The sequence below is a fragment of the Peromyscus californicus genome, unplaced genomic scaffold (genome assembly GCF_007827085.1).
Source record: "Peromyscus californicus insignis strain IS unplaced genomic scaffold, ASM782708v3 Scaffold_3__1_contigs__length_106647218, whole genome shotgun sequence".
Lineage (NCBI taxonomy): Eukaryota > Metazoa > Chordata > Mammalia > Rodentia > Cricetidae > Peromyscus > Peromyscus californicus.
Window position 1 is genome coordinate 23,606,510 of NW_026294551.1, and position 65,723 is coordinate 23,672,232.

A 65,723-nucleotide genomic window follows, 5' to 3' on the forward strand; every position below is an offset into this window, starting at 1 on the left:
AGTAAGTGAGATGAAAAAATAATAATAATAATAAATGGGATGAGAGAGAAACTTCTGGAATAAAGGATGTGGTAGTTTGAATGAGAATGGGCCTCATAGGCTCATATGTTTGAATACTTACTTGGTCCCCACTTTGTGAAACTGTTTTAGAAGGGTCAGGAGGTGTGGCCTTGATGGAGGAGTTTTCAAAGGCCCACACTGATTTCAATTTCTCTCTCTGTCTGTCTCTGTCTCTCTCTGTCTCTGTCTCTGTCTCTCTCTGTCTCTCTGTCTCTCTCTGTCTCTGTCTCTCTCTCTCTCTCTCTCAGTAGTCTCAACATGAAAGCTCTCAGCTACTGCTCCTGCACCCTCTTTGCCTGCCTGCTGCCATGTCCCCCCAAAATGGTCATGGACTCACCCTCTGAAACTGTAAGCAAGCCCCCAATTAAATGATTTCTTTTATAACTTGTCTTGGTCGTGGTGTCTCTGCACAGGAATAGAAAAGTAGATAAGACTAATGACTTGTATACAAATATCCATAGCAACAATACTCATTGTTTCTACTAAACGGTAGAAACAATCCAAATAACCAACTGATGATGGATAAAACAAGTGTAGTATATCCGTACAATAGAATACTATTCAGCCATAGAAAGTAATGAAGAATTGAAACATGCTACACATAGAATAGCCTAATTAAAAGGTCACGCATGGCATATGCCTGTTTATATGAAATAACCATCAGAAGGAAATCTACAGAAGAAAGTAGGCCTGTGGCTATGAGGGGCTATGTGTATGGGAAGAAAAGAAATGGGAATCATTGGTAATAACAGCAGGAGACTAAAAATGATTCAAAATTTACTGTGGTGAAATAAACTCTGTGACTATACACACACCGTGGAGATGTTGGCGCTGAAGAGATGGCTCAGCGGTTAAGAGCACTGGCTGCTCTTGCAGAGGATCCAGGTTTGGTTCCCAGCACCCACGTGGCAGCTCACAGCCACCTGTAACTTCAGTTCCAGAGGATCTGATGCCTTCTTCTGACCTCCACAGGCTCGAGGCACACATGTCGTACACATAAGTTCATTCAGGCAAACACTCATACACGTAAAAATTAATAAATCTTTTTTTAAAGGTGAATGCTATAGTATATGAACTATGTCTAAATAAAACTGTTGTGTTTTATTTTTTTAAAGAAAGAAAGAAAAAGAGACATCCTGGTATATCCCTAGTGCTCGATGGCCAATTCTCCCCAGAAGCCAAAAGGAAAGCAGTCTGGGAAATGTAGTCCCTATATGCTGAGCAGAATAAGGGGATCAAGTGAGTGCTTGAAGCGTTATGTTGCCATGGCAACTGTTTTTAACTATTTAATACAGAAGCAAGGCCAAGTCATTCTGAACTCCATGTCAGGTACGATCCTTCACTGAATTGGCTACAGCCAGTGGCCAGAGATAAAAATTTACAGGTGTCTCTCCTGGAAGCAGAACATTCAGATATTTGCTCTCAAACACAGTGGCCACCTAACAGGCCCAGCATGGTCTCTATGTTAACTTTAAACCCACTAATTAGACTGGGAAGATGACTCCGTGGATAAAAAAGCTTTGCCTCACAAACATGAGGAACTGAGTTCGAATCCCCAGAACCTACATAAGAAGCATTCCTCCAATGAGACAGGATCTGAGACAAGAGTCGCTAGAAGCTTGAAGGCCAGCTCAACTGGTAGTATGGCATGGGGGACATGACAAAGACACTCTCCCTCTAACAAAAGGGAGATTGCCCTCTGCCCTCCACACACAAGCGATGGCATGAAATTCCCATGTTCATGCATACGAATGCACACAGACACATGTGGGCACGTATTGTACCCACATACGCAACAATAAAATTAATACAAATAATCTTTTCATTTAAAACACTAATTAGCAGTCTCCCTGTGGGGGAAATGGGGCATGGTAGCACGTGCCTATTCATCACAGCACAGGGGAGGCTGAGGCAGGAGAACCACAAGTTCAAGGTCATCTTCAGCTACGTTGCAAGTGTGAAGCCAGCCTGGGCTAGATGATAAATGAGACCCTGTCTCAAAAAATAAGAATAAATAAAATTAAAAGATAAAATAAAAGTTCTCCATACGGAACCAGTTTAGATAATGGCTTAGACCTGGTAAAGGCCTAGGCTCCTATGTCCTCTCTGTTGGTAGAGAGAGCCTGGGGGTTACAGGCACTCTCATATCTAGCATCTAAAAACAAACTCTTAAACTTTCACTTTGTGGTTTTGTCACTGAAGGCTTACCAGCCCGTCCTTGATGGCCGGACCACTCAAGGGACCTCACACTAGTTGTGCAGGTGGATGCTGGGGCAGTAGCTGTTGACCAAGTTTATGTCGATTTAAAAAGAGTTTCATTCAAAACAAAGAGAGGGATGAAGTCCCTCTCTGACTCCTGAGCATCACCCTGCAGCAGGCCAGGCACTCACAGATGTAGACAGAGGCTCTACAAGGTGCTACCAGGAGCTTTCTGACTAAAATGACCTATGATTCAGGATCCTGTGACCACTGGGGAGGGTTGTCACTCTTCTCATACCCTGTGGTCCCAGAAGAGGGAGGAGCGGGGTGGGAGGGGCAGGGAGGAGGATGGCTTCACTCACAACTTAAAAGGGGCTCGCTCACACCACTTCCTCCCAGACAAGAGTAGCTAGAGACAGAGACTACAAGCACAGCCTTCCTGTGTGACTTCAGCCACCCAGAAAGCATCATGGACCTGGGTGAGTAAACCTCCTCACGGGAGAAGAAGCCGACTTTTGACACTAAACCAGACTCTGGTCAATGAGGGGGGAGGTAGGGATAAGGGTCCTGAGGGGAACCACCAGAGAAATCAGGGCGGTTGGTGAGAACCGGTGGCTGCTTTCAGATAATGTCATTCTATTGATCCCTGAGAGGGTAGACCTGCTCTTTCAGACCCAGGGGAGGGAGCCGCTACAGATGCCAGAAGGGACCAGGGGAATAAAGGGGCATCTTCTTTTTTTTTTTTTCGAGACAGGGTTTCTCTGTGTAGCTTTGCGCCTTTCCTGGAACTCGCTTTGGAGACCAGGCTGGCCTCGAACTCACAGAGATCCGCCTGGCTCTGCCTCCTGAGTGCTGGGATTAAAGGCGTGCGCCACCACCGCCCGGCAAGAGGCATCTTCTAAAGCAGGGAATGCAGACTGTGGCAGGCGGACCTCGTTCACCTGGACAGAACTTGCTGTGGGCTGGGAAGTGATAGCTGACGCTCTCGGGCACCTCAGGACACCCTGCCCCGTCTCTGAGTCCCTCTTTTCTCTCCTGTTAAACCAGGATTTGAATCCCCAACCCTATGGGTTTATAAGAAAAACCCGAAGGGGACAGTGTCGTGTGTCGTGTGTCATGCAATACAAATGCAAGCTGCAGCCTCTGTCTCTCTGTCTCTCTTTGTCTCTCTGTCTCTGCCTCTCTCTCTCTCTCTCCCCCTCCCACACATCCCATCAGCTTGGTGCCTCTTGCAAGTTAAAGGACCAGTGATTAACATGAAATGGAGTGGTCAGGGGGGCGTTCCATGTGGAGCAGTCACAGCACAGCACAGCCCCTAAACAAACCCCACCCACCACAGCCCAGCAGACCGCTCCTGTCAGTACAAAGTCCTTCTTCCAGCCTCGCCTCCGTCTCTGCTATAGCAAAGTGCCAGGGAAGTCCCAGGAGGCGCTAAGTAAGTAGACCCCCTCCGGACAGCCCAGTTACAAATCTTAAATCTCCGCTGCAGAGTCAGACCCCGCGGAGGCTAAAAGGGCCAGGTTCCTAGAGGGTTCCGCTCATCAGCAAGTAAAGCACCATTGTGGCCTCAAAGCCACAAGGGGTTGACTTTAAAAAGTGAAGGTTCCCTGGTGCTGCCCTCACACCCCTCCCCGCCACACCACAGCCAGCAGAGCCTTTATCTCTGCCTCCCCTGCCCAGCATGCATTGCGTCCTGCGTCTGGATTCAGCTGTGGAAGGAACACAGAGGTGACCACCTCTGCTGGCTGGGAACTCAGGGGAAGCAGAGTTCAAGTCTTACACCTCTGCCTCCCAGATGTTTCAGGGTGTAGTTAGAAAATGTTGAGATGGATGGATGGATGGGTGGATGGATGGATGGATGGATGGATGATGGATAGATGGATGAAATCAATCACTCCAAGAAGCTTTTAGATTTTGAATATCTGTCTATTTCAGCTTGTCCTGCCCCCAGCCTGCTTTCTAAGCCTGCTCCCCAGGTATCTGCCTCCACCAGCCATAGTCCCAGAGTGCCACACTGTCCACCAAAGACCTTCTCCACCTTCCCTACATTAACCTCTGAAAAGTGACTCCCAGGATAGAGGAAAGGTTCTGACTTTCTGGCGCTTGCTAATTTCCATGGTGTAAATTCTCCCATTCCAGTTGGTCAGTTCAGGGTCTAAACACTTGACACAAACAGGGGGTGGACACCTGCCCTCCTGGCACTGGGACATCATAAAGTGTCTCTCCTGGACTAGGCTTGGGGATGCTAGATTCATGGCTTTGACAAAGGGGGCAGGGCAACCTCTGGTCCTGAAAGAAAGGATAGTCTTGCTTTTTTACTCAACTCAAAAGCACCCCAACAGCTAACCCTGAAATACTGGTATGAGGGGAAACTGCTAAGAACCTTTGCTCAAAACAGACTCCGGGACCGTTGGAAGGGCGGGTGGGCCACAAAGAATCTGTTTTTCACTCTCCATCTGCCCAGCAGAGACAAGAGGTGGGTGAGGAGGCCAGGTTTCTGTTATACAAAATGAAAAACTCCAAGCCAGGGCTGAGCCAGCCTCTTTCATGATTTGAATGAGCAGCCCTGAAGTGCCCTCCCCACCTTCGAGAAACGGGACCACAGATCTCAGCACAACGTCTCAAAAGCAGAGATAAGAAAAAGGAACCCATGAGAGACTTGCGTCTCACCGCTGATCCATAGATGGTGTCAGAAGGGGATTCAGGGTCAGTCCCTCCCGGACCTCCAGAAACCTGGCTGTGGAGAACAACACTGTAGCCCGGGGTAGCTGGAAGAAAACTCTGCTCTTTGCAGGGCGTTTTCTTCCGGTCACCTGTGTCATCCATTGAGAATTTTACGAATAGTCGGTCTGGTGGGGAGAGTAACTTGTATGTCAACATGCTACCATGAGATGTACAGCACTCCCTGGGGCATGAGAACAAGATTAGAAGACAAAACCATGAGCATGGGTCAGGGAAGCATTTACGTTGTATTGGTGAAGGGTGTGCAGAAGTTGTCAAGCCAAATAAAGAAGATGTAAGGGCCCAGGATTTGCAGGAACTTTCAGACTCTGTAGCCATCAGAAGTCAGCGAGGTAAATGAGGGAGCAGAGAGTCAGCTCAGTCAGGAAACTGATGGACACACAAGCATGAGGACCTGAGCTTGGAGCCTCAGGACCCCTGTTCACAAGCTGGTGGTGGTAGCAGTGCACACAACTAATGCCAGCCCTAGGCAGGCAGAGACAGTGGATCCCTGGGGCTTGCTGCCCAGCCAGTCTTCAGCATTGGAAAACTCCAGGTTCAATGAGAGACCCTGTCTCAAAAATAAATAAATAAATAAATAAATAAATAAATAAATAAATAAATAAATAAATAAATAAGTGGACAGAAACTGAGGAAGACCCCTGATGTCAACCTCTGGCCACCATATGGGTATGCACCCGCGCATACACCTTGGGAAAGGCGCAGGCCGAGGGGACTGGGGGACGGGAAGAGTGCCAATAAGGGAGCCAGGCTAGGGTAATCCTTACGGTTCTGCGTGATAGCATCAGGGAGTCCATACATCATCCTAAAAGGAATAGGAGCCAGAAAAGAGTTTTCCTCCTTTCCAAATAGATGGGTAAATAGATGAAATCTGTGTTTTGGAAAGCCCTAGGAACAACACAGCCTTGGGTCAAGATGGAGGAGGGACCAGCTTCAAGAGACGGGGGTGTAGAATCGACAGAAATGAACAGCCAGTGACAGTGACAATATGAGTCGCCTTGATCTGTGGCGGACCCTCTACACAGGAGGCCCATCAGAAATGTCTCGTGACTCAGTCGTGAGAACCCAGGCTAGTTGTCTCATTCACATCTCTGATCTACTTTTTAGTGACTCCAGACAAGCAGCTTAACGTCCCTGGGCCTCTGTTCTCTAGAAAGGAGAAGGAATACAGTTAGTAGCTTCCAAGATGTTGTGAGGGGAAGAAATGTACCAAGAGGGGGTAGGAGTGCAGTTTCCACAGCTCTTGGGCCAACATCACCCTGGGGAAGCCTTGTGCTTCTGGTTCCTCACATGACTATCTTACAGGGTATTCATGAGGACGGGGTGAGAGCGCCCATGTGTGGACAGCACACGGAAAGAGAGCTCAGTCAGTACCAACTGTATCATCGAGTGAAGGATTTGGTCCCCTCATGTCAAGATCCCATCAGCTTTCCCATCCCTGCTTCCCATTCACTCTCTGGATCCCTTACCAGTGCCCTGCTTCTGCCTCCTCCTCCCTCTCCCATGTCCTTACGGTGGCTGAGAAGGTCCAGAGAGAAAAATGTTTGAGGTGTCTCTGGGGCCGGGTGATAGGCAGCCATGGTTTCCTGGGGGAATGAGCAGGTGGGAGTTTTAGAACCTGAGTGGGAGAAGGTTTCCCAGGCTGGGGTGGGGTGGGGTGGGGTGGGATGGGGTGGGGGTTGGGGGGCTAGGCTGGAGTGCTAGGGAATTTTTCCTTCATCATACTCATTCTGGAAACCCAAGAACTCAGGAAACCCTCCTCGGCCCTGACATTCCCAACTGCTGCCCAAGAGCGATCGCTTTATGACTGGTGACAGACAGGCAGCTGTCTGACTCATTGCCGCTGACGGGTCCCTCTGCCACCACACGTTCGAATTCCCCCAGGACCCCTGGGAAACTGTCTTGAAAATGGCCTGTCCTGGATCACCAACCCCTCACCCCCACCTCTTATCCAGCCTCCCTGGAATGAGAAATCGATGTCATTCACACACCCTCGAGCCCCCTCCCCGCAGTGCCTGCAAACGGACCAGGACAGGACCCAGGAGAAGGGACGGAACAGAGTCAAACAGAAACAGTTCCTGTCCCCCCCAGGGGTTTCTCGCTCTCCCTGACAGTCAGATTGAGCTTTCTCTGCAGTAACCGAAAGACGTTGCCGTGTTGAAAGAAACCTCGAGCGTCCACCGCCGAAATGAGTCAGGGGAGGGAGGGCTGTGCATCAGACCCCGAAGAGAATGTGGTTAACAGTGAACACGTGGCCTTGAGCGCGGCGGCGGGGGGTGGGGGGGGGCTCAAGGGGCAATTCAGTTAGGAAGGGGGAGTGAGAGAGAGGGCCTGTGAGGCCACGTGGTGATGCTCCACTCCTGGCAGCCCGAGTGCAAGCTGACAGTAAGGGGACAGTGGCTGTCTGTCCCCAGAAAAAAGATGGAAGGAGCTAGGGAGGCAAGGCCTTCAAGTGGATGGTTGGAGGCTTGAGCACCGTGCTAAGCATGTGGGACTCTCCATCTTTACAGCCAGGAAGAGCTCTTGGGGATTTAGGAGGGGGGCACAGTGGGGATAGACCACAGAGCTATGCTTTAGTAAGACGTGCCTAGGTGGCGTGAAGGAAGATGTGCAAGGGGGGGGGGGGAAACGTTCACCTGGTGACCTGAGGCCCTTCCTGCCTGTACTAAGAGTGGCCAAGCCTAAAATCCCCAGCCTGGCACTCTCAGCCTGGAGCAGCATGCAGGGCACGCTGGGTGTCATGTCGCTCAGGCTCCAGCAGGTGGTGCTATGGCCAAGGACACGTAACCTCTGGGTTTGTGCAGCTTCCCTGGCCTCCAGAGGGCCCCCAGCCTCCTGAAGATTCCTGGAGCAAAGTTCCACTCTGGTTGGGCCTAGGTGGCATTCACAAGTCCCATCCACACAGGGACTGACTCTCCTGTGGATCTGAGGAACTGGGATTCAGGGGCTGGAGAAGGGTCTCAGTGGCAAAGAAGGCAGAGCCAGGGTCCCTGGGAGGGAGTGGAGGATAAGATGTCTGCATAAATTTCTTTGCCAGCTGTCTTCTTGCTTAGGAGAACATGCAGCCCAGGCTGGCCCCAAGGCTCAGCCTCAAGCAGAATGAGGAGCTGTCTATGGCACATACAGGCCTGTTCTAACCAAGGGTCTCTGTCTACAGAGGAAGAAAAAACAGTTCTCCACCATTTCCTTAGCCCGCCTCCCTTGGAATATCTGTGAGGCTTCCCATGTGGCTGTCCATACATCTGGACACCAAGAAATGCTCCCAGGCCAGTGGATCCTGCCACCAGGGCAGTGACGGATATGTGTGCATACACCCCGACCACCCCAGGGCCCTGCCTCCTCTTCCTGCATCATGTGGAATGGGAAGAGGGGCCACTGAGGGCCCTGTGTGGAGACAGCAGTCATGAGGGGTTGTTAGGGTACAGCGGATTCTGCAAACCAGCAGCAGCCTAGCCGGGCCAAGGCGCGGGGGGCGGGGCTGGGGGGTGGGGCAGCTGTTCCTCTTCTTTCCCAGACCTGTGGAGGAGGAAGGGAGGGAGGTGAAGACAGGGATGCTGGGCAGCAGGCCAGGTGTTTAAACGCACAATCTGGTTCTGATGTTCTCTTGCAGCAAAAGCGGTGCCTGGAGCCTGGGATGAAAGTTCCCAACGGTGCCCCTGCTCCCCATCCCCCGCTTTCCTTAGTAACAGAGCGTTGTCTCCGCCAGGCAGTAACATCACCTCCTTTGTCTCCTACAGGGAAACCCACGAAAAACGTGCTGGTGGTGGCTCTCCTTGTCATTTTCCAGGTGAGGTTTTCTGCCAGGGGAAGCACTCTTCCCTCCTCCACGTCCCCTCCCCAGCCAGGAGTGCGTGCCCCTGAACATTTTGCTGAAGGGGAAGGAAAGGACTGGGACACAAACCCACCCGCCATTCATTAAGCTGCCCGTGCCACCTCCCTCCTGGGGGATAGGGGTGGGGTGGACATTCTCTGGACTTCCTTTGTCCCCATTTAAATTAAAGCTCAGGGAGAAGAGACTTACCCACACCTTCATCTCCTCACCTCCCACCTCCCCACCCAGGAGACATAGAGTCACAGTTTCTGAGTTCTTAGAGAGACTCGTGTTGTTCAACATAAAGCTTAGAGGGGCCTGATGTGCACGTAGGCACACGTCCCTGTGTGAGCTGGGAAAAGGACCCTTGGTCTGGCGATCGGGGTACTCTCCAGTCGCCCAAAGTTGTCTCTTCCTGCCTTTCAGTCCAAGGTTCTCCTTGTAACCTCATTCTGTGCATTCTCTCATAAAACAGAGAGCCATCTGGCCTGCCTGTGGGGAGAAGGGAGGGAGAAAGGTGGAGCCTGGGACCCTGTGGAAAGGATGGTGACTGGAACACATATAGGGTCTGAATTTTGCAGAGCAAAGAGCCTGCTTCACAATGCTCCATTCTCTGTCCCTGCCAGGAGGCAGAAGGTGCGCCCCATCAAGCACCAGAGTCGGGAGACTGTAACTCCTGGAGTCAAGTTTCCTCTGTGGGGGTGGGAACTCTCTGGAGGTGGAGGGGATGGCCAAGGCCAGCCTGGAAAAGCAATCCTTCAGAATTTGACTCTCCCCCAGGTCCGGAGGCCAGAGGGGCAGCTTTCCAGGAGCTCAGGCCAGAGGCAGGCCCCACACTGGGCACTGTTCCCCAAACCCCATCTCAGAGGCCCCCCGGAGCTTGGACTGCAACCCTTAGCCTGGCCCCTTCCCCATGACCACTCCCTCCGGTACTTCTGCCTGGAAGGCCAGAGAAGGGTGAAGACATCTGTGGCTGGTTTTTGTCTTTCACTTGGGGGAAGGGGGGTTCAGACAGGGCCGGATGTGGTGGGGCTGTGGGCTGCAGAGGCGGCAAGCCTCGGGGGAGGGTGTGGAGCAGGAGCAAGGGATGGGAGAGACAAGATGGGGGTGGGGGGTGGGAGCATGCTTTATAGAAGCTGGGAGTTCTGTCCTCCCAAAGATCTAGAAACCCCTTAAATCCAGGGGCCTCAGACCCATTCGTGAGAAGCCAAGAGCAGCTATCCTCTCCCAGGGCCCCCAGGCTGCAGTGGGACTGGACCAGGGAAAGAAGATTACTACGGACTTTTCTTCTCAAGTTAGCAATGCCCAAAGAAAAGGCTCCAGTGGAGGAACCCTGAGCTTTCCAAAGGAGGTCTTCATCCCCCACCCCCATCTGCAGTGGTCCACCTATACACACACACACACACACACACACACACACACACACACACACACACGCAGCAGGCGCCCCCTCCATTGATAAAATCACAGCCTCTGCTGAACCTCCCCCACCACACACACACCCTGCAGCCCTGCAACAGGGCTAAAAAAAGCCCAGAACAGCTGAGCCCTGCTGATTGGGATCTGCCGGAAGAGAGGCAGAGAGATGTGGGGAGAGGGTGGGAACACAGAGGGAGAGTGGGAGAAAGGAGCCGCTTCCTTCCAGGGGCACAAGCACCCCTAGGAAGACAGTCACATTGCAGGAGCTCTGCCCCACAGGCCCTGCCATCCAGTGGTACATTTGTGAATACACTGCCTGAGTGCAGTGGGTACCATGGAGTCATGGGAATCGTGCCTCATACCAGTCCCTCAACTGGTACTGATTCCTACCTAGAAATCTTCTCTTCCTGCTTCAGACCTTCCTCAACCTTGACCTAACAGAGGGTTTTCCCTCAAAAGCTGAGGCATTTTGTACCACCACCCCCACCCCAAAAAAACTCCACCAGGACCTAAAAGAGGCTCTAGAAGAAAGACACACATTCCCAACATCACAGCATCGCTTAAGAACCAGAATCGGGGCCCCAGACCTCTCACAACAACGGAGTCAGGATTTGCCTCCATCTCAGGGCTCAGCAGACCCCAAAGCCCTAGACTCTCTCCAGTCCACCACCATCAGTGAGCATGAAACAGTGCATCCTGAGAGTTGACAAAAATCAGACCTTTGCTACTGATGAGGAGAAATGTAGACTTCAGGTCCTGCCTCAGTCTACCCAGTCAGGATGGGCATTTTTTTTTTTTTTTTTTTTTTTTTTTTGGTTTTTTCGAGACAGGGTTTCTCTGTGTAGCTTTGCGCCTCTCCTGGAACTCACTTGGTAGCCCAGGCTGGCCTCGAACTCACAGAGATCCGCCTGGCTCTGCCTCCCGAGTGCTGGGATTAAAGACGTGCGCCACCACCGCCCGGCAGGATGGGCATTTTAACAAGAGCCTCCTTAGGTAATTCACATACATGCTAAACACATTATTTAGATTTATTTTATGTGTGCAAATGTTTTGCCTGCATGCATCTAAGTGCACCGCATGCATGCCTGCTGCCTGGGGAGGTCAGAAGTGGGCATCAGATCCCGTGGAACTGGAGTTCCAGATAACTGTGAGCCACCATGTGGGTGCTGGGAACCAAATCGGGCTTCTCTACAAGAGCACCACGGGATCGATCGTAACCACTGAGCCAGTTCTCCAGCCCCATATGCCGACGACGCTTGAGAGGCACTGATTTCAAATCACAGACTTGCTCGGGGTTTGAGGAGGAAATGTCGATTCCTGGGCTCTGCCTTCTGAGATGCTGCCTCAGTGGTCTGAGAATTTGCAAGAAGTAGCAAGGCCGTGCTAGAACCACCGTTCTAGGCTGAGGCCCAGCCAGATGCGGAATGCTGGTTAACCGGGTGTGTCTTCCCCCTTCAGGTGTGCTTCTGCCAAGATGAGGTCACAGATGATTACATTGGCGAGAACACCACAGTGGACTATACCCTGTATGAGTCGGTGTGCTTCAAAAAGGACGTGCGGAACTTTAAGGCCTGGTTCCTCCCTCTCATGTATTCAGTCATTTGCTTCGTGGGCCTGATGGGCAATGGGCTGGTGGTGTTGACATACATCTATTTCAAGAGGCTCAAGACCATGACAGACACCTACCTGCTCAACCTGGCCGTGGCCGACATCCTCTTCCTCCTGGTCCTCCCCTTCTGGGCCTACAGCGCAGCCAAGTCCTGGATCTTTGGTGTCTACCTGTGCAAGGGAATCTTTGGTATCTATAAAATCAGCTTCTTCAGCGGCATGCTGCTGCTCCTGTGCATCAGCATCGACCGCTATGTGGCCATCGTCCAGGCCGTGTCAGCCCACCGCCACCGGGCCCGGGTGCTTCTCATCAGCAAGCTGTCCTGTGCTTGTATCTGGATGCTGGCCTTATTGCTTTCCACCCCAGAGCTACTCTACAGTGGCCTCCAGAAGAGCGTCAGTGAGGACACGTGGAGATGCTCACTCATCCCTGACCACGTGGAAACCGTGATCACCATCCAAGTGGCCCAGATGGCTATTGGATTTGTCATACCTCTGGTGGTCATGAGTTTCTGCTACCTTGTCATCATCCGCACCCTGCTCCAGGCACGCAACTTCGAGCGGAACAAGGCCATCAAGGTGATCATTGCTGTAGTGGTGGTCTTCATAGTCTTCCAGCTGCCCTACAACGGCGTGGTCCTGGCCAAGACAGTGGCCAATTTCAACATCACCAACAGCAGCTGCGAACTCAGCAAGCAGCTCGACATCGCCTATGACGTCACCTACAGCCTGGCCTGTGTCCGCTGCTGCGTCAACCCTTTCCTGTATGCCTTCATCGGCGTCAAGTTCCGCAGTGACCTCTTCAAGCTCTTCAAAGACTTGGGCTGCCTCAGCCAGGAGCAGCTCAGGCAGTGGTCTTCCTGCAGGCACGTGCGGCACACTTCCATGAGCATGGAGGCCGAGACCACCACCACCTTCTCCCCATAGGTGGCTTCCCTGCCTGGACTACAAGGACCTCTCCCGGGAGCCCTAAGGTGGGCACTGGAAACATTTGTAAGGACTCAGAACCCACCAAAGAGCTGCTGAGGGAAGAGCAGTTCTGGCCAGTCAGGTTGACCTCGGGGCCTAAGAAACCGCTTAACCCAACCCATGCTACCTCAACCGAGGCTGGACGAGACATGGCTGAGAAATTAATAACCCGAGCCAGGACAGCTGTGCCCAAACTGACAGACAAAAGTGAAAGTTGAGAGGCCATCCTACTTTCTGGAGTGAAGGGTGTGGGGCTGGTGAGCACCCTGGCGGTGGAAGCCGGCTGCTGAGACCTCTGCATGAACCCTCTTCTAGCCTAGCGAGATGTTCCACAGAACCAAGGACAGAGGTCACATATTCCAGAAACCCAGGTTTCTGTCTCCAAAACCAAGATGGCGGAAATCACACCCTGGCTTGTGGAGGAAGGGGAGCCATGGACTGGTCTAATTAACTCTGACTTAACTCCCTTCTTCCATCCTCCTTCTCCGCTGTCATCCAGCCAGCAAGAGATGGCAGTCTCCATGCTCCCTCCGAGCACCCCGTCCCTCCCTTCTGCCCCTCCTCAGCTCTCCCCAGGGAAGGGGTGGTGTTTCCTGCAGGCCAGGCTGCATCATCAGCCTACCGCAGTCCCAGCTGGGGCTCTGGATGGCCATGGCAAGTGGTCACTATCCTCTGGGATGGGCGGAAAAGGCGGGGAGAAAGGTCAGGAGGATGAAGAAAGGTGCCCCTGCCGGCTGACGAAAGCCAGCAAGCTGCTTCTTTATTCTCTGTCAGCAACAGAAACCTCTCCTCATGTTCTGCTTTCGATTTATAAGAGCACACATTTTACTCAGACACGAATAAAAATTTTCCCTTGAGGAAACAACAAGTTTAAAAAGAAGGGGGAAAATTCTTTGGTAAATGGCAAGTGAGTGAGCTCTTTGGTAATCCCCCCCTACTCCACCTGATGGCCCCCGGCTCCCCACACCCCTCCTCCCCAGCCTTCCTTTCTCAGCACTCAGAAACATGAGGTCACTGAATGCCTCCAGAGATACAAGCCCAGGAAGCTGCCAGAGGTGGAAAGAGAGGGTAGGCTGTCCATCTCGCGGAGCCCAGGCCCGCTCAGGCCGCCGTGCACATCGGAGACCACTCCGAGCAGAGGGTGGGAAGACCAGGTTCTCCCAGGAACCCCTGCACCTGGGAACTCAGTGGATTGGCATCCTGGTGTGTTTGCTGCTCCACAACAGCCCGGGACAGCCCTGACCCTTGTCGGGCACCTTCAGACTTTCCCAAGCCCCTCTGAGAACTCAGGTTTGGTGGGAAGCTCCGAGATCACGGCATTCTAGGGTAGGGGAGCTAGGATGAGACAGAGGTACATGGGACTCCTTGCTGGGTGCTTGAGAGCCGGAACCACTCAGTACCCTCCTTCCCAGCCTCCAGTAAGAGTGGCCCTCTGTAGTGCGTGTCCTAGTCCATTCCTGTTGCCTGTAACAAAACACCACAGTCTAGGTAACTTATAAACAATAGAAGTCTGTTTCTCACAGTTCTGGAAGTGCCACAATGAGCATAAAGCCCACACTAGTTCTCTCAAACCCTTATATAAGGGATTAACCCCATTTATCAGGGTGGAACCTTCATGACCAGCCAGTTATCTCCCAAGGGCTCCAGTCCCATCACTATGGGACTCAAGTTCCGACACGGGGCTATTGGAGAGACATCATACATTCAAAAGATAGCAGTGTAGGTATCCTTTGTGGAAAGCAGAGGGAGGGGACCAGAATCTGTCCACCCTCACCCCACCCCCACAGGCCACATGTCCTTGTCACTGTCCCCCAGTGTCCCACCATAACCCTAACTGCTCCAAGCCTGTGATGCCTAGGAAAGTGTTTGAAGGTTCGGCACCCTAACCACTCTGAGCCTGGAGGCAAGCCGTGGATGGGACAGGAAAGAGAGAGAAAGAAAGGGAGAGAGAGAGAGAGAGAGAGAGAGAGAGAGAGAGAGAGAGAGAGAGAGAGAGAGAGAGAGAGAGAGGTGAGACATTCACACAAAAACATAACTCCAATTTCCCCAAGCCAAAGGGAAACGGAGCCTGCCCCATAATGATGCCCATTCTCTAATCTTGTAACCACAAACACAACCTTTACCCTCCTCCACAGGATGCATGGGGCTAGAGAGATTTTAACACAATTTGTCAGGGGGCCTCCAGGCCTGGAATCAGCACCCTGGGGAGAACGAGATGGGCACAGCGTGCAGCGGCTTTCGGGATGATGGTACTGAATAGTAAAAGGCACAGCCCACTGCGTGACCACAAGCATGTGGCAGGAGGACGATGCCACTGAACGTGTACATACCCGAGGGGGACCTGCCAGAGGGCATGTGGGTGTGGGTGTCCTAACGAGGTAACAGTTGGGAAAACAACCCTCAATTCCTACAGGGGAGGAATGTAGCAGAGTGGTCACGGAAAAGGAAACCGGGCCAACCACACAAACACGCCACCCTGGCTTCAAATACATTTTTCTAGTATAACTGGACGTCTCCAAATATTTACAGAAACAGCACAACCCCCAGCAATGTTAATTCCCCAAAGTGCTGTGCCTTGGGGGTTCTAACCTCAGCCCTAAGTTGGCTTGACCACGGAGGCCTGGCCTGATGCACTCTTGTGAGTATCTTGAGCTGAGGGGTGTTCTCCAGAATAGAAGAAAAGGACCCCCAGGAAGTCCACCTGGGTCTCCTTTCTCATTCTCCCTTCTCAGCTGCCTCGTACAACACCACCCTCCCCCTAAGTGTGTGCCTCATTCTACAATTGCTCGAAGTCCCCTTCGCTTCTTCAACAGTCCCTTGTCTCACACACACACACACACACACACACACACACACACACACACACACACACCAGCCCCCATTCACATCCTCCCTGGCTGCAACCATAGGCCAAATCTAAGACATTCCCAGGCCATGAAGCTGCCCTTTCAGCCAGAAGTACCACACCTCTAGGCTCAAGAAGCTGCTGGGGACCTCAGGATTCAGGCAGGGGCTGACCCCTGTCCTTCCCTAGATGGAGAAAGGCGCTGACTCACCCGGAGAGACCCAGCAATGAGGGGAGGTTGCTTAAACTGGCTGTGGAGCCTGAGGGTCTGGCAGGGACGCCAAAGGGGATGCGGAACAGAGGCCCTGGAGCCCAGCCGGCCCTGAATCTCAACCCTGCTGCTCCCCAGCTGTGTGACCTTAAGCTGTTGCTCAACTGCTCTGAGTCTCAGATTTCTCAATTGCAAAACAGGGAAGATTTGGGTAAACACTTAGCACAGAGCCCAGAATGTTGAGTGAGGTAGTAGGGAGCTCCCACTCCATAGCCAGATGGCCTGGTTCAGATCCTGACTCCCTTACCATGCCTCAGTTTCCAAATCTGCATAATGGAGTTATGAGTAGTGCCAACCTCCCAGGGTCGAGGTAAGGAAGAAATTCATCGACAGCAGTAAAATACTTAGAAACACCCAGGCAAGTGATAGCATCTTTTGGGAGATATGTGAGAAATTATAGCTTTAAAACATTACAGGGCTGGAGAGAGGGCTTAGTAGTTAAGCTGCTCTTCCAGAGGACCCGGTTTCGTTCCCAGCATCCACAGGGCAGCTATCAACTGTCAGCAATTCCAGTCCCAGATGATCTGAGGACCTCGGCAGGCACTGCATACATGCGGTACACAGACATACGTACGTACGTGGGAACAAGGCACTCACACACATAAAATAACAATAAATCAATCTTGTGTTGTTGTTATTGTTTTGGTTTGTCTTTGTTTTTCCAGACAGGGTTTCTCTGTGTAACCCTGGCTGTAGACCAGGCTGACTTCAGACTCAGAAATCTGCCTGCCTCTACCTCCTAGGTGCTGAGATTAAAGGCATGAGCCATCACCACCCCGCATAAATAAATCTTTTTTTTTTTTTTTTTTTTTTTTTTTTTTGGTTTTTCGAGACAGGGTTTCTCTGTGTAGCTTTGTGCCTTTCCTGGAACTCGCTTTGGAGACCAGGCTGGCCTCGAACTCACAGAGATCCGCCTGGCTCTGCCTCCCGAGTGCTGGGATTAAAGGCGTGCGCCACCACCGCCCGGCTAAATCTTAAAAAAATAAATGAAATGTTTCTTTTTAAAAAAAGAAAGAGAGGGCTGGAGAGATGGCTCAGAGGTTAAGAGTACCGACTGCTCTTCCAGATGTCCCGAGTTCAATTCCCAGCACCCACATGGTGGCTCAAAACCATCTGCAATGAGATCTGGTTCCCTCTTCTGTATACATATTAAATAAATAAATCTAAAAAAAAAAAAAAAAAAAAGAGAGAGGCCAGCAGTGGTGGTCCATGCCTTTTATCCCAGCACTCAGGAGGCAGAGGAAGACAGATCTCTGTGAGTTCGAGGCCAGCCTGTTCTACAGAGCAAGTTCCAGGACAGCTAGAACTGTTACACAAGGAAACCCTGTCTCGAAGAAGAGAGAGAGAGAGAGAGAGAGAGAGAGAGAGAGAGAGAGAGAGAGAGAGAGAGGGAGTAAAGGTAAAGTGTTTGCTGTGCAAGCAATCTGGAGGCCCTGCACCCAGATTCACAACACTCCCGCAAAGGCCAGGCTTGGTGCTGAGGAAGACGGAGAAAGTCAGATCCCGGAGCCTCAGGTCAGCCGAGTCTACCTGGAAGTAGAAACTTCAGGTTCAATAGAGACCCCATCTCAATCAATAAATACTAAATAGATGGATAAGTGAGTAAATGGTGGCATGCAACAGGGGAAGACATCCCAATGAGAAGAGAATGTGGCTAACTTCAAGGCCAACCTGTTCAGTTCCTCTGTCCTGTTTCCATTCACATACGATTCACAACAAGCTGGAGCACACCTTTCAGGTGAGGGAGTCCGGCCAGGTGACCCGGTGAGACAGCTGAGGCACAGGAGAAAGGAAGTCCCTCATCGGAGGTCTCTAGGAGCTCTTAGGTCTCGGAGCATCCACTTGACTCCCAGCCGCACCACCTGAGAGATCCATCCTCAATCCAGTCCGTCAGCATCCATCCTTAATAAGAACCTCTCTTGCTCCTCGGTCATTGATGCTGTGGTCGATATGCCCTCTTTGAGAAAGGAGAGTGAGTCATCTTGGTTGGGAATTAGGTACTCAACTCACATTTTTCAGCCAGGGATAGAGTTGGTGGGGGAAGAAACAAGCCTCTGTGATGGCAGTAAGGGAAGGAAGGGCAGGGGTCGAGGAGGGGAGTGGGCGTGGATGAGTGTGTCAAAGGGCTGTATATTGGAGGCCAGACTTGAAGAGTATATTCAGTAGGCAGATGATTTTTGAGTGTGAGTGCGTGTGCACACACACACACTCTCCCTTACACACACATCCTCCCTTACACACACATACCCTCCCTCACACACACACTCTCCCTTACACATACGCACACTCCCTTACACACGAACACACACACACACACACACACACACACACACACACACACACACACACCTCTCAATCTTCCAGAAGGAGAGTGAGCCGATGGATGTTCGTTTGTTTCAGGGGAAAGGTGAAAAATGGACACGTTTCCCTAGAAAAATCAAGGGGTGATGGTCCTGGGGACTCTCCTCCCCCCACCAAAAGACAACTTATCTGACTTCAGAAGAACAAATGCTCGACACACACACACACACACACACACACACACACACACACACACACCGCACAGGACAGATCTCTGAGACCCAGCTTGCTCACCCGGCAGCCGTCCCGGCCAGGGACTCAAGAGTGGGCACTGGCAGCAGAAGCGGCTCCAGCCAGAGCTTCTCTGACTAGCCTGTGCCAGCCGACCCTGCGACCTCAGATAAGAGAGGATGTACGTGGCCCACAGGTCCTTCCTTCTGGGGTGTGTGTGACCTGGTCACACTTCCCTGCTGATGTCAGGCTCACCCCCTCCTGTGTGCACTTTGACAATGGCTGTTACCCTATTTTGTCTACTGCCCACTAATCCCATGGAGTTCACTGGCCAGTCCTGCTGTATCTTTGTAACAGCCCCCACACATAATTTGTGTGCCACCCCGCCCCAACCCATTCTCATCTCTCACCATGATCTACAGGTAGCAGATCCTGAGGTCGGACACCCAAATCCCCTATCAAGAGGGCAGGTGAGGAGACTTGACTCAATGTCACAGCTGCTCGCCTAGAACAGAACGCTTTGTATTTGACCTAAGTAAACATCTGCCATTGTGAAGTTTAACAGATGTGGCAGATGAACTGCCCCCAAACCCTTTCCCTAAGTTACAAAGCATCTGGGGACTCAGGCACATTAGTCTTGGACGGCTTATGCAACTGCAGTCCAGTGACTGGAACAGAGGTGTCTTCCTCTGGCCCCCAGAGTGTTCTCTGCAGCCTGGCTAGCTCTAGGCCTGTCATTAAGTCTCGCGGGGAAGAGTCACCCAATCGGGAACCATATTGGCCTCCTGCGAGATAGCTCCCACAGCTGACGGCTAGACATGCCATCTTGTTTGGGCCGGCACCTCTGTTTACCTCCCGCCCTGCTCCTCACACCCCGGCTTCACAGAGCCTCTGCAGCTGGGGTGCTGCTGGCAACCTCTGGACTAGAAAGTCAGGGTCGAGGGGGGATGAAGACAATGAGAATTCATGGCTGCTCTGCCCACAGCCTCTCTCGGTCACTCCATTCCCACCAGTACCCCATCCCCCACCCCCCCCAGCAGAGCCAACCCTGAGCAGACCTTGGACTGGAAGGGCTTCAGAGTTTTGTTGTTCAATGTGTCGGGCGGAGGATGGAGTGGGGAGAGAGGCAGCCTGGAAGGGATAATGGGATTCAGCGGGGCTGAGGAGGAAAGGGAGGCTTTGGGGAAGGGAGTAGATGGGCTGGCATTTGCTGAGTGTCCATTCTAGGTACCCACCTCCCACTGAATCCTTAGGCAAATGAGGAAACCAAGGATTAGAGAGGACTGCTGTGACTGACTCATGGGAACACAGCCAGCAGCTGTGTTAAGAGCATATTACCTGCTTTGTTTATACCATGTACTCAAACCTTACCTTACTGAATTCTCTTAGCAATCCTACTGGAGGCCCATTTTACAGACAGGAAAGTAAAGCTCAGCGAGGGGACGTGCCAGAGAGCAATAGAACTACTAAAGGATTTCAGCCAGCTCTAGCTGCCCTCCGAAGGCCCTGTGTCCGCCTACTTACTGCAGCACTTAACCACACAGCTGCTTATTCTCACCAGACACTTCTGGAGCTAGGTGCTAGGCATTGCACTTCATGCACACAGCATCCCTCAAAGCATGCTGGATGCAGAGCTCCATCCTGGGAGAAGACCCAGTCAAATAATGAAGACTTCCACCTTCTGAGGGGAGCAAAGCAGTACTGTCTCAACAGGCTGGTCACTCCTTCTCCCCTCAGGGCCCTGCTTCTCACACAGGCTTCCTCAGGCTTCCTGGCTCTGCCATGGAGTCATTGGGCAACACGGGCAAATGATCTCCCTGCTCCGGCTCTTCCAGAGCAAGAGAAGGTTGCCAGGCCATGTATTTTCCACCCACCCCTCCAGTTCTGATGTGCAATGGGCACACTGACTGGGTGGGGTCTGGGAGCCAGGGCACATCTCTGGGCATGTTGATGCCTGGAAGGGGTGCAAGGTGAATGGGTGAGGGGCTGAGGAAGCTGCTCCACCCCCAGCTGTGGTTTCTGGTGGGGCCACCTTGGTGGCAGCCGGTGGAGGGAAGTATTTGTCATCCTTCCAACAAAGGCGATCAAACAAAGGCCTCCTGGGGCATTATGGGAACAGTGGTAAAGGCGCCAAAAATAAAACACACCTTTCCTTTGATAGGCACTGGTAGCTGCTGCCTGGGGATTGTGAGAAAAGTGCTTTGATTTCATGCCTCAGTTCAAGCGCGCGGGCAAACACACACACACACACACACACACACACACACACACACACACACACACGCCACGCACGTACGCACGCACAGACCAACCTCACAAACCAAACAACACATATAAGTAGATACTCAACAATCACACAAGAAACGCCACTGCACACATCACACATATCAATCATTCACATATCACACAGTCACACACAGAAACACATGAGGAAGACTTTCTCTGTAAGGGGCCAGCTTCATGAGTTGTGACACACATCACAAGAGCCATGTGTGTCGTCTGATATGGCTTGTCCTCTCCATTTTGAAATGTTCAGGTTTTGGTTTTGGGGGTGGGGGTGGTTGTTTAGTTGGTTGGTTGGTTGGTTGGTTGGCCTTTGTTTTGTTTTGTTTTGTTTTTGAGACAGGGTTTCTCTGTGTGGCCTTGGCTGTCCTGGAACTCACTCTGTAGACCAGGCTGGCCTTGAACTCACAGAGATCGATCTGCCTCTATTTTCCGAGTGCTGGGATTAATGGTGTGCACGACCACCACCCAATTGAAACGTTCAATATTTTAAAATAATGTTTTAGATTTTTATTTTATTTTGCGCATGTTGGTGTTCTGTCTGCATGTATGTCTGTGTACCCTGAGAATTCCAGATTTGATCCCCTGGAACTAGAGTTACAATTGTGAGCTGTCATGTGGGTGCTGGGAATCGAACTCATGTCTTCTGAAAGAGCAACCAGTGCTCTTAACCACTGAGCCATCTCTCCAGGTCCCAAAGTTTTCAACGTTTTTTAAGCAAGGAGCTGAACATGGGTATTTTGTACTTTGTCCTTCAAGTTACAGAGCTAAACTTGCTAATATCTGTTAATAAGTATTCATGTGTGTAGTATGTTTAAAAGTCATACAAACACCGATAGGCAAAAAGCATCCAATGCACACACAAAGGACAAACCCATACACCCCCCCACACACACACACACCACTACTGTAGGGCTTCACCTGCGTACGTGCACTGCAGTGCACAGACTGGTCCCCAGAAGGGACATGGACACCCACTTGCAGGGCTCAGGTACAGAGCTCAGCTGCAGCCCACTGACATGATTGGATTGACTTAGCCCTAGCGATGACAGATCAAGGCATGGGGATGGCATGGGAAGGAAGGGGTTAATCTCCTTTACTGTATCCTCAGCAGTTACAGCTGGCCTCTCTTGTGGGCCTTGGGCTCATCCACTAACTCTCAGGCTGAGACTAAGGAAAAGGAGAGCTTGGGGGAGTGGAGGAACCCCTGGGAGGAGAGGTTGGGGAGTGTTGGAACCCTTGGGAGGAGAGGTTGGGGAGTGTTGGAACCCTTGGGAGGAGAGGTTGGGCGGAGAGGAAGAACAGTAGCCAAAAGCAGCGGGCACGGTGAGAACAGTCTCCTAACCACAGCCTGAGTCTGTAAGAGCCTAGGAGGTCTTGAACCCACACAAGTCAGAGCTCCTGTCCTCCCTTACGCGCACACCCAACCCCTTTCCAAGAGGTAGGGGCAAGACCCCCCCCTCCTCTAAATAACTAGGTGGCCTTGGACACACCACCGAACTTGCCTGGCTGCAGTCTCTGTCTCCAGGGAATGAGAAAACATTGTCTACATTGCAGGGTTGTGTGGTGTGCATGGATGTGTCTCCTGGGCTCTCCCAGCATTCAACAGCTTGCCTTCTTGCCGGGCCTTGCAATCTGATTCTTGCTTCAGAAACCCCAGGCCCCCTCATTAAGGGCAGACCTTCAAACTGTGTTTATTTCTTGTCTTCTCCTATCACTGTCAATTCCCAGCCAGACGCAAACATGGGGAGTGGATACAGTTCCGGGCCCACCCTCCCTTCGGGGACTTTCAAAGTTCCTGAGTTCCTTTTGATCCCATAGCTCCAGCCACAAGCCAAACAGGCCCCAAGGCCTCCAGTATTTTCTCCCTCTGCTCTCTACCCCCAACCTTACTTAATCTTGCCTGTAAGAAACAGTTCCAGAAGCCCTTTCCCAAAGCCCCTTCATTCTGTTAGGTGATCCCAGATGCTCAAAGAGTGACCCAGAAAAACAACTCAGTTCAGCCCATTGTGATTGGTGCATGTCTGTAACCCCACCACACTCATGGGGCCAAGGGAGGAGGATGGAATTCTAGGCCAGCCTGGGCTACAGATCAAGACCTTGTCTCAGAAAAATTCAAACAAAAGGCGGGGAAATGTTGCTCCATTAGTGGAATGCTTGTATAGCATGCATGAGCTCCACATGAATTTAGTGCAGTGGTTAAAGGCTAACCCCAATACTTGAGAAAAGAAGGCCGGAGGATCAGGAGTTCAAGATCATCCCCGACTTTGTAGTGAGTTCAAGGCCAGACTGGGCTACCTGAGACTATTGTTTCAATCAGTTCAAGCAAGCAAACAGGCAAACACAAACTTATGGTCACCCACAGAAGGACAAAAGACCACCCGAATCTCTCAGGCCCAGGAAACCAGATCCCACCAGAGTTCTTATCCGGGGAGGGCATAGGTCTTCTGCACAGCACCCCTGTTGACTTGATGAGAAGGAACCTGGGCCACTGAGGAATGCAATGACTGCCGAACATCAGAGTTGGCGCCTGTGGTTTTTCAGATACACAACCTCTAGGATACACAGTGGCCAGATACAGCACAGCCGCGTCCACCCCCACCCCCTCACCCCCCCACCCCCGCTCTCACCAGCACAGCTGCTTCCCATTTGAGGGGAGGAAGGGGAACAGCGGCAGGCTGGCTGGAGGCTGGCCAGGGTGGGAGGTCTGGTCACCAGGTGCCCCCTTGACAGGGAGGAAGAAGCAGAGAAAGAGAGAGCGCTTTAGGCTCCAATCTGCATCCTGGTTTCCTCATTTATCATCCGTGTGGCCCTGACAAGTGCTTCCTCAGCTTTAGTTTCCCCCGTTTGGGAATAGGCACCGTGCTTGAAAGACTCTGTTAGAGGAGAAGTGAGGGTAGGGCTCTTGGCAACACGTGCTAGGGTGGAGAAAGCAGGGATGGATACTGGATACGCTGCAAACCATAACCAGGATAATTCCCCTGTCCACCGGGTAGCTCCCTCGGCAGCTTAAGGGCTGTTCTTTGCCCTGTAAGAGGTAGACACAGGCCCCCCTTGACACAGAGTGAGGAGGGGAGGTGGTGTCGCTGGTGCCTGTGCTTCGACGGTCCCCACCCAGGAGCCAGCTGCATCTAAATCCAGCGCCTTCCAAGAAGGAAGGCCTGTGGCACTGTGCGGCACTACACTCAGCAAGTACAGAACAACTCCTGACTGGTTCAGAGCCCAGGGACTGATACATCGGAGGCTTAAAAGTCAATAAATAAAACCATCACTTTGTTTAAGAACTGTTAAGAATGGTGAATTTGGGGTCTTCTTACATCCTCTGTATATTAAGTTATAAATTTAAAATCTAAAAAAAAAAAAAAAAAAAAAAAAAAAAATCCTGTGCTGCAGCCGGGTGGCGGTGGTGGCGGTGGCGGTGGTGGTGGCGGCGGCAGCAGCGCACACCTTTGATCCCAGCACTTGGGAGGCAGAGGCAGGCAGATCTCTGTGAGTTCGAGGCCAGCCTGGTCTACAGAGCGAGATCCAGGACAGGCACCAAAACTACACAGAGAAACCCTGTCTCGAAAAACAAACAAACAAACGAACAAAACAAAACAAAACAAACCTGTGCTGCGAAGACCCACCTAGGCCCAAAGGCCCTTGTACAAGACTTCTTTATCGTGGATGAAAGACAGGGGACATTTTTTTTTTATTGTTGTTTTTAGGCTGTGCTGGAACCATCCTGGACAGTAAACTGATGGCCTTGCCCCCAAGGTCTAACACCCCCCCCACCCCCACACATACACCACACAGAGTCCAAAGCTCTGACGCAGGGACCTATGCAAATAGATGCTGTTTCCATGGGAACTGAAACCCCAGTTTGTTTTCCCTCCCCAGCGAGCGCTCTGTAATTTCCAGCAGGGTCTGTACAGTGTCAACCCTCATCACCTCACAGCTAGCTACTTTGGCTGCTCTCTGGACCGTGTCCAGCACCGGCCACTGAGCTGACCTGGAGAAGTCGTGCCCAGACTCACCTCTCAGAAGGAGGTCTTTGGCACCAAGCCCAGCCTCCTCTCTGCAAGGGGCTACCCAGGAGGTACCCAGAGAGACCATAGACTACCCTTGAACCTCCCTGAGGGAGGACTGGGGAGGGGGAAGGCGGGGAGTAGAGGGCCAGGGGGCTCACTTCCAGGAAGAGGTGGGAGGGTCTCATCTGGCAATCCTGCCAACACCCTGGATGGCTAACAGATGATTTCTGGCTTGGCTGGGGGCTGAGGGGGCGGGGCTGCAAGGAGGCTCTGGGCAGCTGGATGGGGTGAAGGTTCCATCAGATCAGCAGCCTCCATTGTCTGAGCTCTGAGAAACAGCCTGGGAAGCAGAAGCAGAACCCGGAGGATTTCGCGGGTGGGGTGGACAATGGATGAGGCCATGTACCTTTTTTTTTTTTTTTTTTTCCCTCGGTTTTTCGAAACAGGGTTTTTCTGTATAATAGTCCTGGCCGTCCTGGAACTAACTCTGTAGACCAGGTTGACCTCGAACTCACAGACACCTGACTACCTCTGCCTCCTGAGTGCTGGGATTAAAGGCATGCGCCACCACCGCCCAGCTGTCTGTCGGGGGTACTTTTTAAGAACAGGGTAGGGAGAGAATGGAGGACTGCCAGGGCCACAGAGTGTTCAACCCTGCCCCCACAGCACTCAGCTTAGGCCTAGGAAGCAGGTCCATGCATCATCCAGTTCTGAGATGGCAAGGGTCACGACATCTGTGATAGACCCAGACCCAAAAGATCCAGCTTGGGTCACTCTGGTTCCAGGTCCAACATGGCGCTACTAGAGACACCTTTGCTACCACCAAGAGCAGCAGGTCCAATCTCCCTTCCATTTCTGAGGTGGTATTCCAGGGGCCCTTAGGGGTCCAGAAGGAGAGTCTGAGGCCCGGGTGAGACTTGGGATGCTCTGAAGTAGCTTTCCACTGTCATCAGCAGCAGGCACGTACGCTAACAACCGCCTGTGACCTCTGTTCCTCACCTCTCCCAGCTTTGTGTTGTGGGCAAGGTAAAGACACAAGTGTGAAAGTGCTCAGAAGGTCGGGGCCCTTGCCACCGCTGTCACTCTCATAGGGAAAGTCCTACCCCTATTTCACTAGCCCTCTCCACACTTCCCACTCAGCCCCCTGCTACCACAGGGCAGGGCAGCCACAGTCCTCGTGACTCCACAGCCAGTGACCAGGGGAAGGTTCACACCCAGGGAGGCAGAGAAAGAAAGGAGAGAGAGAGAGAGAGAAGCCCTCCAGAGAAAGGCTGGAAGGGACGCGGCGCAGGGCGGCCTCTTTTCCTTGGCTGGGCAGCCATTTCCACTAGTTTCTGGGGGCCCTGTAGCCTAGTAGCTTCGACCCTCAGGCCACAGCAGCAGGAGCCACCTCCCTCCTGCACCTTGAGGTCAATGACAGCTGTGAAACCACTGACCTGATTTTCTGCAAAGAGGAAAAGATAAGAGTCCCTCCGCCAGCATGTGGGCGCTACACACACACACACACACACACACACACACACACACACACACACACACTCACACACTCAATGGAAACTTTCTCTCCTTGACAGGAACCCAGCCCTGAGAGGGAAGCTTCTTAGGTACAAAGTTGAATGTTTACCTGCGGTTGGCCAGAGGCATCACAGTTACGGTGTGCCCCAGCTGGCATGTCTATCAACAAAGTGGGCTCTGGGACCAAGACAAGAAGGAATAAATTCCTCATCACTATCTAAGGATCTGAGACAGAGAGAGGTGTCCAATGTCTCCCACTCCCAAACTCTCCAGATGCAGGGTTTCTCTCCAGCCTCAAACACACACTGGGGCCAGATTCTGCCACGGAGAAGTGATGAGGCATTCACAGGAAGTTCTCAAATGGTTGGTGACTGAGCTTATGATTGACCCCCATTAAAGATTAACTGTCTTCCTCTGCTGGCCTGCATGTGGTGGAGCATCAGTGAGTGAATGAACTCACATCCCTGACCTACCATGGCAGAGCCAGAGGGGACCTCTGAGATCACAGCGAGGAAAGTGTCCTGCCTGTATCCTCTGCTCCCTCTCCCAGTCTCTCTCTCTCTCCCAGTCTCTCTCCCAGTCTCTCTCTCTCCCAGTCTCTCTCTCTCCCAGTCTCTCTCTCTCTCCCAGTCTCTCTCTCTCTCTCTCTCTCTCTCTCTCTCTCTCTCTCTCTCTCTCTCTCTCCTCTCTTCCTCCTCCTCCTCCTCCTCTTCCTCCTCCTCCTCCTCCTCTTCCTCCTCCTCCTCCTCCTCCTCCCCCTCTCTCTCATAGGGGTAGTCCCATCATCCGTTTCACTAGCCCTCGCTCCACACTTCCCACTCAGCCCCCTGCTACCACAGGGCAGGGCAGCCACAGTCCTCGTGACTCCACAGTCAGTGACCAGGGGAAGGTTCACACCCAGGGAGGCAGAGAAAGAAAGGAGAGAGAGAGAGAGAAGCCCTCCAGAGAAAGGCTGGAAGGGACGCGGCGCAGCGCGGCCTCTTTTCCTTAGCTGGGCAGCCATTTCCACTAGTTTCTGGGGGCCCCATCATCTGGGAACTTAAACACAACGCAGGCCGCAGGTTCCACACACATAGGATCAGAACTTGCTCCCCCCAGGTCCTTCCTCGCCCAATAAGATTGAAACTCACTGCTGGGCCCCACTACTGAGCTCAGCTCAGGCCTGCGGTTCCTAAGAGCTATGTCCTGCCCCAAGAACTGGCCAGCTATGCCCAAGTGAGGCTGTAACCTACGCGACCCAGCCTCCCACCAAAAGCATCTGAAGTGTCCGGAGGGTCTGATGAGACAGGCATGATGTATGTCACCCATGTGGATGTCACTTCTGTTGAAGAGCGGCGTGCAACAGCCCACCCCATGGACAGAGCTCTGCTCTGCACCCTGTCTCCCACCACTACCCCAGTGGTGCCAGTGTTACCTGTTCCTGCCCCAGCCCCGCCCCCTGGCTTCTGTTCCCTGGCTATTAGTGCTCTAGGTCCGCCTGTTTGGGTCCTCCTCTCTTCAAGAGGCAGCATTCTTAAAATCTTTCTGCACTTGAAGCAAGTGCCGAGTGCTGAAGGACTGACTGAGCCCAAGACAGATGTAGCTCAAGGGAACTGAGCTGTTCTGAAAGCAGCTGGCAGAACCTGAAAGTCATTAACAGCCATCAACACCCCTGGGGGTGACTATCATTGATTCATTTATTGCTATTAACATTTGAGTGTGAATTAGCTTCTGGCTCCTTCTAAATTGGCTGGCAGAGTGAACTGGGCTATCCAGACTATTGAGTTTTGATAGAAGACACCAGTCCTGGGGAAGGAAAGGCTAGTTTTTATCCTTCCTCCTATTCTGGCTGGCCAACTGGCTTGTCCCAGTCTCACTGAGGCCCAAAGACAAGGGTTATAAAGAGTCTGTCCCCAGAGGTGGTCTGTACTACAGTGGACATCATCTCCAGACTGAAATCTGCACCTGGGAGTCAGGTCACTGCTATGCCTCAGTCTCCCGGCCTGGGGTCCAGAGGGGTTCTGTGAAGAAGGGGATGCCTCTCCCTGCCAACAGGTCTCCCATTTCAGAGCTCCGACAGGATGGAAAGAGGAGGGAGGGAGGGAGGGAGGGAGGATGAGAAGCAAAAGGGATGGGGGAACAGGGGAGGGCGGGTAACTGATGCTTCCGAGTCTCCTAATTTGTGTCAGTCACTGTGTTCACTCTTAACTATGCAGTTATTAGCAATTTAATCCTCACAATACTGATGACGTTATTTCCATTTTACAGCCAAGGAAACTGAGCTGGGAGAAACCGAGGCTGGAAGAAATTAGTACCACACACAGCATCACCCAGCCCATGAGATGCAGGGCCAGATTTAGAACCAAGACGGGTCTGGTGCCATTGCTACCTGCCAAGTATGGAGACAGGAGGCCAAGAGTCTGTTCAGGTCCCTTTCAAGAACAGCAGAGGAGCCAGCCTGCCCCCCCCCAACCCCCACCCCTCTCCGGACAACCACTTCTCATGTACTTTGGCAAGTGAGTTTTGCCGTACAAGCTCCTGTCGATTTTAGTACCAGGAAAGCCAAGGAAAGAAGGGGAGATGGTGAACTAGGCGGGGAGCACCTGCTGATGGCCTGGATTCCCGCTCCTGTGCTGGGCCAGCCTGGCCTTGAGGCCCTCCTCCGGGCCTCCCTTGCTATCCGGTGCCAAGCTCATCTCTCCCAGAAGCCCACAGCCTCGAGAGCCAGCTAACTCCTGCCAGGTCGATGGGGCGGCACCTGATGAGACAACAGGATGAATGCACAGACTCTGAGGCCTAGAGTGTCCCTCCTCATATCAGGGCAAAGGGGCAGGAAGGGAGCTAGCGAGGCCTGGGAAGGAACAGCGCTCCTCCCAGACAGTGCTGGGCCAGGTTTGAAGGATCCAAGTTGCCTCCCCAACGCGGCCCAGCTGAGCTGTCAGCAATGCGGATCACTGACCCTCCCTGCTTCCCCACCCATGTCAATCCCAATTTAGGGGAAACTAACGTTTATTAAGCACAACTGTGAGTAGGCCAAGGCAGTGACCTCATTCTACCATTATCAGGCAGTGCTGTTAGCCTCTGTCGCACTGAGGAAACCAAGGCCCAGAGTGCTTACTGACATGCCCAGGTCCCAGGCAGTGAAGCAGGGCAAGCCCCAGGCTCCCAGGTTCTCTTTCCACCTTAGCCTGATACCTCCCAGGACCACAAGCCTTTAGGGGGACCTGAACTGATTCTTGAGACCGGAGCAGAACCTTCCTGTCCTCCAGTCCTCTGGCCTGTGCAGATATGGCAAGTGACCTTCGGGACTACCCTTAAGTCTAAAGGGTCTCCTGTCAGAGCCAAGGCAGCTGGGAGAAGTGTGCTAAATAAAGAGGAGACCCTGGCGCAGAGTATGCTCAGAAGCCTTGAGACGCTTGACGGCCTGCCCAGTGAAGCACAGGCCCCTATACAAGCTCTCCTCCTCCTCCTCCTCCTCTTCCTCCTCCACTTCCTCCTCCTCCTCCTCTTGACCCACCACCCCCAACACCACAGGGTCCCCTTGACTTCTTATCTAACCGCTAAAATCTGCACCGATTCATGTTCCCGTAGGAAGTCCTGTGTCTTCCTTACTTTCCAATTTCTTCTCCCAATTTCTTCCTACCATCCTAGCCATCAGAAACCTATGTCATCTGTTAGAATTGTGTGCCTGTTAGAATTGTGTGCGTCACAACCCAACACAAACGTCAATTCCCACAAGCAACGTTTTACGGCGAATTTTCCTTCGTTCCGTTCCCTGCAGGTATGTGCCTTGGTGGTGCTACTTGGTGGAGTTTGTGGTTCTCAGCCACGACACCCCAGTCCCCATCTGCTGTGCCCTCAGTGTGTTTTCCAGCCCAGGCTTCCCCCGCTGGAGGTGGCTTTTGTACCCAGAGAACTGGGGTAGCTGAAAAGAAGACTCTGGCTTCCTGGGGTTCAGAGTGTTCCTGAGAAAGATTCTGGCCCTCTCCAAGGCTGGTGAGAGATGCCAGCTCTGTCACCAGGAATCATGAGAAATCTGGGAACAGTAAGCCAAGCCAAGGAATGTCCCACCCACGGGCCCCTGGAGCCACTTCCTTCCTGGAGGGAGAACAAAGCAGAGGGAGATAAGGCCTCTCTCTGCAGAGAGCTGGGCCCCAAACCCGCAACCCTGCTGGAAGGGGGCTGCTAGGTGACTACTTAGGGAGCCCAGAAGAGAAAGATGGGCACCAGGTTGGGTCAAAGCCCCATCCTATCCCCCCTCCTCCTCCTCCTCCTCCTCCTCCTCCTCCTCCTCTGCTTGACTCTCCCACCCTCCCCTTATGTCTCCTTCTTGATCCTCACAGCCCCCTCTCCCATCTCTTCTTTCTTACTCCCATAACCACCCGCTCTCCCGGACCACACTGCATGAAGACCAGGTGTGACTCCCAATTTCCATGGCCTTACCTTGACATGCCAGGCCTTCCTGGTGGGCCCCCTACACACCTCTCCACCCCACAAACTCTCCAGGCCTGCACTTGCCTGCCTCCTGGCTGGTCGTGAGAGTCCTGTGACTCCCCATGACCTGTGTCTTCCCTGCTAGCTGTTGTCTAGCTCCGTGGACCCTCTAAGGACCCTCCCCCAACCCCTGAACTCCACCCACCCTGAGCAGCACTGCCTGATCCCCAACCAGAATACATCCCCCCCCAACACCTATTCTAGAATTGACCCCCGTACCCACATTCACACATGCCTGCCACCCAGGAGGAAGTAGCAGTGGTGATGGAAGTAGACACCCTTGTCTCCTGCAGACTCCTGCTTCCCTTCACAATGTCTAGGGTTGACACTGGGAATGCAGAGCCCAGCCAGGGACCGTATCTCCCAAGCCTCCATGGCATTAAGATGGAGCCACATGATCAGTGTCCACCCAGGGGATGTGAGCAGAGATGCCCCTTCTGGGCCAAAGCTGGCATGCCTTCATTCTCTCTTCCTGGTCTACTAGCCAGACACCCGTGGCCAACGTGATCTTGGGAACCACCAGTGAAGGTGGCAGACTGTCAGCTCGAGCTGGTCTCTGAGCAGCCCCACTGCCTAGCCTGGCATTTCCTTAGAGCAAAATAGGACAAGAAGCACTCTATTGTCCCTAAGCAATTAGTAATTCTTGGGCCTGTTTGTTATACCAGTTAGCCTAGCCAGACCAATACAAACTGCTACCAACTTTGGGAGTGCTTCCTGAATGCTAGGAACTGTGTGTGTGTGTGTGTGTGTGTGTGTGTGTGTGTGTGTGTGTGTGTGTGTCTGTGTCTGTGTCTGTGTCTGTCTGTCTGTCTGCTGTCTCTGTCTGTCTCTGTGTGTGTATGTACCTATGTGACTATCTATATGTGTGCATGTGTGTAAGGCCAATTAACATTGAGTATCTTCTTCAACCACTCTCTTCCTTATCTTTCGAGACAGGGTCTCTCCCTGAACTGATTCAGCTAGCCTGGCAGAGGCAAGCAACCCCAGAGAGCCTCCTTTCTGCCTCCCCCAAGCTGAGATTACAGGGGAGTACCCTGGCTTGTTTATGTGGATTCTCATGCTTGGGTAACACGGGCTTCAACAACAGAGCAATGACCTCGCCCTGGCCCTGAAGAGAAACACTTCCACATTTCCTGTGTCAGTCCATCCCCAGAGTACCTCCACAAGAACCTGAGGGTGATCACAAGTTCAAGGACAACCTGGGCTGCAGAGTGGATTCAAGGCCAGCCTCAGTAACAGCGAAATTCTATTTTAAAATCTGGAAGAAAGACAAGCAGGCAGGCAGGCAGACAGAAAGACACTACTAATGCTTAGTGGTAGACTTTTCATCCATATTGAGGGAAAAAAAAAATCACAATGAAAAGTTAGGTCACTTGGCCAAAGTCACCCAGTGAATAAATTGCTTTCCATTATCACCGAGTGCAGAGTCACCCACAGGCCTTTGACACGTATCTGGCACCCCTTCCCTACCTCCCGCCAAACTATTGTCAATAGAAAGGGCAAGTCCATGTTCAGGTCATACCTTCACCCCTGCAGTACAAGTGTCTGACCCACATTCAACAGCTTCAGTGTAGTTCCCTTTCAGTTTCCTTTCTCTGGGAGCTTCCTGGGTCCTCTTCAGAGCAGAGGGCACTTCTCATATGCCTACCTTATCACCGCCGCCGGGGTCAGGCCAGTGTGCACTTCGCTGAACAAGAAACAAGCCCAGTGACCTCCCCCCTGTGACCCTTGAACAGCCACCATTCAGTCCCTGCCTGTCACCCTTTTGATCATGTCACTTATGGCCTGGGCAGCTGGAGGTTCCCAGCAGGGCAGGGTGAGAGTACAGAAACATATATCCGTGGCCTGCGAGAGTATGCCAGTGTTTTTCTGCTTCAACCACACAATCTGGTTTCCATTTCTTCAGGGAAGTGGGTGGAGCGTGACTGAAGGAGGGAAGAAAAAGGATTCCTCAGGATGAGTGAATAAAGATCAGAAAACATCAAAGTCGATAGAAATGTGGGTATCATAGCCAAAGCCCCTGGCTTACCCCAGAAGAAACTCAGGAATGGCCTTCCTTTCTTCTAAAACCTTACTGAGCACTCTCCATACAGCGCCCCTGCCCCACAGCTGGGGAGGAGCCAAGGTATCCACATTGTCATGGATCAGCCCAGTCTCCTCCACTAGGCAGCTTCCCTGCAGTCCACAAGGCCCTGGGTTGCAGGGATGTCCTTAGCTGTCTATCTCATCTGACAGTGAAGGGCAGAGATAGTTCTGTCTTGGTCATTGTGCCTCCCAGAGGCGCACAGCGGGCACTTAATGGATAGTCTGTGGAGTTAAATGTCCATCTGAAGGAGAAGTGAAGTGACCAGTCTGTGTAACAGTGGCCTTGTTCAACCAATCCCACGAGCTCTCCAAGACAGGAAGAGTGATATCAGGTGTGAGTGCACCCGTGCACACATGTGAATGCACCCACAGCACATACAGCTCCCATCTATAAATACAGGTAAGTCTAGAGAGTCTAGAGAGTCGTTCTTTCTTAGCCAACAAGGAAGATGGGGGCGGGTCCCTACTTTTTATTTTATCTGAAAACAGAGTCCACATACACACATCTTTTTATCCCACCCCAAATCTCTCTCTCTCTCTCTCTCTCTCTCTCTCTCTCTCTCACACACACACACACACACACACACACACACACACACCTTTAGCTGAGAGGCTATGAATGAAAGCTGTCCACAAGGGGGCATCCAAAGACTATCAGACTCAAGATCGCAGCACCAAGATTACTATTTGGCCTCGAAGAGACACGGAGAGGGTAAAATGGGGGAGCAGGTCTCTTGTGGAAACTCCAGAAGAGGAAGCACGTGGGGCTGAGATGGAAACTGAGGCTGAGTCACAATGTGGTGCAAATGAATCACTGCGTACTGACAGAACTTTTACCGCCTGTTCCTGTCACTTTCTCTATATTAATGCTTCAGTAGTTTCCCGGTCACTTTTAAAATCTTTTTGTAGATTTATTATTTTATGTGTAGGGGTGTTTTGTTATTGTTGTTTTTGTTTTGTTTTGTTTCAAGACAGGTTTTCCTGTGCAATAGTCCTGGTTGTCCTGGGACTCACTAAGTAGACCAGGCTGGCCCTGAACTCACAGAGATCTGCCTGCCTCTAGCTCCCGAGTGCTGGGATTAAAGGCAAGCGCCGCCGCCGCCGCCGCCGCCGCCGCCGCCGCCGCCGCCGCCGCTGCTGCTGCTGCTGCTGCTGCCGCCGCTGCCGCCGCCGCCGCCGCCGCCGCCGCCGCCACCAGGCTCATAGGGGTGTTTTTGCCTGAGTGTGCACCACATTCGTGCCTGGTGCCCTCAGACGTCGGAAGAGTGTATCAGATCCCTTGAATTGGAATTATAGACAGTTGTGAGCCGTGTGGGTGCTGGGAATAAAACCTGGGCCCTGTGCAAGAACTAGTGCTCTTAACTGCTGATCCGATTCTCTGGCCCCTTGTCTTATTTTTATGGGTGTCAGAATCACTATAGTCTCTGCCTTAGAGATACAAAGAAAAAAAAAATGTCTCCGACAGTTAAAGTAGCTTGCCTGGGAATACTCAGAGGCAAAGTCAGAATTCTAACTCAAAACCGACCAGGGGAGGTGACACATGGCTATAATTTCAGCACTCAGGAGATGAAGGCAGGAGGATCAGGAGCTAAAGGTTACTATCAGTTATTAGTTGAGGCCGTACTGGGCTACCTAAGACCCTGCCTCAGGAGAAAGAAGAATTCGAACTCAAGGCCCGTTACTGACAGTTCAAGCTGGACATGATTCATTCTGTTCCCTGGGGCTTAGACTTTCTGACATCCTATGGTCCAGTCCAGAATTCTGTGCAGTGAACCCCACTTGCGTCTTCTTCCTGGGTAGTTGTGAAGGACCTGGGAGTTGGTTTTCTGGGTGTGAATAACATGTTGCCCTGAAGCTGACCCCTCACAGTTTGTAAGTCATTGCTGTTGAGCTGCTCTGATGTCGTTAGAAAGCAATAAAGCGATTCCTAGCAAGGGGCACAGAGCTCTTCTCCCCCGCCCCACCCCCACCCCACCCCCTTTGACCCAATCAGCTCATTCCTGGGAATTTATCCCAAGGAAACAATTCGAATGGAAGCCAAGCATTAATCTGCATAAATACATGCATGGAAGTCTTTCTTTAAAGGTCAAAAGCTGGGAACCAAAACAGGGAAGTGGTTTCAAAAACTGGAGCTTCGACACAATGGGCAATCAAGCCCGGGAAACCACAGCTGTGGAGCTGCCGGGAATGAGCGAGAGCGAGTGTTCCTACCATACATCTAATCCCTGGCCGGCCGGCCCACCTAACTAGCTATTCAGCCCGCTATGCTTGTGGGGGAAGGGGGCTCTCTGCTCATGTCCAAGATAGACTCTAATCCCCAGTGCTCTGAGGAAATGGGAGAGAAATTGGAAACCAACCAGGACAACAACCTAAATCATTCTTGACTTTTGGATTCCCAGCGCCCTGGGTTCCGGTAATGCATGGAGTTCTCCCAGGGTAGTTTTGATTATTGATTATCAATGACTTTCACCTTCCTACAGCAATCTAGCTGTTCCTGTAAAGTTTAGTTAAGATAACGGGTAGTTTCTTTTTTGACGTTTTATTTATTATGCATGCGTGTGTGTGGTATGTGCGGATGATTGCAGACGCATGCGTGCCACCGTGCCAACGGGGAGATCAGACGACAACCTTTGGGAGTCCGTTCTCCCTCCCCACTGTGGGTTCCAGGGAGCAAACTCAGGTTCCAGCCTGTGCTCTTGCCTGCTGACCCATCTTGCCTGCCCGATAGGTATAGTTTCTATTTATTGATGGCAGCCTGAGAGCACCAGAAACAGATCGTGAACCGAGATGTCTAACTGTTACCCTATCCCTTGAAGCAAAGACTTCCACATTAGTGCCCCCACCATGGCTTCAGCTTATAACAATGCATATGCAAGGGGCTATGGGGATTGCTCAGTCTAGAATGCACTTACCTTCTTACCTTCCAAGCACAGGACAGCATTCCTGAATTGCTGTCTCTGGCCTCCACAACATACACAATACTCATTTTAAAAAAAGTCAGGGTGCTTTAATCCCAGCACTTGGGAGGCAGAGCCAGGCGGATCTCTGTGAGATGGAGGCCAGCCTGGTCTACAGAGCGAGTTCCAGGACAGGCGCAAAGCTACACGGAGAAACCCTGTCTCGAAAAACAAAAAAACAAAACAAAAAAAAAATGTGTATGGGGGAATGGAACAGGTATGGCTGGCCTTTCCCAAATCACGCTTGCATTAGTTGCCTGTTGCTGTGGAACTAAGTACCCCAAGGGCTAGTGTCCTAAACAAGCACACTTGTCTCAGTTTCTGCAGGTGACAGATGCAGGTGTGGTATCTGCAAGCCATAGTCATGGTGTCCCTTAGCTCTGCCATGGAAGGATCCACCTCCAAGATCTCACACACGTGGTTATTGGCAAGATCCAGCTCCTTGTGGGATGGATGTTGGATTGAAGGCCTCCGTCTTCTCACCACCTCAGGCCTTTGGCACACTGGCCTCTCCGTGGGATGGCCCTCATGCGGCAGCTGCCTTGTCACAGCAAATAAAGGCGAAGGCTATGGGGAGTGAGTAAGAGCAAGATGAGAGTTCCCGTTTTTCCAGGACCTAATCTCCAAAAGGACATCTCTCATTTCTGCCATGTTTTATTCATTAGGAAACAAGTCCAGCCCACACTCGAGGGAGCTCACAGGAGGACGTGTGGTATGCCTACCACATACTCCTAACATTTATAGCATCATCTCAATAACAAAAACAATATTTGCTGAAGTTACTTGTCTAATATGGAAATGTTCTAGCTCTGGCCGGAATGCCTGCGCCTACTTCTCCCAAGCATGGTCCCCTCCCTGCACCACATAGAGCATTAAATATCCACCACTCACCACCCTTCACACAAAGGCCCTGCCGAATCTGCCTGTACGCGTGGCTTTTCGCCAGATTCGGGAGTTGGGGGGTTGAATGGGGAGCAGTGTGACATTGCAGAAGCCAAGTGTCGCAGAAAGGAGGCAACCCCAGGCTCACTTTTGAAAAGGACTCAGTTGGTCCCTTGCTCCAAGGCCATTCTTGTTGTTTTTTAGGCTGAATTCTAAATCAGCCAGCAAGTCCCGAGCAGATGTGGCCTCGGCTTCCTCCAGCCTGTTGGGCCCTTCTTCTCTCTTCTGCATTCCAGCTCAACTCCACCAGGCTCTCCCTTCCTTTTTGGCTCTTGGCCTTTGGCCTCCCTCCTCTCCTGGAGCTCCCTCTTCTTGCTTCAAAACCTCTCCTGCCAGGTTCCCACGGAGACTGCCGAACTCAGTCAGAGCACGGTTCCTTGCGGACAAGGCCGGGGGCTTCACAGGACAGCGACCCCACCCTGGAGATGACTGATGCCAGTCAAGCGAATCTGTTCTTCCTCCCTCTGTTTGTTTTGTTATTGTTGTTGTTTAGTTTTTGTTGTTATTGTTTTGGATTTTTTGGTTTTCTGCTTTTTTGAGGCAGGGTCTCGCTCTGGAGCTCCAGGGAAGGCTGAAATCACTATGTAACCCAGACTGGACCTGAAACTCATTACCATCCATCTACCTCAGCATCCCAAGAATCCCAAGTGCAGGAATTATAAGTGGGAGCCACTACCCCATGGGTAGTATCTACTTTTTGAATTAATTAATTAATTAATTTTTGTTTTGTTTTGTTTTGGTTTTTTTTGTTTTGTTTTTCGAGACAGGGTTTCTCTGTGTAGCTTTGGAGCCTGTCCTGGAACTCACTCTGTAGCCCAGGCTGGCCTCAGAACTCACAGAGATCCGCCTGCCTCTGCCTCCCGAGTGCTGGGATTAAGGGCGTGCGCCACCTCCGCCTGGCTAATTTCTTTTTATTATTACTTTACATGCATGAGTATTTTGCCTTCGTGTACATCTGTGCATCACATGCATGCCTGGTGAGGAGGGAAGCCTGGTCCTTTGTGACAACAAGCGCTCTTAACCACTGAGCTAACTCTCCAGCCCCATGGAGTAGCACCTTTAGCCCTCAGGCAATCAATTCTTAAACCAAGGCAAGATTAGGAAGCACTGCCCTGCTCTCCCAGGCTCTCCTCACACACCATGAGCTGGTTCTGTCCTGTGGACAAAGCAAGCCTGCCCACCTTTGCGATGCAGCGGAGGGGCGAGAGCGCAGGCCAGCCGGGAGCAGTCAGACCAGAAATGCAGAGGGGAGGAGCAGGGTGCTCTTGACGTGGGCTGAGTCCTGGGGAGGCTGGTGCCACTGCACGCAGTCAGGGTACCAGAGGAGCATGCAGGAGCTGGGACTCTTCTCCAAGCCTCTGCAGTCAGGAAACAAAGAGCCCCAAACAAAGAAGGTCCCCAGGCCTCCTTCTGATACAGTGTGAGTTGCCCACTGCCAGAGAATCAGAGAGGCCAGATTTGGCAAATAAAAATCCAGAAGCCCCATGAAATTTGCATTTCAAATGTGCAACAAATACTTCTTTAGTCGAGGGCATGTCCCAAATAGGACCCAGGTGTCCCGAGTGTTAGCTGGCAACACAGCCAAGGTTATACCAGGCCTAAAGCCTCAAGGCTTTGGTCTGTGATTGTTCCACAGGCTTCCTGGAGAAAAAGAACACATTCTTTTTGCAGCGCAGAAAAATGGTAGCAGGTGTCATCATTACAACTCAACAATTGGAAACAACCAAATATACCAAAAGAGTGGCTTCCTTATCCAGGGCAAAGGGCCACAACTAATTGGTTTAAAACAACAGAAATTCATTGTGTTGGGCTTTTTGTCATTCAGACAACGACAAGCCCAGAGAAACCAAGGGGCTGCCAAAGTCAGCCTTCCTTTGACTTTGATCATATGGGTTAAAACCCTATTCCAAATATGGTCACATTCATCAGCACGAGGGACTGGGTACTTTAATGTACCTTTTAAAGGGTGACCCAAGGGGCTGGAGAGATGGCTCAGAGGTTAAGAGCACCAACTGTTCTCCCAGAGGTCCTGAGTTCAATTCCCAGCACCCACATGGCAGCTCACAACCATCTATAATGAGATCTGGCACCCTCTTCTGTGTACTAAATAAATAAATCTTTTAAAAAAAAAAGGGTGACCCAATACAACCCATAACAAAAGGAATGAATAAATTAAAACAATACACAGAGAGATGTCCATAATAGATTTATTGAGGGGGGAGTAGAATAAGGTACAAAGAAAAAAACATACATCACTTTGTCTTTTTATTCTGTGCATAGGGATGTTTGCATAGGGATGTTGGTTGTTTTTTTTTTGTTTTTGTTTTTTGTTTTTTGTTTGGTTTTTTTTTTTTTTTTGGTTTTCCTGGATCTCTCTCTGTAGACCATGCTGGCCTTGAACTCATAGAGAGTCTCCTGGCTTTGCCTCCCAAGTGCTGGGATTAAAGGTGTGCGCCACTACCACCCTGTTGGTTGTTTTTTGTCCTCATTTTTGTTGTTTGGTTTTTTTGTTTTGTTGTTTGTTTGTTTGAGACAAGGTCTCACTAGTAGTCCTGGCTGTCCTGGAACATACTATGTTGACTGGGCCAGTCTCGAACTCAGAGACCTGCCTGCCTCGGCCTTTCAAGTGCCGGGATTAAAGCTGTGCACCATTAAGCCTAATCTGCCACTGTCCTCTTATAATATTAAAATATATAAAGGCTAAAGATGTGGCTCAGCTGTTAAGAGTGCTTAATGTGGGCTGGAGAGATGGCTCAGAGGTTAAGAGCACTGAATGATCTTCCAGAGGTCCGGAGTTCAATTCCCAGCAACCACATGGTGGCTCACAACCATCTGCAATGAGATCTGACACCCTTTTCTGTATACATAATAAATAAATAAATCTTAAAAAAAAAAAAAGAGTGCTTAATGTTCTTCCAGAGGACCTGAGTTCAATTCCCAGCACCAATATTAGACTGCCCACAGTTGCCTAACTCCAGTTCCAGGAGTTCCAACATCCTCTTCCTGGGTTCCTTGGGTACTTCACCTATGTAGCTTATACACACACACACAAATAAAATAATAAAAACTCATTTTTTGTTTGTTTGTTATTGTTGTTTTTTGTTTTTTCGAGACAGGGTTTTTTGGTGCCTGTCCTGGATCTCACTCTGTAGACCAGGCTGGCCTCGAACTCACAGAGAACTGCCAGGCTCTGCCTCCTGGGTGCTGGGATCAAAGGCGTGCGCCACCACCGCCCCGCTGTTTGTTTGTTTTTCAAGACAGGGTTTCTCTATGTAGCCCTGACTGTCCTGGAACTTGCTCTGTCTCAAACTTAAGAGATCTGTCTACCTTTGCCTCCCAAGTGCTGTGATTAAAGGTGTGTGCCACCACCACATGCAAAAATAAATTTTAATACTGACATACACCGGGGACACATCACAGGCAAGGTAGACCCCATCTCTGCTTCCTATAGCTAATCAAAGAATATGCATCTACCCATTATTGCTATTTTCCAAGTGAGCATGGAGTGGGGAGGGGCAAGGGGAAGCTTTCTCTCTTTATTGCTTAACTTTTGAGCAAACATGTTCTTAATTTGTAGCTTTTAAAAAGTGCTTAGCCTTTCTTTCTTTTTCTTTCCTTCTTTCCTTTTTAATCTGAAACCCAGCCCTTTGGAAGCCTCTCTGCTCTTTCCCAAGCACAGTGGCTGGAACACAGCTGCGTAAGCGGCAGCACCTCCCTGGGTGGCTGCTGGAGCAGCAAGCAAGGTTTTCCATGCGTGTGGATGAGTGAGAACCAGGAGGAATGTGTGTCCAATCCAACTGTTCCTGTTTTACAGTGACAGTGATTAAGAGAATAAGATGCCTACGATTGTTCCTGTGTGGTCTGTTTCTTCCTGGGGACTCCAACTTCCCAGCTATCTCCAAATGTGTTGGCTTTGTTTGTTGCTTTGATTGCCTGCTTGCTTGATTTTTTTGTTTTTCGGTTTTTTTCAGACAAGCTCTTACTAGTTGGACTGGTACTCACTATGTATCTCAGGCACTCTCAGACTTACAGCAATCCTCCTGCCTCAGTTTGTGGAGTGCTGGGATTACAAGTGTGCAGCATCACGCCCAGCTGTCAGGTTGGTTTTATATAATCTTGTATGACCGGCCTCCAGCACAGCGCTCAACAATACAGGTACTCAAGAAAAGGTGTTGAGTGAACACAAGACTATTACAGCTTGCCATGGCGCCTATCACTCCTGCAGTCCTGATGCCCTTGTTTTATAACCAGTAAAACTATAGCCTGGACAAGCCAGGCCACAGAGAAAGTTAGTAACTGCAGCACAAGAAGGTTTAACAGTTCTCAGCCCAGGCACTTACCTTAAAAATAATTTAAATTACCAGTAGTGGTGGTGCTCTTCTTTTTTTTTTTTTTTTTTTTTTTTCAAACTTTCCGGAGCTGAGGACCAAACCCAGGGCCTTGTGCTTGCTAGGCAAGCGCTCTACCACTGAGCTAAATCCCCAAGCCCTGGGGGTACTCCTCTTTAATCCAGACAGAAGCAGGTAGATCTCTGTGCGTGCCAGCCTGGTCTACAGTGTGAGTTCCAGGACAGCCAAGGTTACACGGTGAAACCCTGTCTCAAAAAACAAAACAAACAAACAAAAAAGAATTTAAATTAAAAATTTAAATGCCAGGTGGTGGGGTGGCACCCTCCTTTAATCCCAGCACTCAGGAGGCAGAGGCAGGCAGATCTCTGTGAGTTAAGGCCAGCCTGGTCTACAAAGCCAGTTCCAAGACAGTCAAGACTGTGACACAGAAACACCCTGTCTCGGGAAGAAAAAAAAAATTAAATATACCTAATGGTAAGATCAAAAGACACATGAACAGTGGAGTTTAAAAATCATCAAACATTTTTAAACCAGTGTTTACTTTCAATCTCAAGATTTTTTCACTGTGGCTAAGTACTCAACAGAGGTTGGGTTTTGTGGGTGCTGGTAAGTCACACCCCTCCCCACACTTCTCCAGGTTTTGATCCAATGGAGAAATTGTCACAGAAGACACACAGGGATTCAAATGTCAGCTTTCTTTGGGGGCCAAATGGACCGGAGGATATGGCTAGGACCCAAAGCCAAATGGGCTTCCTATTCCGCTCCCCTGCTTTGAAATAACCCACCCACCCAGAGAAACAGCTGGACTATTGAAGTTCTCCCTGGGCAGGAGCTGGGTCAGCCTGGAGCTGAGGCCTGGAGGACGCAGGAGCATAGAGAGCATGCAATCCCAGTTAGGTCTGCTGCATAGAGGGACAGACTGAGCAGTGCAGGGTCCGTCGTTCCCTTTCCCAGCATCCCACACTCGGGGTCCCACCTGCTCCCACAACGTGGAATCAGTGTCAGGGCATCAAGAAAGTCCTCCGAAAATTTCTTTCCTCCAAACCTCCAAGAAAATGTTGGTTCCTGTTTATGGGCAGATGGGGAACGGGAGGGGAGAGGGTGGTCTCCCTCATTCTAGCCTTCAATTCTCTGGGTACTTTTCACAGAATCTAAAAACACCTGTGTTCCAGGAAGCAGCTCGCAAGTGTAAGGGTATTTCGATTGAAAGTGAATCTGCCTCAAAGGACAGAAAACGGAACAATTCGTAACTTAAACAACAAAGGGGAATGTTTTTCTTGTCTAACAGGAAATCCCACGGTGGGGTGGTTCTGGTCGCTGTGGAGCTCCGTGGTATCCCCAGGACCCTGGCTCCTCTGCCTGGCCCCACCCTAGAGAGCGGCTTTGTCTCCTCATTCCTCCACCTCTGAGTGGCCTGGCCACACTGCAGGCGGGAGGACAGAGGGATAGCTAAGACTTACAGCCTTTCTAGAAACCTCGCGGGACAGGTGTGTTTTTACCTCATTCACTGCAGGCAGGCTTGCACTGCTTCTCTGAAATGCAGACGCTGGGACTTAGTTGGAAATTTGTCTAAGTCGATCCCTTTAGATAGTGAAAGAGACTGTCGGTGAGTAACCTGCTCCCAAGGTCATGGCATAATAATAAGAGAAGACACTGAAAAATGATTGTCAAAGAACTGCTTTTGTTTTGTTTTTCGAGGCTAGGTTTCCCTGTACAGCTGTGACTGTCCTGAAACTCTCTCTGTAGACCAGGCTGGCCTCGAACTCACAGAGATCCATCTGCCTCCATCTACCTCTGCCTCCCAAGTGCTGGGATTAAAGCTGGCAGCCACCGCTGCCACCACCACCCACCTCTGTCAAAGAACTGCTTTCTTTAAAAGGTCTAGGGATGTTGTTACCCCACCTTCAAGAGATTATCTCTAGACAATCATTTTCTTTTTTTTTTTTTTTCAAGAGCTGAGGACAGAACCCAGGGCCTTGTGCTTGCTAGGCAAAGCACTCTACCACTGAGCTAAACCCCCAGCCCCGACAATCACTTTCAAAGCGTTAAAAACAAAACAAAACAAAACCCCAGAAACTCATATTACAGAACTAAAATAAACAGATATGTAAGCCTAACAAAGAGAAAACACAATCAATTAGCTAATTACCATTACAAGCCATTAATTTAACCACTAATTTACAAGCTGCCAAAGATCCCCGTTTCCCTCTTTCTTGTTTCCTCCTTTGTTTTATGGCAACAAATGTTCAAGTATCTTCCTAAGACACGTGGGGAGCAAATAGTCTTAGTTCTTGAGTGTTTTTTTTTTTTTTTTTTTTTTAGGTTTTTCGAGACAGGCTTTCTCTGTGTAGCTTTGCGCCTTTCCTGGAACTCACTTTGTAGCCCAGGCTGGCCTCGAACTCACAGAGATCCACCTGGCTCTGCCTCCCGAGTGCTGGGATTAAAGGCGTGCGCCACCACCGCCCGGCTCTTGAGTGTTTTTAAAATCTCATCTGCCCAAGTCCCCTCAGAACTTTGGCCACATTGCTCCATCGCTAGTGAGAAGTCTGGTGCTTTCTGATTTATAGTTCCTTTTTTGGTATTTATATGTGTCTGTGTCTGTACACAGGAGTGTGGTTGCCCAAGGAGGCCAGAGGTATCAGATCCCTAGTTGTGAATCATCTCATGTGGGCGCTGGGAATCGAACTCAGGACCTCTTGAAAAGTGTTCTTAACCGCTGAGCCACCCTTGCAGCCCTTGGTTTGTGTTCTTTTACAGGTGACTTCACTTTGTCTGGAACTGTAGAGTCTTCTCATCTTCCCAGGCATTCCACAATCTCTAACTCCTGTCTGTTTTTTATGGTGGGGATTTATCAAGCCGTTAGTCTCAACACACAAATCTTTGCAGTCTGTGAAGTTCTGTTGAAAAAAAAAATCCTTCCCTGCTTCCTCTCTTCTCCCTGAAACACTAATAAAAGAGAGAGAGAGAGAGAGAGAGAGAGAGAGAGAGAGAGAGAGAGAGAGAGAGAGAGAGAGAGAGAGACGGTCAATTGGTGGAGCACTTGTCTAGCATTCCTGAAGCCATGGGTTTAATCCCCAACACCTCCAACACCTCGTTAACTGGGTGTTCAAATGATACTTACTGGTCCAATTCGGACATCTTGCATTGACTGCTTCCATTGTTTTGTTTTTTGAATTTTCATTTTTCGAGACAGGGTTTCTCTGTGTAACAGCCCAGGCTGTCCTGGTACTTGCTTTGTAGGCCAGGCTAGCCTCAAACTCATGGAGATCCTCCTGCCTCTGCCTCCTGAGTGCTGGGACTAAAGGCATGAGGCACCACCGCCCGGCTCATTGACTGTTTTTAACATCTCTAGTTTTTCTCTAACAAAAATTCTGATTCTTTCCCTTCTTGCTTTATTTTCTATTTCAACATTTCCACTGGATTTTAATTACATATACATATGTGTGTGTGTATATGTATATATAGAAAGATATAGATAGATATAGATATGTATTTATCCAACTGACTTTTTTTGCTATTTGCTCCCTTTCTACCCCACTGCTCATGTTTAATAGATACAGTATCTTGTTGGATTCTTTCTTTTAAAGTTCCTTCCTGTCTGTGAACTGTTTCTGTTTCTTTAGAGATTTTTATTTTCAGCTTATTTATCTTGGTCTTTCTAGTTCATATTTCAAGTTTCCTCAAATAGCTCCTGGCTTACGGCTGTCCATTCACATTTGAGAATGGAGCAGTACAAAGTTTCCTGGAAGCCCTGTGCACATGGATAAGAGGAGATGAATGGGAGGCTTTGTTTCCCAGCAGGCTGTTCCCTCTGCCCGGAGACTTCTAAATGCCAGCCGGCAATGGGCTTTGTTCTAGGAGCCACCTTAAACCCCAGCTGTCCTAATCTTCCCCCAGACAATTTAATTTTTTTTCAAAGACCATCCTCGAATGTGGGGGAAGGAATGAAATGTAGAGCAGAGAAGACATCTGGCTGGCTAAGCAGTCTGTATTCAAGGGTCAGAGAAGTTTGATGTGCCATTATAGACTTTCAGTAAAGCCCGTGCTCTGCTGCACCCTGCCCATCAAAGCCCTGAGCTTCTCCAGGCTCCTCTGGGGAGCTCAGCTTCCTCTTCAGCTACAAGCTCTTCCCTGTGCATGTCAGACTGCAGCTTCCACTGGCCTGCTCACTCAGCTGCCATCCTCTACCAAACGATTTCCCCTTGGAGTTCCTTTTTGTTTATTTGTTTGTTTGTTTTTCGAGACAGCGTTTCTCTGTGTAGTTTTGGTGCCTGTCCTAGATCTCACTCTGTAGAGCAGGCTGGCCTCAAACTCACAGAGATCCTCCTGCCTCTGCCCCAGAGTGCTGGGATTAAAGGCATGTGCCACTACTGTCCGGTTGGAGGTCCTTTCTTATTTACTATTTACTGTTAAGGCATTTCTGAAAGAAGAGAGAAAAGACGGAATTTGGACTGGAAATCCAACTGCTTTGTGATGGAGACCAATGGGCTTGGAGGGCTCACTTGTATATTTATTTACTCTGCATGTGAAAGTATGTATGTATATGTTCATGTATGTGTGTACACTTATGTATGTGTGTGCCTATGTGCAAATGCATGTAAAGACCAGAGGTCGATTTCTGGTATTTTCCTCCATTGTAGATTTAGGGGTAGTTTTTGTGTGTGAGTATGTTTTGCCTGTGTGCCTGGTGCCCACTGAGGTCAGAAGAGGGCATCGGATCTCCTGGGACTGGAGTTAACAGATGGTTGTGAGCTGCCAAGTGGGTGCTGGGAATCGAACCTGGGTCCTCTGCAAGAGCAACAAGTGCTCTTAACCACTGAACCTATTCTCTAGCCCAAGAGATATATTTTAAAGATCTTTATTTTTTTATGCATATGGGTATTTTGCTTGCAAGTACATACCTGCACTATGTGCATGCCTACTATCTCAGGAGGCCAAGAAGAGAGTCTCAGAGCCCCTGGAGTTACAGATGGTTGTGAGCTCCTAGGTAGGAACTGGGAACCAAAATTGGGTCTTCTGGAAGAATAAGCAGGTCTCTTAACCACTGAGCCATCTCTGCAGCCATCCACATTCGTCTGTGTTGTTTTGCTTTGGACAGGGTGTTCTCCCGGAGCCTAGAGTTCACTGATTCAGTTAGACTGGCTAGGCCAAGCCCGAGGGTCCTCCTGTCTCTACCTCCCAGTGCTATGATTACAGGCAGAGGCCACTGTGCCCAGCTTTTATACGGGTGCTGGGGATCCGAACTCAGGTCCTCAGTCTTGTACGGCAAACACTTTACCAGCTGAGCCATCTCCCTGGCTCCAATAGCTACGGTTCCCTAGGACCTGACCAGGCTGTGCAGCCTTTCTCATCAATGTTACATTTATAAATTATTCAGAAATAGGCACAGGCATGGAAGAAATGCCTTTTTGTTGCATAACACATTTCAGAGTCTGTTGATCATATTTTAAATAGGAGACTAAAATCCAGCATGTCCTTAAATCACCTCTGCAGAACCCTAAAACTGTTATAGAATATAAATCTTGTAGAATGTAGTCAGGACAGCACTGGTGTGGTTAAGAAAGCACACACACAGAATCACACAAACCTAATTCAACCTGGCTCAACCATCTGCCTCCTCCAGGTTAGTCCCTTCATCTGTACCTAGCTGCTCAGGGTGCCCAGAGGAATGGGCAAGACACCTAACACAGCACTTGGTGGTTATTGAGTGCTCAGTAAAAACTAAGTCCTGTTCCTCCTCCCCGCCCTCCACACTTCATGCTAAGCTACTTGCTCTATCTACCCCTCACCATTTTGCTCTGTTTCTGCACCCCACCTCTCTACCTCTTGAGCCCCTACTCAGTCACTCCTTTTTTTAAATTAATTAATTAATTTATTGATTTATTTATTTATCTATCTATCTGTCTGTCTGTCTGTCTATCTATCTATCTATCTATCTATCTATTTATTTATTTATTTATTTATTTATTTATTTATTTATTTATTTATTTATTTACTTACTTATTTACTTATTTATTTATCGAGACAGCGTTTCTCTGTGTAGCTTTGGAGCCTGTCCTGGATCTTGCTCTTTGGACCAGGCTGGCCTCGAACTCGCAGAGATCCACCTGCCTCTGCCTCCCGAGTGATGGGATTAAAGGTGTGAGCCACCACCGCCTGGCTCTCCTTTTTTTTTTTTTTTAATTTTATGTGTTTGGATGTTTTGCCTGCATGTATGTATGTCTGTACATTACATGTAGGTAGTACCTGTGGAGGCCAGAAGAGGGCAGCAGGTCTCCTGTCTCTACAGTTACAGACAGCTGTGAGCTACCATTGTAGGTGCTGGGAATCGAACCCAATCCTCTAAAGAGCAAGTGCTCTTAGCCACTAAGCCACCTACGCGTTGATTCCTCAAGATTCAGATCACCCACATTAGCAGTCTTCTCCAACCTTTGAGAAGTTTAACTTCTCCGTCCCGTGTGTCCCACTTCCCACAGCACCTCCTCACAGCCTGCCTGGTCACAGCTCCGCTCTCTTTGCATCGTGCAGAGCCGTGCCCACGCCTGCACTTCTAGCGAGAAGGATTTCTTACAATGTCCTGACCTTGTCCTCACGTTGCCCAACCCCACATGTACCCTAACCTGCACCTACGGGCATTCAATCCACGCTCAGAATGAACAGAATTGCGCCAAACTAAACCCGAGTAAGAGCCGCTTCACCCCACCGCCACAGGGAGCTCCGCTGCCCAAACTCTGACCCACGCCGACAGATCCTAACTTGCCCACCATGCAAACACTCTGTTCCTTTCCTGCAGACGCTTCTAAGCTGTTGTCATCGTGACCTCCACCCCGCCCCCACCCTGCCACTCTGCCAAACACCAGCAAACACGTTTGCTGCCACGAGATAGAAGAACTCTACTTTGGCTTGGCCCCTGCCCTACCCCGTGAGACAGTCAGAGGAGGGAGGATCGCTGGGCCAGACACAGCTTACCTGGAACTCTGAGAACCTCCTGGGTGGGGCTGGGATTTTTTTTTTTTCATGCTCCCCAATGACATGTCTAGCTCTGGGGCTGGGCTGGAGCAGGTTGTTTTTCTGTTATTCTCTCAACCTCCATGGGCAGCACACGGCAGGAGACATTTGTAGTCTGCCAGCTCCCTCCTCCTCCTCCCTTCTCGAACACAGAGATAGGAGCCAACCATGAGCAGAATTCTGTTCTGGAGCTTCAGGCAGAGTCCAAGGTCCGAAAGAATCCAGTCCATCCACACCAGTAGTCATCATCTTTAAAAAAAAAAAAATCAAAGTCCCTGACTTCAAGGAGCCTCCTATCTAACAATGGGGGCAGAGATAACAAGTACAGACCTAAGCCCCCAAGGAGCTCTTTGTTGAGATAAGATCTCACTATGTAGCTCTGGCTGGCCTGGAACTTGCTATGTAGACCAGGCTGGCCTCAAACTCACAAAGATCCAGCTGCCTCTCCCCAAGTAGTTCTTAAGGTCACATAACTATCCTTTCTCTCAGGAAACACCAGTGGACTGTGGGAGGCAACAGACATGCACAGAAGCATCCAGCAGGAACCACAGCACAGGCTGCTCCCCTCACACGGAGTGTGCCCCACCTGTCTGCCCTTAGAGACACCCCCTTGTCCTTCAGTTATCGAGGACGGCAACAAGAAAGTGGTCCCTTCAAAACTGTTCCCTTGAATTTTTCCTAACCCTAACCAGAGACTCGCAAGGCCCAGGGATGCTTCCCACATTCCTTCCTCACCTACTCGCTTTCTTCACACATCCAGACTGCTCTCCAGGCAGGCCTCGTGGTGGCACTCGCCTTTAATCTCAGCACCCTGGAAGCAGAGGCAGGCAGATCTCTGTGAGTTCAAGGCCAGCCAGGCCTACATAGCAAATTGCAGGCCAGCTGGGACTACCTAGTGAGAACTAATTTCTCTTCTCTCCGAGTCTCGCCCCAGCCTCCTTCCCTCTCTCTCTGTTCCCTGTTTTATGTCAGAAATGTCTGAAGACTGCTCCAATAAATCAGTGCCTTTCTTACAGCACAAAAGGGGACCGGTAAATAAATCTTTTTTTTTTTTTAGAACTGAGTAAGCCATTCTAGAATGTTCTCCAGTGAGCAGAGAGAGAAGAAAGACAAGGAGGGACACATACTGCCGACTTCCCTTCTGCTCAGGAAATATTGCCCCGTTTAGTCCCCCAGAACCACCGTATAAAGGTGACTCAAACATCCCCACTTGATACGTGGAAAGGCTGAGCTTAATTAACCAGGAGCCCTTGGCCAAAGCTTGCCAGGAGCGGAAGGGGACAAGTGTCTCCACATTTGCGCAGGGAGGTAGAACTCAGAGGACAAATAGCCCTGTCCCTAGCCCACACTGCTCCGGGTGTTCGCTGTGAAGGGGATGGTGACTCAGGGGCTTGGGAGGATGCTCTGAGGGGAGCGTCCTCCAGGGTGCAGTGAACTCTTCTTAATTCTGCAGGATGTGCGTGTGTTTGTATCTCTGTGTCTCCGGGGAGGCAAAGGGACCGAAGGGAATTCCCTGGTTCCTACAGCTCACTGGAGGACGTTCCACAGAGAACCACTCATCCTGAGGAGGCTCAGGAGGGTGGTGAGGCATCCCCAAGGTGAAGAAAAGTGTGTACAGACTCTATGGAGGCCAGAATGGCCCAGGGGACTCCAGGAACAGCAGACAACCTGAGAGTATGTAGGGTTCGCTCACCAGGATGTCGTCACCGAGCATGCGGCTCTGCCTCCTGTGGTCCTGCTTCAGCAACAGGAGGCCCAAAGAAGTTTCTACCCTGTAAGCGAGTCAAGGTCAGGTTGCTGGCTTTTTGTGATACCTCACCACCGGTGCAGCTACAAGGGGGTAGATGGCCCACCCCAGAATGGTGCCTCAGAGAGACTTGAACATCAAGAGACTCTGGTCTCTGGATTTTGGTTCCTCAATATAGACCCACGGGAACTTCTGCTTGCTTGTGTCCTTGGGGCAAGCAGGAGAAGACTCCAGGTCTCTCTCCATGGATTAAAGCCCTGCCTTCTCTCTGAGGCCACGTCCACCGATCACCACTCCATTCTGTTTTCTGAGCCCTATGGATCTTTCCATTGTAACCGGCGTGGCTCTGCCCTGTCCAACTCGTTTTCCTCAGGCCTTCTAGAAGAGAGAGTTTAAAGCTGCCACCATACCCTCTGAACTTCCCATGGCCTCTTGTGCACCTCTGGGCCCCCGTGGTCATTTTGCTTATCTACACTTAGGAGCCTATGGCTCCTGATGTCCCCAGCAGTCAGGAACTCTCTTAGAGTAGCTGCTCGCTTCTCTTGGACATTCGTAACCATGGTAGAGGGGGATGGGTAGACATGAAAATGTAGTAAGATCAGGAACAGAGAGAATGGGGTCCCCTGAGTGTGCAGCTCAGGCTGGTGAGTCTGGACTGCAGCCTGGGGATGAAACGATGGGGCTGCTTCAGATCCCCTCGCTGGTCACTGGAAACTCTCCTCCCTCTCTCTGACTCCTAACCCTCCCCGAAGGTCAGCTGACCAGTCCCTAAAGCATGCCTGTGAAGCTGAGTGGGTAGCCAGATGCCAGAGAAGAGAGTGACAAAGATCGGCCCTCTACCTGCAGGGTGGACAGGAAAGGAAAAGACAGCTGGAGACCAGACACTCTAGGTCTGACCTAGACCATTAACACTTGACCTGTTCACGGTCTCAGCAGGGAGTGGGCCTGGGCTTCTCGGGGTGACGTGAGCAGAATGGGCTCTGATGAGGAAGCACTCTTCCATACTCCGAGCTGCCCGCCTTGTCTCCCACAGCTGAGCCCTTCAGAGTCAGAGATAGCCCTCAGTATCAGGGACGTGCAGCAGGGCAGGGGCTGGAGGTCCTCTAACCCACCCACACCTACTACCCTCACGTTGTTCACACGTCACTGACGCCAAGGCCTCTGGTCAGCAAACACTCCTGGTGGGCTCCTGGGAGCTCCTAGCCCCAAAGCTATGGAGCATTCATAACCCTGCAAAGCTCCCACCCCAAAGGGGAGACTCCGACCTTTCTCTGGGATTAGGTGGGGGGGGCACGGCTGTTAGGTTTCTGCATTCACAACCTCAGGGCTTTGCTACCAGCCCTTCCTCCAGGGAAGGGTGAGGGCCTGCCTGCGTGGGAGGGGCGGAAGCTCCATGAGTAATCAGGTTACAGAAGAATGAACTTCCAAGAACGTGAATCAGAGGCAGGAAGAGGAAAGGGGGACCAGGTCTGGATGCCCCTCTCACTGGCTGGGGCAATTCAGTGGCCCCAGATCTCCAGGAACAGCCCTCAGCCCTAAGGAATCGGTCTTTGCCAGGGCATGGGGCATGCCCCAGAAGATACACAGAAGATCCCCAGCACCAAGAATCCTGCAAATTTCAGTGGTGTGTGTGGGGGGACCTTAATGGCGGCTTTCCCAGGATCCTGTTCTCCCTGCTGTATATGAGAGAGAACTTCTCCCGCCAGCCTTGTGCCTTTGGCACGTGCAGTCTGGACCTACTTCAGGACTTTGCACTTTCAACTTGTCTGTCCTGCCTTTAGGTTGTCTAACCAGTAGGATAGACAGCCGACGGGAAGCAAAGTCCAGCAATGCCCTGGGGCTCCCTAGGGCAGACAACTGAGTGTACCCACTGAACACATGACCTCCTAAGCACAGGATCGCTCCAAGCCAGTCATGTGCCTGGAATTCCTCCACCACCCCCCTGACAATGCTCTCTTTCTGAGCAGTTACAGCCTTGGAACCTGGCTCCTCATGTGACCTTTTGCCCTGTCTGTTAGTACTACTTTACAGCAAAGGGCTTTTCAAAATATAGGGTCATCAGTGCCTATTCAAATGATCTGTGGCAACTGGGCAGGGGTGGCACACGCCTTTAATCCCAGCACTCGGGAGGCAGAGGCAGGCAGATCTCCATGAGTTCGAGGCCAGCCTGGTCTGCAGCCAGGACTGTTTCACAGAGAAGTCCTGTCTCCAAAAACAAAAACAAAACAAAACAAAAATGTTCTGTTGCTTCCCATTGCTCTTGGGATAAAGCCAAAATGTCTAGTCTAGTACACAGGGGCTAGCCCCAGGCTACCTCCTAGGCCTCATTTCACTGTTTGTGCGTGGGCTCCACTGTGTTTGCTACAGCCCTTCAAGCAGGTCACCACTGCTCCTACCTACCTCAGGACCTTTGCCCATGTGCTTGCCGCCACTAGCGAGCTCCTCCGTATCCCTCTTTGCTTAACTAACACTTATTATCTTCAAGGGTTTTGGTTGGTTGGTTGGTTGGTTCTTGTTAATTGGGAGATACTCCAAAGACATTGTTTTCAAAATGTAACCTTTTCTTCCGAGCATCTTCTTGGTCTATGATTATGCATGTTCATGGTTATTCCACCACAGTCAAACAGTCAAGCTTCCATCCCTAGCCTCTTCCCTCTTCTGCCCTAATAAGCACCAGCCGGATGTGGACCAATACCCAACCCCAGTCCTGCCCTCTGCTCTCCACGAGCCTTAGAGCCTGACCCAGAAAATCCTTGCACCCCAAGGAGGCTTGGATTTGGAGAGGGCTCAGTCCAACCAGTCAGCTCTCCCTTGTGCCAGAGACGTGGAGGGGAAGAGCCAGAGGGCGGGGCCGCGGAGCAGAGTCGCCTAGAAAGAGAAAGCCAAAGATTATTTGGGGAGAGAGATAAGGTGGTCAGAAAACAGGAAATGATCACCCAGAGCTGTTGGCTGGGGCAGGACAGCTGAGAATTAAGGCTCCAGATCAAAGACACCGGAACCGCCCCGCCGGGTTTTCTCAGAAACGGAAGACTCTGATCAAAGCCACACTTTCCCCGCCCGGGCGGGGTAGGCGATTCATTCACGGATTCACTTAATCATTGGTATTTGAGCGTCTTAGAGGGCCATTCAACAAACATTGAGCACCTGTCTGTGTGCCAGGCACTGTGCTGTGCCCTGGGGACAGTTTTCAAGCCACCATCTGTAGCCCCGGTCGGTCGTGAGTCACAGCCAGCATTTAAAAAAAAAAAAAAAAAAAAACAGGGGCTAGAGCAGTGGTTCTCAACCTGTGGGTCGCAATCCCTTTGCGGTTGCTTATCAGATATCCTGAATATCAGATTGTGATTCATAGCAGTAGCAAAATTACAGATATGAAGTAGCAAGGAAATAATTTTATGGTTGGGGGTCACCACAACATGAGGGACTGTGTTAAAGGGTCGCAGTGTTAGGAAGGTTGCGAACCACTGGACTAGAGAGATGTGGCCCAGTAGTTTAGAGCATGTACTACTCTTAGGAAGGACCTGGGCTTGGTTCCCAGCATCCACATAGGGTGGCTCACAACTACCTGTAACTCCACTCTAAGGGATATGATGCTCTCTTCTGGCCTCCACAGGTACCTGTACCTAAATGTGTACAAACCAGCACACGCGCGCGCACACACACACACAAACACACACACACACATAACTAAAAACAAATCTTTTGCAGTTTGTTTTTTTTTAATGTGTATGGGTGTTTTCCCTGCATATATGTCTGTGTATCACATATGTGCCTGATGTCCTTGGAGGCCAGAAGAGGACACTGGATCTCCTAAGGTTGGAGTTACAGATGGTTGTAAGCTGCCCTGTGGTTACTGGGAATTGAACCCAGGTCCTCAGGAAGAGGAGCCAGTGCTCTTAACCACTGAGCCAGCTCTGCAGCCCTCTGGCATTTTAAAGCTATCATTTCTTTTTTTGTTGTTTTGGTTTGTTTTTCGAGACAGGGTTTCTCTGTATAGTTTTGGTGCCTTTCCTGGAACTCACTCTGTAGACCAGGTTGGCTTTGAACTCACAGAGATCCTCCTACCTCTGCCTCCCAAGTACTGGGATTAAAGGTGTGGGCCACCACCATCAGGCTAAGCTATCATCTCTTAAATGTCTCACCCCATCACTCCCTCAGCCCTCTAGCTGCCCTCCTGCTCTAGTAGGCCATCACTGATAGTCAAGATAAATTTTCCAAAACACACATCTGGTTGGGTCCTGCCCAGCTGGAAATTCCTCATGCCTCCCTACTCCTCTGAGCACAAAGTCCATGGTCCATGAAGATTGGGATAGCTGTGTGATCTGCCCAGATGATTTAGGATGAGTTGCTTCCCATTAAGACTGGGTGCTTTCATCTCTAAGCAGACAACTTAATATCGGGTCCATTCCATGTCAGAACCAGATTCTAGCCGGATCTAATGCTACTTGAGAGGTGGGTGAGAGAATTGGAAATTCAAAGCCAGCACAGACAGCTTAGCAAGATCCATCTTTAAAATCATTTCTTTTTAAGGCCTAGGCATGTTAGTCAGTGGTAGAGTGCTTTCCTAGCATGCGAAAGTCCCTGGTGGTGCATATTTGTAATCCCAGCACTGAGGAGCAGGAAATACGCAGGATCTGAGGGTCACTGAGCAGCCGGCTTAACCTACTTGGTGAATTCCGGGCCAAAGAGAGCTCCGTGTCAACAACAACAACAACGGGAAGGTAAATGGCACTCGAGGAAGGACACCTGAGGTTGCTCTCTGACCTCCACGGCCACTCCCACCCTCATACACGTGTCCCTGCACATGCACACGTAAACACAGACACGGGACGGAAAGGTGGGGGGAGGAAAGAAAGGAGGAAGGAAGAAAAGAAAAGACAGTGGTGTGGGGAACCCTAACTCCAGCCGGAACCCTACCAAGAAACAAGTCTGACACCCAATTAGGGACGAGTGGCTTGTGCAGAACGAGCGAGCGTACCATTGGGGGGAGCCTGCTCCTCCTTGCTTCAGTCCTTGGTGCCTGTCACTGTCCCCTCCCCCCCCCTCTGTCTCCTGGTCTGTAAAGAGAAAAGCTATCAAATCCGGAAAGTACCTGGAACAGTGTTTGCTCTCTGAGTGATGCTCTGCTTGACCCCGAGGAGCTGGCTAAGAGCTCCCCTAGCTCAGCCTGGGGCCTGAAGACTGGCAGAATCTACCCTTCCCCCTCCTCCCATCATCCCTGGCTGTGGCTCTTCTCTCCTGGCCAATGTCAGCTCCTCACATGGGTCTGGCTGAGGGCCGAATTGGCCAGGTGAGTGTGGCCGATCCCAGAGGTGACCACCCAAGATCCCACGACCAGAGCGGCAGGGCTTGGATCCACGCTGAGGTCTGGGGACCCCAAATCCAAATACCCTTGTCACAAAACAACCCCCCCCCACACACACACACATACACACACACAGCACAGGCTGATGGCCTGTGGCCCATTCGCTGTCCGGCCACCTCATTCCGTTGTCCCCAGGTGACCGGGTTGCATTCCTGTGGTTTGGGGTTTGCTGGAGTTGGTGGCAGTGACTGAAGTCTTGGCACTGTCCCACTAGTGAGTGGGGAAGGGGCTCTGGGGCCAAATTCTCCTTCAAATAAGATTCCAGCGGTTTCCTCAGTTGAGGCGTCTGCAGAGCAGAGTACAAACAATGTGGGATTAAGTTTCTCTGGAAAAATGAGCTCCTCTGGTGAAGATCTAAGCCGCTCTTGAGGCCCTACTGCCTCCCCTGGTGCCAAGCCAGGCTCCCCCTGCCTTCCAGACACAGCAGTGAGGCAACCCCAACTCCCAAGGCCATGCACTCCTCCCCCTGACACCCTCTGTGACCTCAAAACTGTCACCACAGACAGGCTGTGGCTTTTCCTGAACTCAACTGGAACACCCTGACCAGAGAGAACTGGGAACCAGTCCCTGGGACCTCTCGGGATAGGTCTAGGCCAGCTGTGTCCGATGTCCCTAGGCGCGATTCAGGGTCAGGTTGCAGAGACCAGGAGACATCATGAGCCTGGCTGTTTCCTGGGGGCCCCCAGGTTATAATAGCAGAAAGGGACAAAGAAACAGAGCTATCAGCAGGCTTCTCCTCACTCCCAGCCCAGCACTATCTAAGACGCCAGCGTGGTCTAGTCCTGGGACACAGCCATGAAAAAGGAACGAAGCGGTGTCACAACGCAGAGCAGCCTGAAGTCACGCTCAGAGAACAAATCTCAGCACACAAGGCCACATGTGCATAGATTCCATTTACGTACAATATCCAGAATAGATAAAGCCACAACGATGGGGCGTGGATTAGTGGTTGCCTAGACCTGGGGTAGAGGGAGACGAGTGACTGGTTAATGGAGATAGAGCTTCCTTTCGGAGTGAAAAAAAAAATTGTTCCTGAACTAGATAGAAATAGTGTTCCCACAATATTCTGAATGTATTAAAATTCGTGGAAGTTATGGCACGTGCATTTTACCACAATAAATGGGGGCATGAAAGGCCTTTCCCCTGCGTCCTCAGCTGTAATGGAGCCAGCAGCTCTGGCCACCCACGGGGGATAAAGAGTCCAGGGGTCCAAGTGGACGTGCCCACCCGAGCCGTGGCCCCCTCCTCTCTAGGCCTCACCTTGCACACAGATCTGGGCAGTGTTCCTCCCCAATCAGGCAGGAACCCAGAGACAAACCACACCCTGCTCCCAAGGGCCAGCTGTCTGCAGAAGAGTGAGTGGAATTTGGCTTCTCTGGGATGGGCTCTCTGCACCTTCTGCTCCAAGATGGAAACAGGAATGAGATGATAAGAAAAATGAGACCACAGGCAAGGCCTAGGATCCAAGGGGCCAACCCTCCCCCAGGCAGCTGCCTCCGACACAGAACTCCAAATCCTCAGAGAACTATGACCATGACCTGAGCCTTCGTGGTTATTGTGAAGACATATGTCACAACAGTTGGATAGAACATACTTTAACAGTGATGAAGTTTGACACAGGAGTTGGGAATTTTTTTTTTTTTTTTTTTTGGTTTTTCGAGACAGGGTTTCTCTGTGTAGCTTTGCGCCTTTCCTGGAACTCACTTGGTAGCCCAGGCTGGCCTCGAACTCACAGAGATCCGCCTGGCTCTGCCTCCCGAGTGCTGGGATTAAAGGCGTGCGCCACCACCGCCCGGCCAGGACTTCGGAATATTTAAACTTGTGGTTTGGATTCATCTTTTATTACTTTGTAACAACAACTAAAAACAACATCAACAAAAAGAAAACACCAACCCAGTGGCTTAAACCAATATCCATTTATTTTGTGTGTGAGGATGTTCACGTGTGTGTGTACATGTGTGAATATGTTCGTGTGTGCGCACACATGTATGAGCATACTCATGTATGCGTGTACATGTGTAAGCGTGTTCATGTGTGTGTGAGTATGCAGGTAGAAAGCAGGGGACAACCTGGAGGGCGTCACTGGTTACTCAGGAGCCTCCACCTTGTTTACTGAGGTGGGTTCTCTCATTAGCTTGGAGCTTGCTAAGTAGATGAGGCTGACTGGCTGGCAGGTGTTGCAGAGAGGGAGCCACCTGTCTCCGCTTCCTCAGGATGGCATTATAAATGCACACCACCACGCCAAGATTGGTTGGTTGACTGGTTTGTTGGTTTGATTTGGTTTTACACATTATATTCCGATCATGGCTTCCCCTCGATCACCTCCTCCCAGATTCTCCCCACCTCCCTACCCATCCAACTTTGTTCTTTCTCTCTTTAAAAAAAATAACCACGGGCTGGAGAGATGGCTCAGAGGTTAAGAGCACCAACTGCTCTTCCAGAGGTCCTGAGTTCAATTCCCAGCACCCACATGGTGACTTACAACCATCTGTAATGAGATCTGGTGCCCTCTTCTGTATACATAATAAATAAATAAAGATTTCTTAAAAAAAAAATAACCACAAGGGGATGCAGAGATGGCTCAGTGGTTAAGAGCACTGACCACTCTTCCAGAGGACCCAGGTTCAATTCCCAGCACTCACATGGCGGCTCACAACTGCCTGTAACTTCAGTTCTAGGAGACCTGATACCCTCAGACATACATGCAGGCAAAATACCAATGTATATAAAATAAAATACCACCAATGCCGGGCAGTGGTAGCGCACACCTTTAATCTCACCAGAGGAGCAGGACAGCCAGGGATACACAGAGAAACCTTGTCCCAAAAAACTGAAAATAAATAAATAAGTAAATAAAACTAAAACAAACAAACAACAATAAAGACAAAAAATGTCAAAATCAAACAAACAAGCTAACAAACCAAATGGAGTTCATTTTGTGCTGGTCACCTACTCCTGGAAATGGGCCCCGCCCTAGTGTGTGGTTGTGTACACAGTGACACTCCATGGGAGGAACCAGATTTTCCCTTGGCCAGAAGTTATCAATTGCAGACAGCTTCTTAATTAAGGGTTTTTGTTTTGTTTTTAACATGGGTTCTGAGGAGCAAAGCGCGGGTCCTCAAGCTTTGAAGGCAAGCATTTGCCAACTGGACCACCTTCCCAGTCCCACCCTCCTGTTAGCTCACCCCTGCACAAGACAGAGGTCCGTGAGAGTTCACTGAGTTCCTTGCTTGGGGTCTCACAAAGTTAAAGTTCAGGTGTCAGCCAGGCTAGGCTCTTATTTCAAGGCTGTGAGGAAGAATCCATGCCTAGGGCTAATCAAGTTCTTTCAGTCAGATAGACTGACTCTATCCTGCCAGCCCATGCCGAGGCCGGGGATCTTGTCTCCAGTTTGAATTCAGCCTATTTCCTGAGACAGGGTTTTCTTTGTAGCTGTCCTGGAACTCGCTCTATAGACCAGGCTGCCTCGAATTCAGAGATCCACCTGCCTCTGCCTCCTGACTGCTGGAATTAAAGGTGTGCACCACCACCGCCTGACACAAGAGCATGTCTTCATTAACTGATCAGTTAACTTTGTATCATTCGTATGTGGTAGGTACACAGGAATCCGATCCCCTTCCATCCCAGCACAGCAAGGGTCTTGATGAGCTCTTCTGGATCTTCCCCAATTGACTAGGAGGCAGGAAAGAGAGCCAGCCAAGGCAGATTTTCCTAGAACCAAAACCAGAATATAGCATGGCTTCTAGCCTTTGGGACCCATCCTGGCCGTAATTCAGTCCATGACCTCACCTAACAGCAGAGGAAGCTGAGAAACGCAGTCTAGGAGAAAGGAAATTTGAATCTGGGGAGCACACAGCACACTGGTTGCCAAGTTCATTGCTTAAATATTAAACATGCTCCACGGGTTCACGCTTTTAACCCTTTATTCTCCAACTGGAGATGCTACTTTGAGAGGCAGTAGAAGATTCAGGAATTCAGGTAGTTAGCAGAAGTCAGTAGAGTTGAGTGTTTGAGGGTTATGCCCATCCCCTGGTTTCTGCCTTGCTCTCTGCTCCCCTGTGATGTGAAGCCTCCACCGCGTGCTCTCCCAGACATGCAATACGCCGACCTCCCATGACATCTCTGCCAGAACGGACTGAAGCCCTCTGAGACTGTGATCCCAAATAAATCTTTCCCCATTTACACTGTTTCTGTCAGACACTATAGTCCAATAATGACTCATAGCTCCAGGGGTGTGAAGGGGCCCCCCCAATGTAACGGTGGCAGCAGAGCAGAGCTTCCTGGATGACCCAGAAGGAGCAAGAGCAGTGAATCCTTTTTCTTTCTTTTTTTCTTTCTATCTGTTTGTCTGTCTTTCCTTTTTTGGGAGGGAGGGGTTGTTTGTTTTTCAGGATAGGGTTTCTCTGTGTAGCCCTAGCTGTCCTGGAACTCACTCTATAGCCCAGGCTGGCCTCTAACTCACAGAGATCCACCTGCCTCTGCCTCCCGAGTGTTGGAATTAAAGGCGTGCACCACCACCACATCCAGCGGAGTACTTTTCCTTTACTGACTCTTGTCACTTTGCTATTTTTTTTTTTTTTTTTTTTTTTTTTTTTTGGTTTTTTCAAGGCAGGGTTTCTCTGTGTAGCTTTGCGCCTTTCCTGGTACTCGCTTTGGAGACCAGGCTGGCCTCGAACTCACAGAGTTCCACCTGCCTCTGCCTCCCGAGTGCTGGGATTAAAGGCGTGCGCCACCACCCGCCCGGCCCTGTCACTTTACTATTATTGTGTGTACATATGCGTGAGTACAGACACATGCTTGCCGAGACACGTACATGGAGGTCGGAAGACAACAGTCAGTTCTCTGTGCGTTGCAGGGATTGTACTCAGGTCCTCAGGCTTGCGTGGCAACCACTCTTACCGCCGAGCCATGTCACTTGCCTTATGGATTTTTTTCTCCAATCAGTGGCAGTTCAGCAGGAAGATTTGCTCATCTAATGGGCCCAGGGCTGTGCGAGGATCGCTCACAAACTAGCCAAGGATACCCACTCCTGGCCACCCCGAGGCAGACAGTCCAGCAGCTCCTAGTCAGGGGCAGATGCCCTCAAAACCGTCCCAACACTTCCTTCAGGAAGACTGAGGAGTCCAAGCAGGGCAGGCCTGAGGGTGACAGTGACGTACCCCTACCCCTAACTCCGCTGCTCTGTCTGTAGACACAGAGCCTGGTTCTCCTTTGACCTCTAGCTCTCAGGTCTAAGAACCAGCAAATCGCCGGGCGGTGGTGGCGCACGCCTTTAATCCCAGCACTCGGGAGGCAGAGCCAGGCGGATCTCTGTGAGTTCGAGGCCAGCCTGGTCTCCAAAGCGAGTTCCAGGAAAGGCGCAAAGCTACACAGAGAAACCCTGTCTCGAAAAACCAAAAAAAAAAAAAAAACAAAAACAAAAACAAAAAAACAAAAAAACAACAAAAAAAAAGAACCAGCAAATCAGTTCCCAAAGCCAAATGCAGATCCCCTGGTCCAGAGAGCGTCTGAGTGAGGCTCTCTGAGTGTGTGACTCCTGCCTGCCCGTCCTGTGAGAGCAGGGGTGAGGGAAAGTGTGGAGGAGCAGAACTAAGCACATACGCAGCACATAGGCATCCGCTCTCAGACCCACCCAGTACTGCCCTCGGAGAGCACAGCAGAGATGTCAGGGTTCCAGCCCTGGCCCCGGAATGTAGCATGCTCAGATCCCTTTGGCTATATTCCTGAAGCCACAGGACTATACGCAGTGTGGGTGAAGTAGAGGGGATAGGGACCTCACCACCCACTGCCCCACACCCACACACATCAGAGAGAACCCTAGAAGGCAAGGTCCTGAGCTTTCCGACTCTGTCGCTCAGGTATCAAAGGGGTCTTTAGCCCCAGTCCCAGCTGACCTGACATTCCATCAAGATTGCCCTCCAAGTGGTGTCGTGCAGAATGTGGGAAAGAAAGTTAGAATTTAATATATATGTATTTTCTGTCCAAAAGCAAGAAACTCGAGACTTCTAACATTTGGCATCTAGCCTGACCCACGTCCGCCTGATTGTTGGCCTGTCGGATCCCCTGTATGAGTCAGTTTCTGGAAGGAGTGAGAATGTTCCATTAGGCGGAGCATTTGACAGACTTATCCTCACTCTGTTGCTTACTTTTAATATACTGTGGCATGCTGATGCTTCCATGTGCCCAGTTCCAATGAAGTCACAGCTTATAATGCTTGATTAAACTAAATTAATATTCCTTTAAAAGTAGTTGCAGGGCGTGGTGGCTCATGCCTATAATTTCAGCACTCAGGAGGTTGAGGCAGGAGGACCACCTACAAGTTCCAAGTTAGTCTAGGCTATATAGTGAGTTCCAGGTCAGCCTGGACTACAGAGTGAAACCTTGCACGCATGCTCCCCCCCCCTCTCTCTCACACACACACACACACACACACACACTTAAAGGTAGGCAAATGGCTGAAAGAGATTTCCTGTACCAAGACAACAAGAGAAGAGCAGCATCTCCAACAATAAAGACACAATTTCGTACAGCAGGGAAAATTAGTCCTGCCTATCAGGTGGACTGTAGTGGACATTTTTATTCCATAAAGGTGAAGTTGGAAGAGTTATCTACTAAGCTACTGCTGGGCGAGGGAGCTAAACACATCCGGGAATTTGGAGAAAGTTTAAAAGCGTTCTCATTATTTCATGGTTTTAGTGGCTAAAAACCACATGTATTTCCAAGATCTTTCATATCTGCCCTTCAAACAAGGAACGAAAAAGAGAAGAAAATTTTAATTTGCTAAAAAAAAAGCTCTTCTAAATGAAGAGTTTGAGTGGGTTTAAAATCCATTTGCTGGAAGTATTAAAATGCAACGTTATTCCAATTTCTTCATAAGAACAACTGATTGACATGAGAGAAGATGAGAATTTGCAAAACAGTTTTGAACAAAACCTCTCCATAACTGGTGGATGGAATTGAAAATTAATGTCACGATTTCCTGAGCTGGGCCCCACAATGCACCTCGTCCGTCTGGATCTAGGTGTCTTCGTGAGGCCTGTTTTTCATCCTTGGCAGCCATTAAAAACTGAACTTTGAAATAAACCAGATTTTAAATAAAACATTCAAATCCCTGCTCCACAGAGTGTAAAACCAAGATTTTTCAAAAATAAACAAGCATATTCAATCACGTTGTTCTCATCATGAGAGCAAAAAGGGATCTGAGCTAAATGAAACACCATGAAATCATTTTAAGGTGTTGTTCCTTTTTTATTTTTCGTGGTCTCTCTATAGTTTTATGATGTGCATAATATCCTGTATGAACTTATATGTGTGTGTCTACTTTATCATAGACGTGTGTTTTTATAATGTAAGTACTCATATACATCCACATGTATAGCTCATGTGTATTTCTATAAAGTTCTGTGTATGCACATTACAAATAGACGGGAACTGCCATGACTATTCCACATTTTTTATTGATGGTTTATATGAACAATAAAATGTGAATTGAAGGATGTTGGCCGTGCCTGTGTCCCCTCCAGGCCTGTCACTAGAGACGACACAGGGCCTACTCTGCCCTGGGTGTGGACACACATCATAAAGATGTCCCTGGACTGGGCTTGGCCTACCCCGCAGAGGCAAGGGATCAACTAAGGCTTCAGGCATGTGTGTTGTTATAGGTAAAAAGTCACAGGTCTGAAAGAATCAACCAAGGCCAAGAGCTGCCCCCGGTGTAAAGATCGTCATCTCCTCAGCTCGAAAAAGAAGAGCTTGCTGGGGCGGTGGTAGCACATGCCTTTAATTCCAGCACTCGGGAGGCAGAGGCAGGTGGATCTCTGAGTTCGAGGCCAGCCTGGTCTACAGAGGATAGCCCTGACTACACAGAAAAACCCTGTCTCAAAAAACCAAAAAAGGAAAAAAAAAAAGTCTCTCCTCTCTCTCTCTCTCTCTCTCTCTCTCTCTCTCTCTCTCTCTCTCTCTCTCTCTCTCTCTCTCTTCCTCACCCTCCCCTCTCAAGGAGAAAGAGCTAAAAGCTGCAGGCTCAGGCTCAGAGGGACTCCAAAGGACCTGAAGAGTCGTTGTCTTTTTTTGGTACAGTGCAGCAGATTGGCAGTGGAGGCTGTGTGAATTCAGACAGACGGAGACTGGGCCTGTGGCCTTTTCCTGCTCTGTTGTCGGGACCTTAATGTGGAGTCTGGTCCTTGGTTACAAAGATGGTCACAACAGTCTCTGCTGGAGAGTCCTTTCTGCTGTTCATTTTGGACTGGCATCCTGCCAATAAAGCCTCTGATGTCTAGGAGGCTAAAATACATAAGTCGGTTGCAAGAATACCCCTTCCCAGATTCTTAGGTCGGTCACAAGCTAGGCATAATGATGGTATATGCCTGTGATTCCAGCACTTGGGAGGCTGAGGCAGGAAGGTTGTGAGTTTGAGCCCAACCTGGGCTACAGTAATGAGACCCTTGTCTCAAAGAGAGGGAGAGAGAGAGAGAGAGAGAGAGAGAGAGAGAGAGAGAGAGAGAGAGAATGCCCACACTTCTGCTGCCTGTGGGGTGGCTCAGCCTCCCCTGAAGTAAAGAGACTTTCCTGAGGCATGACTGTGTCATACCATTTCCTCCCTGTGTTTTTCCTGCCTATAGACCTCCTCTGTATTTTCACTGCTCACAGCAGAAAATCCAGGCTGCCGAGCCCAACCTACAATGGCCTATTATTCTCTGTTTCCAGCCCTCTGCATTAGTCACCTACATAGAAAGGGGTTGTGGTGGTATGAATGAGAATAACCCTGATAAGCTCATATATTTGAATGCTTGGTCCCCAGTTGATGGAACTGTTTGGGAAGGATTAGGAGGTGTGGCTTTGTTGGAGAAGGTGTGTCACTGAGGTGGGCTTTGAGGTTTCAAAAACTCAAGCTCTTCCCAGTTAGCTGTCTCTGCCTCATGATTGTGTCTCAAGATGTGAGCTCTCAGCTACTGCTCCAGTGCCGTGCCTGCCTGCCTATTGCCATGGTTCCCTATTACCATCATGGTCATGAACTCACCCTTTGAAACTGTAAGCCCCAAATAGACTCCTTCTCTTCTAAGTTGCCTTGGTCATGGTGTGTTCTCACAACAATAGAAAAGTAAACAAGGCAGGGGCCATCCTACCTAATTTGAACAGAAAGAATGTTGTGCTATTGTCCTTTGCTAGAAAATGCATTGGAAGGATTGGAGAAACCAGCTACCCCTGCAGCAGATCCAGAAGAACATGCTGGAAAGAATCCCTGGGGAAGCTGCCTCTCACTTGTGCTATCAGGGAACTTAAAAAAAAGTGAGGACCCACTCAGGGACCACTGACTTCCATAACCATGCTCATAATGGATCAGGGGATCAAAAAGCCATTCCAACAACTTCGTGGCCACCATACTGGAGTCGGAACACCAGAAGGCAGCTGTGGAAAGTTCCACTGTCTACACCATGCTGACCAACAGCAGCAAGGTGCAAGGCAGAAGGAAGATGCTTCCTGTACCAATTCCTTACCCTCAAGTCTGTATAGTGGACATGACTGACTATATTAGCAAGATCCTAGCAGCAAAGGAGTCTGAGAAATGCGACGTCTGGCATGCATGCGCTGTACTCAGAAGGGCTCACAAGGAGGTCAGGTGGAGGCCACATCATGCACACATTCTTCCAGATTCTTCTCTCAACAATTTTGTCAGGCTCCCCTGTGTTCTCACTACAGTGACCATTCCAAGGGGTTCCTAGGAACACCCCTCTAATCCCATCTGCTCTGTTTGAGGCTGGGTGGTGATGGTGCACACCTTTAATCCCAGCATTCAGGAGGCAGAGGCAGGTGGATCTCTGTGAGTTTGAGACTAGCCTGGTCTACAGAGCAAGTCCCAGGAGAGTCAGGGCTACATGGAGAAACCTTGTCTTGAGAAATCAAAAACAACAACAACAACAATAATAAAAACCAGAAACAAAACAAACCATCTGCCCCTTTTGAACCAGTGACACTTTCCCTGAGCTTCCTGGGTTACTATGGGCTGAAGCTGCTCCATAGAAATATAATGCAAGCCACACATAGAGTAGGTTGAATAACAAGCACCCAATGATATCAAGTATATCAGGTCCTGCCCGCTAGAGCCTTTACATAGTAATTAATTTGTGGGAGATGGGGAAGGACCTCTGCCGACGGCATTAAGGGTTTCAAGGTGAGGAGAGTCACCCGGGGTTATCTGGGTGATCCAGTAGATGCCACCTCAAGTGGCCTTGTACAAGATGGACAGGAGGGGACTGACTGAGGCTGGCACAACAGGAGGTGGAAGTGATACAGCCACAAATTCAAGGAGTCTGGGGCAGCTCCCAAAAGCTGCAAGAGGTGGGGACTGGATTCTCCCCTCTAGTCTCCAAAAGCCACATGTCCTGGCCAGATCTGGGGCTCATGACTATGAGACAACAGATTTTGGTTGTTTAAGGTCACCGGGTTTGTGGTCATTTGATACAGATGAAATTAATTTTAACCATCTATTTTATTTAACCCCAGAGCCACAAAGCATCACCATTTCAACACGACATT

At 50.3% G+C, this 65,723-nt stretch overlaps 1 protein-coding gene across 1 annotated transcript; it reads left to right on the forward strand.

The window, feature by feature from the left end:
- The first annotated feature begins 2,688 nt into the window (after positions 1 to 2,688).
- Positions 2,689 to 13,724, forward strand: Ccr7 (C-C motif chemokine receptor 7). The gene is made up of 3 exons (XM_052757333.1): positions 2,689 to 2,738; positions 8,739 to 8,788; positions 11,690 to 13,724. The coding sequence occupies exons 1-3, from the start codon at positions 2,729 to 2,731 to the stop codon at positions 12,764 to 12,766; spliced, it is 1,137 nt and encodes a 378-aa protein (XP_052613293.1). The 5' UTR covers positions 2,689 to 2,728; the 3' UTR covers positions 12,767 to 13,724.
- The last annotated feature ends 51,999 nt before the right edge of the window (positions 13,725 to 65,723 follow it).

Excerpts from the sequence above, each read along its gene's own strand:
- Ccr7 (XM_052757333.1), top strand. Across the intron at positions 8,789-11,689 it reads CTCTCCTTGTCATTTTCCAG|GTGTGCTTCTGCCAAGATGA; the intron begins GTGAGGTTTTCT and ends TTCCCCCTTCAG.